Source organism: Cebus imitator, unplaced genomic scaffold (assembly GCF_001604975.1).
Source record: "Cebus imitator isolate Cc_AM_T3 unplaced genomic scaffold, Cebus_imitator-1.0 Scaffold394, whole genome shotgun sequence".
NCBI lineage: Eukaryota > Metazoa > Chordata > Mammalia > Primates > Cebidae > Cebus > Cebus imitator.
The window spans coordinates 1,582,239-1,644,997 of record NW_016107709.1 but is presented as its reverse complement, the minus strand read 5'-3'; the positions used below and the strand labels follow the sequence as shown (position 1 = coordinate 1,644,997).

At 38.1% G+C, this 62,759-nt stretch overlaps 2 protein-coding genes across 3 annotated transcripts; one reads left to right on the top strand and one right to left on the bottom strand.

The window, feature by feature from the left end:
- Nucleotides 1–2,669: 2,669 nt before the first annotated feature.
- UBQLN1 (ubiquilin 1) lies at nt 2,670–48,992 on the bottom strand. Of its 2 annotated transcripts, XM_017508552.2 has the most exons (11): nt 48,534–48,992; nt 28,795–28,946; nt 26,094–26,209; nt 21,775–22,037; nt 20,778–20,936; nt 20,374–20,608; nt 11,798–11,940; nt 8,977–9,060; nt 7,661–7,776; nt 6,509–6,677; nt 2,670–4,654 (listed from the first exon to the last, which is right to left on the bottom strand). In XM_017508552.2, the coding sequence occupies exons 1-11, from the start codon at nt 48,711–48,713 to the stop codon at nt 4,502–4,504; spliced, it is 1,770 nt and encodes a 589-aa protein (XP_017364041.1). In that variant the 5' UTR covers nt 48,714–48,992; the 3' UTR covers nt 2,670–4,501. The 2 variants fall into 2 exon arrangements, with proteins under 2 accessions (XP_017364041.1, XP_017364042.1); XM_017508553.2 differs by lacking the exon at nt 8,977–9,060 and having other exon boundaries at nt 3,003–4,654.
- On the top strand, nt 48,712–52,908 carry LOC108289198. The gene is made up of 4 exons (XM_037731354.1): nt 48,712–48,762; nt 48,841–49,183; nt 50,613–50,639; nt 52,779–52,908. Exons 1-4 carry the CDS (start codon nt 48,712–48,714, stop codon nt 52,868–52,870), a joined length of 513 nt encoding a protein of 170 aa, XP_037587282.1. The 3' UTR covers nt 52,871–52,908.
- The last annotated feature ends 9,851 nt before the right edge of the window (nt 52,909–62,759 follow it).

Genomic DNA, 62,759 nt, shown 5'->3' with positions numbered 1-62,759 from the left:
CAAAGTGCTGGGATTATAGGCGTGAGCCACTGCACCCGGCCAGGACCTCTCTTAGCTCTCACCTTATGACTTATCTATCTGTTCCTTTCCTTTGCAGCTCCTCCACTTGCCCCAACACCTTCACTTAAATGTTCCATATCAAGTAAATTCAACTTAACGTGTCAGCACCAAAATCCTGATACTCTGTTTCTCATGTTCTTTCTACCTTGTTTGCCTTGCTCTAAACTTCACACCTCTAATATATATAGGCTCTACCTTCAAAACATACCTCAAATCCAACTTCTTACTACCTCCAATGCTACCAGCCCAGTCCAAGTCCTTAAGATCTCTCACTAGATTATAACCTCCTAAACGCCTTCCTTCTTTCACCGTGGTTCCTCTAGTGCAGTGGTTCTCACCTAGGAACTTGTTAGAAGTGCAAATTCTTCCCCAACCCCAGAACTATTCCTCAAAGTTGGGATGGCTCATAAAACTTATGTATTACCAAGTCCTCCTTGTCAAACACCTGAACCACGCCACCTCTCTTACTTCCTACCCTGCTTTTCCCCGCTAGTTCATCTTGCCCAAGCCACACTGGATTTCTTGTGTTCTACAAACATACTGAGAAAGAAACAAGTTTTTACCTGAGAAATGCAAACCCCTTTAAATTATCAGGCTCCGAGAGGCATTCCCTTGAGCTAAATAATTACCTCTTGAAGCAACTTACTATGTGGGCTCTGGACTGTCAAGTAGCTATAAAATGTCATACAACAGACACCATAACTCATACCCTATGTTCAACAGTGTACAGCCAATGGCTAATTAATGTTATTTCTGTAACCAACGAGAATACCTGTCAAAACTTTGTATCAGCCCACTCCTTGTTCCCCTTTGCCTTTAAAATCTGCTTATACCAAACAGAGCATTCCCCAAGGCCACTTAAAGTGAGTCCCAGGCAGCTGTTCTCACTTTGGCTCAAGTAAACTGTTTTAAAATTGTATTTTGTGCCTCAGCTTCTTCCCTTTAGGTTGACATTTATTCAGAATACTATTTCAGGGCCTTTTCATTCGTTGTCCTTCCTGGAAAAGTTGTTCGCCCCTCCAGATACACAAGTATCTATTCAAATGTCACTTCCTCAATGAGCTGAGGCTTTCTCTGACTACCTTATATAAAATAAGACCACCACCCTCCTGACCTAGTCTCCTTACTATGCAGAATTTTTCACTAAAGCACTGATTACCTGGCAGGCAATCTGTATGTTTTATTTGCTGTCTGCCTACATTCTACTATGTAAGCCCCATGTGGACAGAATCTTGTTTTATTTGCTGCTACTCTGAGCAATTAGAAAAGAACCTGGCACTCAGTAAATAAATGTTCAATAATTTGACTTTCCAATAGTTGCCTATGGAAAAAGATAAAAGAAACAACTGATGTTACTTAGGTTAACTGCCAAGACAATTTTAAAGCAGAAAAATAAAACAAAAAACAATTGCTACAAGGTGAATGAAAGGCGCAAAATGCAGCAATTGACAGTAAAGGCTAAGGCATGAACAGTTAACAGTTAACCAAACACTGGATCAGCAAAGTTTAGGACGCCTTCAGAACTGAGCCCGGCAAGAATGGCAGACTTTCTATGAGCCAAAGTAGATAAACACCATGTGAAACACCAGAGAAGGGTACATATATTAAGTACAGCTTTTCCCAAAGTGTGTTCATTGCATACAGCATCACCTTAAAGAACAGTCAAGTAAAAGAGATGGTCTAGTGAGACTGGAAAAAGCTGGATAAAACTTTAAATAGACTTCTTTAATGTAAGACTTCCTGTTGACTATAATATGTTTAGTATCAATCTCTTAAGAGAAGTATAATATGCGTATTTCCCTGTATGAATCACATCTTTTTGTTATACATGTGTATGTCATTGCACACACAGCTTAGTTTCACTTTTGTCACCAGCATACTGTTATCCACTGTTATATTTTGTTGTGATATGCCTATTAACATATTAAAAGACTCTTTTCATTATATTTAAACCAACTCTAAAACTCAAGATTCTAAACACACATAGAGACCATGTATCATTTACCTGATTTTTCAATATTTGCTACACTTTGTTTAGGATATCACAAATTTTATAATTGGTAAATAAAATCCCAAAATGATATTTTCACCACTCCATTCTTTAATTTGTACTAAATACTATCATTCAATGAGAACAATTTAAGCCCACAGTATTTTAAACATTCTTTTAGTGCTGATAAGAATTTTAAGTATTTTGAACCCCTTAAGATGTAGATAGTTATCTTTAGACTTAGACCTAAAGATAAATATATTAAAAACAAAAACCATACCACTGCAGCAGCTTAAAGGTAATTTAGAGCTTATCAACCAGTCCAACACACCCTGTAAGCCTCACCACATGTATAATAAAGAAATCATGATGCATAACTCAATGTCAAATAACTAGTCAAGTACCAAGATCAAAAGTAGAGCTCAAGTCACCTACCTTCCCAGTGTGCTCTTTTTATCACACCACAAAAGGCCATGTGTGACATTTAATTGGAAAACTTGAAAAATAAAGAATGTAAAATATGACAAAATCTGGAGTAAATCAACTCCAATAGCCTTTAAAACACATGGTTAGCAAAAGTTAGACATTTTTTTTCTTTCTACAAAAGAGGCAAGACAAATCAAGTGTAAAAGCTAGAGATTTATTGTTATTTTGTGATTAATAAATTGTCAAATTAGTTATGACACTATCCCACACTGAATACCACCATTCACCAGTACAAAAGTTTTAAAATCAGACTGAGGCATAAAGCAGAAAGAGCAAATGCACACAAATACCCTTCTTAACAATCTCCTCTACTCATGCCTCCACCGTAACCTTTGTACATGTTTTCCTCCTGGGGAAAGTGTCAGAACAGTGCATGGACTGATGGGTAACCTGGCCTTTTAACCATTTTTTAATTGCAAGCAACTGACAGAAGTAATGGAATCGACTTGTATTTCCCTTGATTTTATTGGTCTGAATTCATTTTAGGTTACTTTAACATTTTAATTTCCTTTAACTGTACATGAGAGAATATAATCACCTAAGAGAATACTGAATCAGAGCCAGCCAAATGTATTACTGACCCTAAATTATGTTTTAATTGGTCCTAAAGGAATGTACCACCCCAATAATTTGGGAGCTAGAGAACAGAACTTCTTTGGGGAGGGAAGAAAAAGGCTATAAAACAGCCAAATGTACTCAACATCGTTAAAACGGCTCTTTGTTTTTCACCCCTGAATGATACTTCTTTACTACACTATATGCACAGAAATCCTAACAGAATCTTGGTTGCCAGTATTATTTAAGCTGGCCCAATCCAGGATAGATTCCGCTCCCCCCCACCCCATTCCCCTTTCTCTGAGGCTCTGAAAAGCACAATATTTAACTATTTCTTAATAGAACTACCAAAACACTTCAGAAACAATTGGCTCACAACTCATTTTAAATTTGTGTATTGCCTGTGCATGAGAAAACAGATAAACCCAAAAGATAGTTCTATTTTTATATGGTGATTAAAAATAACTGAAACATCAAGACACTTTCAGTGAAAGCAACATTTCAATTACAAATTTTAATGCCTGTTAAACTACCTATGGGAGAAGCTGAAAAGTCCTAGGCAAATTTTGGGGTATACTACAGTGTTCCTTCAGTGTGCACAAAGATTAAGGTAATTTACAGTCAATCTGTGAATGAATGTTGAGACAATGTTACATTATGTTGTCTGTACAATTAAATGTCCTTAAAGAGATAACCAGAATCAACTTTTCTACTATATTTTCAACAAACCTGACTAACCGGCACTTTTGCTGGGAGATGTTTGTCAAAGATGCTGTAAGACTCTATACAATTAGGAAATAACTCAGCTTTAAGAGTATTTTCTTATCTTCACTTTTTTGGTTACAGGTGTTTTGCTCAGATAGCCTATTGCAGTATGTTTCTAGAAATGCAGTCCCAAATGTGCATACTCTATATTGTATACAAATAAAGCAAAATTATCAGTAGTATAAATCTTACAGCATTTTGTTTGCAAAAATGCATGCCAAAGTCACAATAAGCAATATTGTACCACAAATTATAGAGTGCAAATGATTTGCTTCTTTTTAATGCTTTTATTCTACATAAATTACTACCATAGGCTAAGGTTTAAAAAGCAAATAAACTGGACAGATGCAGGACGAAATATGGTCACCCAACTATAAAAGGTGATATTTTTAAAAAATTACAATAAATGCAGAAGTGATGCATGCAGTAGCCTTAAATGAAAAGCACTGATTCCCACTTTTCCAGAAAAGAAAAATACAGAAAAACCCACTCATCTTACTGTACTCCACCTTAAAATGCATCATTTTGGGTTTGTTTATAACAGCACAGAATTCCAAGAGTCAAAATGAAATAAAGCAGGTATTTTAAAGTTTTAAGAGCCGTTATCAAAAATAAATTACATTTTTTCAAGATACAGAAATGCTGCTATGATGGCTGGGAGCCCAGTAACCTTTCAATAGCTGCATTGATATCACCTCCTGTTGCTATTAGAGCTTGCAAGTTTGCTTCACGGTTCAAAAATCCCATTGCACTGAGCTGTTCCAGTTGTTGCTGAAATCTGACTTCTGGATTCTGTAGCTATTAAAGGAAAAAATAATAAGAATCCAACTCTAAAGGAAACCAGTCCATGTCACACCTGACTTTTTAAATTTTTAATTGCCTTTTTAAAATAACATTCGCTGATCTACTGAGCTTTAAAAACACTGCCTGCCTCTTGAAACATATCCAACATATTTAAAAGTCCATTAACACTTTATTTTAAATAGTCTAGTTTATACCCAAATACATGTCAAATAGATCGCAACTCTACATTGGGGAGGAAAAAAGCTTAATAAACATCAACCATTATTTTAGAGTATCACGTACATGCAGAAAAACTTTATACATACAAATAGTTCAGAATTAGATGATTTGTGTAGCTACTGACCAACTGAGTAACTACAGAAGCCAATATCCTCATGCATCAAATTCTAAAGCTTCAATGATTGTTCGAATGAATGTGAGTTTTAACTTCTGCACTGGCCAATTCTTAGAAAAGTGCTTCAGTTTCAGGCCCAAAATTACACTCTTAATTCTGACAATTCAGCAGCATCAAATCTTTTCTTCAGAAATGAAGTTTAAAAAAAAAAAAAACCCACATAAATGACCAATCAGTCCTAGGCCTATTTATTTGGAGGCTTGTAAGTTAACTTCTATAACAATTGATTCTAATAGCCCAAATTCTTTTCTTATTCATGAATATTTACTGAGTACCTACCATGAGCCAGAAACTATGGTTCTGGGTATCAGGAATACAAACATGCATGAGACAGACCCCACCCTGTTTATTATATTAAGGCTTGAAATCAGAAAGCAGGCCGGGCACAGTGGCTCATGCCTGTAATCCCAGCACTTTGGGAGGCCAGGGCAGGTGGTATTGCTTGAGCTCAGGAGTTTGAGACCTACCTAGGCCACATGGCGAAACCCCATCTCTACAAAAAATACAAAAGTGGGAGCCCAGGAGGTGGCGGTTGCAGTGAGCTGTGATTGCATCCAGCCTCAGACTCCGTCAAAAGAGAAAGGGAAAGAAAAAAAAGGAAAAAGGATAGGCAATGAAGGGAAAAGGAAAAGGGAAAAGGGAAGGGGGAAGAGGATGGGAAAAGGGGAAAGGGAAGAGGAAAGGGGAAGGAAAAGAGGAAAGGGGAAGGGGGACAAGGTAAGGGAAAAAGGGAAAAGGGAAAGGGGACAGGGGAAAGGGAAAGGGGAAAGGAAAGAAAAGAAAAAAGAAACCCAGAAAAGAAAACAGAAAGCACCTAACAGACCTTTAAACATTAAGCAATTCAGGGACAACCTAATAAAATAGGTTTGAACTGGCAATCATCTTTATATAATGGCACATTATCAGTAAAGCCAATAAATGTTTATAGATGCAAGCATATTATTAGGGATCCATATTCTTTAGCCATATTTGCGAGATATATACATGCAACACAAACCACCGCAGGAGGTGGTTTGAGGGATGGGGTAAGGTAGTTAGGACTCTTTTCCAGTCAAAAGACTAGAATACAGTTTTCCTGGAGGTACCTGGCATCATCAAGTTTCCATTCCTCCCTCAGAAATTTTTTAAAGCAAAATCTATTTCAAATGATTTTCAAATAGGAACTCCACACACAAAAAAAAGCATTTTTAAAGAAATTACTAAAAATTAAGACTTTAGGTTACAGCCTATCTTTCCTACAACCGTCACAATGTTTCCTTTAGTGTCTCATATAGCACCAAAGCCAACAATTTTTGTAATGCCTGTTTCTTATTCAATATCCTTAAGACTGCATTGTTCATTAATCTAAATACCTAAAAACTACTGCTTTCCTTTTTTCCCTTTTCCTTCTTTTTGGAAATTTCTAAATTTCCAACATTAAGGATTACAAAACTTGAAGGGAAAAGAGCTGATACCTGAGGATTTACTCCAGCAAGAGCCTGTAGCATCTGTTGAATAAACTGCTGATGTCCAGGTTCAGTGGTTCCTGCTGTGGGGCTTGTGTTTTCACTAGGTGCAGCGTTAGAGCCATTGGTTCCTGAAGAGCCTCCAGTGCCTCCTAATGCCCCCAAGCCAGGAGTAAACCTAGAGAAAGAACAAATAGGAAATAACCTAAGGTCTTGCAAAACCAAAGACCAGTCAGTAAATCAGTTACATTTTAATATAATATAAGCTAAGTTATCTTTTTAAAATAAGCCTTTTTGGCCTGCTGCAGTGGCTCATTTTGGGAGACCTACGATCCCAGCAGCCCAGCAATGTGAGATCAGCTTAGGTAACATAGTGAGATCTCATCTCTTCAAAAAATAAAAACCAAATTAGCTGGGTGTGGTGGTGCACACCTGTAGTATCAGTTATTTGGCAGGATGAGGTAAGAAGAGGTAGGCTTGGACCCAGGAGGGGGAGGCTGAAGTAAGCTGAGATTGTGCCACTGCACTCCAGTCTGGGCAACAGAGTAAGACTCTGTCTTATGAATTTAAAATATAATAATTATTTTAAAAATAATCATTTTTAACTTTAAAAACCCTGACTTAAAAACAATCATAGCCAGGCACTGTGTCCCAGCTACTGGGGAGGCTAAGGTGAGAGGATCGCCTGAGCCTAGTTCAAGTTCAGCCAGGGTAAAACAGCAAAAGCCCATCTCTTAAAAAAAAAAAAAAAGCCAGATGCTGTGGCTCATGCCTGTAATCCCACTTTGGGAGGCCGTGGCTCCTGGAGCCCAGGAGTTTGAGACCATCCTGGGCAACATGATAAAACCCTGTCTCTAAAAACAACAACAACTGTGTGTGTGTGTGCGCGCGCGTGTGTGTGTGCATGTGTTAGCTGGGTGTGATGATGTGCACCTGCAGGGAAGCTGGGTGAGAGAATCCCTAGAGCCTGGGAAGTTGAGGCTGCAGTGAGCCACAATTGCACCACCACACTCACAGCCTAGGCGACTGGGCTAGACCCTGTCTCAAAAAACAACAACCACAACAACAAAAACCACAAGGCAGGCAGCATAATACTAAATCTGAAATTCTCAGAGAAAGTAACCATTATGCACTTTCATTATCTTCCCCAAATAAGCTTACCCTGGAATGAGGCCCGGGGCTTCCGTTGCTAACGTCTGTAAACCCTGCTGAATCTGTAACAAGGCCTGCATTGCTCTCGGGTTTGACATTGCTGATAGCGTATCAGGATTCTGCATCTAAGAAAGAAAGAAAACTAGTGGTTACAAAGGAATTAAAATCAGTGAAAGTAAGTTTTAAAATCTTTGTTATGCTTCCGGAGAAAATCTAAAACCTTACTCCTGGACACTGGTATTTCATAATTTCTTTCCCAAAATAAACACAAGTGTCTCCTCTTTGACAGCAAACCTAGTATGTGAATCATTACTTGACCTCCTCCTAAGTCCATCATGAAAGCCATTTTCATAATGGAAGACAATCAGGAGCTACTCTGGAAGCCACAACTATTCCCCTTCTCCAACAGAAAATAAAGTGTTATTTCTAAAAGACAACCTCCAAATGCACAATTCTTACAACATGGTAATATGGTGAAAGCCACATACTCCACCTAACCAAGTGTTACCTGTTGCTGATGTAACAATTTTACCAGTAAGGTACACTCTAAAACAATAGTTCCAAATTTGACATTAATACATGTATCCTGAATTTAGCTTTACTACTTCCAATTATACACCACCTGACTAACCAAAGATAGGCTTACATCATTACAATAGATCAAGGACACCAACTAACCTTGGAAAATAGTTTACAGGCCTGAGAGTCACTGCATAATATATAAAGCCCCAGAACTACCAGTTTCAAAACACCAAGACTGACTTCTCTTTTATCGTTTTAAATAATAAAATACCATGGCCAATCTCAAGTACTTGTTTATAATATAACCTTCCTTATATGACAACACTGACCATTTTAATCTTACTAATCCTGAGTTTAAGGAAATGAGATCTACCCCTGGGGGAAAAAAAAGCATTCTATTAATTTGGAAGAAAACAATCTATAAAATAGAATAGGGTAGCTCTTTCCTGCTACTCAGAATTAGTTAAACCATAAAGCATAACATGACACAAGGAAGCACTTCAAAGTTAGTACAGTGAAAGGAAATGGTTTATGGTATTAACAAAGCATTCAAAATCCTAGGTCCTCAAAAGCAAAAACAAAATGGTTCTTTCCTCAGAATTTATGTTTGAGAAACATAAGCAAAAGGTCAGCAGTGAAATGGGACTCTGTTAAGATCAAGCTGAATTCTCTACGAATTGACAGCATTATCAGTCTCTATTCTATGTTTTGCTATCAGCCAGAGAAGAGCAAGGAAAATGTTCATCATCAAATTTTTTCAAGCAAATCATTACCCAAGATAGCTAACATCTTGTCTTACTCACTTGTTGGAGGAAAGTTGGGAGCTGTTGTCTCATTTGTTCTTGAAGCTGAGGATTTCCAGCAAATAGGGGATTATTCAGCATCATCTATGGGGCAAGTGTTCAAACAATTTTTACTGGAAATATCTGAAACAAGTAATGTACCTTGTTTTATTCTATCTTCCTCCAAGTGCCTAAACTGGCACTTAAAAGGGAGGAAGGTAGAACATAAATAAAAAAGGAAAAGGGAAGATACTGTCCACAAGAGGGATCTCCAGAACAACAAAAACAAAAACGAGGCATCTTCTCTCTCAATGAGAATGGTGGTTATGGTAATGACATGCAATATCCTAAAAAATAAAAGCAATCATTTTCTTAGGCTTTTCCTTGAACAAAGGTGAATACTTGCCATTGAAAGAAAAATGGGAGTAACTGACATTCATGAAGACATATTTTCTACTACACTGACAGAATAAACATAAACATCAATACATGAAACTATATAACATGGCTTGCTTAGAAACCTCGACACGCAAGTGGCAGGCACGAGAAAATCCAGATCTGAAAAGGACCACTACATCTACCTGCCTACTACAAAACAGCTAATATTAGGTCCAAAAAAATAACACCGCAAAACAGCAACCAACTTGCCAGAGAAATGGAGCTGCTAGGTGAAAATCAGCCAGGCCTAGCACCAACAGTCCTCTGGGGAAAGTATTAAAATAATTTAAGACCTAAAAGATGTAAATCCATTTGAGAACACCAAGATTAGCATCTGGATTTCACCTCACTACCGCCAGAGATGAGAAAAGTGGCATCTCCTAACCTTCAAATAAATGTTAAGAATTTAAAAATCAGGATCAGTATTAGTATGATGTCATATACCTGAAAATAAGATTAAAATACACAATCAGCATAACCAGAAACAAACAAATTCTCATAGCTTCAAAAGACACATTTTGTATCATTTTCCCCAGAGTAAAAAATCAACTCGAAAGGATTTACTGATAACCTATTTACCTATCCAAAGTCTGGGGGAGGAAATGATCCTCACCCTCAAGTAGTTAACTGTATTTAAGAGCAGTGTAAATGCTGGTAGAGAAAAATTTGCCCCAATTCTTGCAAAGTGGATCTTTTAGTTAATTTTAATATAATGACCAAAGCAGAAGTCAGACAGCCTTGCAGGAACATACATATTTATTTCAAAATGACCAATAAGTTCACAGTAAGTAATACCTGCTTAAGGTCAACAAACCTGCTTCTTTAGTGGTTCCAGTCAAATACTTCTTTATTACAACATATTAACAAGGTTATCAGACATATCATTTGGGATTTACTTCATTCAATCTTAAAAAATGATGTCATCTTAAATGTATTCATTCGCAGATGATCATCTCATTTCATTAGGATATTTCTTATAACTTACCTGAGTGCTTATACCACAAGTTTACACTCCAGACTCTTTGTAAATATTTAAAAATCAAAATAGAAAAACCACACATTTTAATCTGTTGATAACAAGAACATTGTAATAGTTTCTAAATTATGTGTAATAAGACATGCCAATCTAGTATTAGCAGCATTTTGCTTTAGAGTAAAAAAGAGTATGTGAGTGCTCAAGTCACTTTACTAGTGTAATATTATTAAAAATTGCTAGGCATGTGCTTGTTAAAGTCAAATTTTAAAAGTAAGATGCACATTCAGTATTAGACAAATACACACTTAAAATGGCTATTACAGTAAACTAAGCCATTAACAACTCAGTCTGATAAGTTTCATATGAATAAATCAATTTTCCATAAAATGTACCTCCAATATACAATATCAAAGACGCAAAAATTCTTCTTAAAATGTATTATTTCCAATTCCACAAATTTGGTGAGTGCCTAAGTTATTACTGAGAATTATACATCAAAGATACTTGAATCAATATACTTCTAGAATTTAGAAAATAAAAACCATTCATTTGACTTATAACTTTACAAATTTAAGGAATGGGATTAACTACAAAGTGTTTCAAATTCCTGACACACTACAGAAGCTGTTTCTAATAAACAGCAAATATAAACTACAGATGATCAAGGTTTATTCCATTCTCCGCGGTTTTTTAAGCCCTATGGTATGGGAACCTAGACAGTACCTAGGGAACTTGAGGGGGAAGGGGTTATCAGATGCAATTATATCAAAATCTCTAAGGATGGGAACCAAGCATCAGCACTGTCTGTAAAGCTTTCCAAGTGTTCCTGAATGTTCAGCGAGCTTTGAGATCCCCTAATTTTCTTAGTTGTAGGCTCTTCAGAAACAAATTAGAAAAAGGAATACATTAATAAGGGATAGGTACACTATCTTCAGCAGGGGAATCAATAGTTGAAAGAATGAGAACATTGTTCTGACAAATTCTCATCTTTACTAAATGACTTCATGCTATTTTACAACTGTCATTTTGAGCATGACTATTATAATCTTAGTGATCTACTAAATAAAACTATTTCAAATGTATTAACACTGCTCTTACTTGCTTTCAAGATTAACATTTCATTAAGTAGTGTATCTTCAAAAGAGAGGGCATTACAGAACTTTGTACTTGTCTCCTAACTCAGCATATGTAGAAACAAAGTAAATCTACACTTCTTTCTAGTCAATGAATGGCAGAGATAAAGTTGTTTTAATTACATATGAAGTATGTAATTACTGCAAAGAAACACATGGTCTAAAAAATTGGAGACACAGTCTACTTACTTTTCTAGTACATTAAGATATCATATACAACACAAATGTGCCAAAATCACAATTACTAGATTAGGTTCACATTGCACAGTCCTTTTCGATGCAAATACAAACTCACCTGTGCAGCAAGGTCAGGATTCTGACTTAGTGACTGCATCATGCTTCTCATGTAGGGGGCAGACAACATGTTTTGCATAAGTTGTGGGTTTTCAGTTATTTGTTGCAGCAAGCTCTGCATTCCTGGAGTGTTGAACATACTAGCTGAAAGTTTGTTTTTAAAAAAAAAAAAAAAAAGACATATTAAAGAAAAATACTTAAACAAAAGTTAAAGCTTTAAAATACAATATGCACTGTATTTAATTTTACCAAGTACAAATGATTATATATATTAAGTATCAACTGAACTATGAAAGAACTTTAAAAGACCTCTAAAAGGACATGCCCAACATATACCAGTAAAAGAAGATTTACAAGTTTAAACATTCTGGTTGCATTTACGGTAAAATCTTGTCTCATGAAGGGCTAGCTTCTGAAGTCAACTTTAGGCAAAAATTAGATATGGTCAAAATTACTGCTGAAAAATTCCATAAAGTAAAAAAGACTGAGCCAACTTTTTCTCCAGGACTGCAAAAGATTAATTAGAATCATATTTCACACTCAATATCGCTCAGCCTTATAAAAGAAGGAAGCCTTCACGCCCAAGGGAACAAAATATGTAACGCCTCCACCCATTTTCACTGAGTACGGGCACTCACTAAGTAAAATGGTAGGCACATTTAACATTTGAAACCATAGAGCACAGCGACTCAAAGCAGTATGAGGAGCCTGATTACCTGGGTTCAAATCTAACCTAACCATGTGATCTTGGGCCAGTTATTTAGCATCTTCATATTTCAGGTTCCCCATCTGTAAAATGAAGAAAGCAGTATCTACTTCATAGGGTGACTATAAGAAACTGATGTATAAAGCACTTGTTATGATTATTGTTTTTCCTTTTTATGTCAAGGGCTACAGCTGAATTTATGTGAATTCCATATATGATGACAACTGTATATTTAGGCAAATTTTCTTTAAAACTAAGTTAATTTGCTTGACTTACACCTAGATTTTCAACTGCCAACTAGATACACTCAAACTGAAATATATTCTCAAACTTACTATGCCAAGTCAACTCACTAGGTTTTTCATCTCCCTTCTGCTCTTCCATCCAGTGTAGTTGTATCAGGCTTAAGACATCTGACTCTTGGCCGGGAGCAGTGGCTCACACCTGTAATCCCAGCACATTGGAAGGCCAAGGAGGTGGATCACCTGAGGTCAGGAGTTCAAGACCAGCCTGACCAATATGGCAAAACTTCATCTCTACTAAAACTACAAAAAATTAGCCAAGTGTGGTGGTGGGCACCTATAATCCCAGCTACTTGGGAGGCTGAGGCAGGAAAATCGCTTGAACCCAGGAGGCGGAAGGTTGCAGTGATGCGGAGGTTGCAGTGAGCTGAGATTGCACCTTCGTGCTCCATCCTGGGCAACAAGAGCAAACTCCGTCACACACACACACACACACAAAAAAAAAAAGATTCTTCTCACTTTTCTACTTTAATACTACTATTTTTAATAGTTCTTGTTTTTCCTATTTTCTCATGTTGTAAAAGCTTAATTTAGTGTTTTTCACATCCTAGAGCCCAACCTTGGAGATACCATGGGTTTGGTTCCAGAGCAGTGTGCAAGTCACACACATTTTTTGGTTTCCCAGAGCATACAAAAGTTGTTTACATGATACTATGGTCTATTAAGTATGCCACAGCCTTCCAAAACACTCTGCACATAAACTTAAAAATACTTTATTGCCCAAAGTTGCTAACAGTGAGGCAGCTGGTGGTTGCTAAAGGTTGGAGTGGCTATGGCAATTTCTTAAAATAAGACAACAATGAACTTTGCCACATCAGGAAAACTTTGCTCCACTCAATGCTGTTTGATTGCATTTACCACAGTAGAACTTCCAAAACTGAAGTCAACCCTCTCAAACCCTGCCACTGCTTTATCAACTAAGATTATATAACATTCTAAATTCTTTGCTGTTATTTCAACAATGTTCACAGCATCTTCACTTAGAATAGACTCTATCTCAAGAAACCACTCTTTGCTCATCTACAAGAAGCAACTCCTCATCTATTCAAGTTTTTTCCTGACATTGTAGCAATGCAGTGTTCAGGCTCCACCTCTTTGTTTTTTTTTTTTTTTAATTGAGATGGAGTCTCATTTTTGTCACCCAGGCTGGAGTGAGGACAGTGGCATGAACATAGCTCACTGCTGCCTCCAATTCCTAGGCTCAAGGGATCCTCCTGTCTGTGCCACCCAAAAGTACTGGGATTACAGATATGAGCCAACATGCCTAGCAGGCTCCACTTTACATTCTAGTTCTCTTGCTATTTCCACCACTTCTACAGTTTCTTCCTCCATAGAAGTCTTGAACCACTCAAAGGCATCCATGAGGGATAAAATAAACTTCCAAACTCCTGTTCATGTTGACATTTTCACATCCTCTCCATGAATTAGGAATGTTCTTAATGACATTGAGAATGGTGAATCTTTTCTAGAAGGTTTTCAATATACTTTGCCCAAATCCATTAGAGGACTCACTATCTAAGGCAGCTATAGCCTTATGAAATGTATTTCTTAAAGAACACTTGAAAGTTGAAATTGCTCTTTGATCCATGGGCTGCGTGCGGAATGAATGTTGTGTTAGCAGGCACAAACATTAATCTCCTTGTACATCTCCATCAAAGCTCTTGGGTGACTACATGCACTGTCAATGAGCAGTAGTATTTTGAAAAAAATCTTTTCCTAAGCAGCATGTCTCACCAGTGGACTTAAAACATTCAGTAAAACATGCTGTAAATAGATGTGCTGTCATCCTGGTTTATTTCCCCCCGTATGTTTAGAGCACAGACAGAATAGATCTAGCATAATTTTTAAGGCCCTAGGATTGTTGGAATAATAATGAGGACTGGCTTCAACTTAGTCACCAGATGCATTAGCCCCTAACAGAGTCAGCCTTTCCTTTGAAGCGCTGAAGCTAACAACTAACTTCATTCTAGAAATAAAAATTCTAGGTGATATCTTCCTCCAATAGAAGGCTGTTTTTCACCTACATTAAAAATTGGTTGTTTAGTGTAGCCACCTTCTTCAATGATCTTCCTCGATGATCTAGATAACTTGCTGCCTCACCTTGGACTTTTATGTTATAAAGATAGCTTCCTTCCCTAAACCTAAGCTGGTCAACCTCAGCTAGTTTTCAACTTTACTGCTGCAGATTCCTTACCTCAGAGCATTCATAGCATTAAAGGGAGTTAGGGTACTGCTCTGGATTAGGCTTTGGCTTATGGAAACGGTGCGGCTGGTTTGATCGTCTATCCAGATCACTACAACTTTCCCCGTATCAACAATAAGATTGTTTCACTTTCTCATCATTCATGCCTTCACTGGAGTAGCATTTATAATTTTCTTCAAGAACTTTTCCTTTGCATTCACAAATTGGCTGTTCGGTCCAAGAGGCCTAGCTTTTGGCCTATCATAGTTTCTGATATGCCTCCCTCACTAAACTTAACCATTTCTAGCTTTTGATTTAAAGTGAGAGATTCTTTTACTTGAATACTTAAAGGCCACTGGAGTTACTAACTGACCCAATTTCAATGTTATATCTCAGAGAAGAGGGAGACCCAAGGAATGTAAGAGAGACAAGTGGACTAGCCAGTCAGTTGAACAGTCAGAACACACACATTTAATGATTAAGTTCAACAGGTACAAGGTGGTTCCTATACACAATTACTAAAGTAACAGCAAAGATCACTGATCACAGAATCACCATAACAGAATAATAATGAAAAAGACTGAACTATTGCGAGAATAATCAAAATGTGACAAAGACAGGAAGTGGGCACATGCTATTGGAAAAATGATACCAACAGACTTGCTCAATGCAAGGCCATCACAAACCTTCAAACTGTAAAAATCACACTATCTGTAAAGCGCAACAAAATGAGGTATGTCTGTATTCTAAGACAGGTTGGTAAACTACAGCCTGCAGGACAAATCTGGCCCACAACATGTTTCTGCTCAGCCAATGAGTTAAAAATTGCTTTTAAGTTTCAAGGCCAGGCGTGGTGGTTCAAACCTGTAATCCCAGCACTTTGGGAGGCTGAGGCAGGTAGATCATTTGAGGTCAGGAGTTCAAGACCAGCCTGGCCAACATGGTGAAACCCCACCTCTAATAAAAATACAAACATTAGCTGGGCTTGGTGGTGTACACCTGTAATCCCAGTTACTGGGGAGGCTGAGAAGGGAGAATCATTTGAACCCAGGAGACAGAGGTTACAGTGAGTCAAGATCACACCACTGCACTCCAGCCTGGGCAACAGACTCTGTCTCAAACAAAGCAAAACAATTTTTGGTTGGTGCAGTGCCTCACACCTGCAATCCCAGCACTTTGGGAGGCCGAGGCAGGCAGATCACCCAAGGTTGGGAGTTCAAGACCAGCCTGGACAACAATATGGTGAAATACTGTCTCTACTAAGAAAAAATACAAAACAAATTATCCAGGTGTGGTGGTGGGTGCCTGTAACCCCAGCTACTTGGGAGACTGAGGCACGAAAATTGCTGGAACCTGGGAGGTGGAGGCTGCAGTGAGCCAAGATCACATAACTGCACTCCAGCCTGGGTGACAGATTGAGACTAGGTCTTTTAAAAAAAATGCTCTTATACTTTTATTTTTAAATGGTTAAGGGGAAAAAAATCAAAGATAAATATTTTTTGAACTGTGAAAACTATCTGAAATTCAGATTTCAGTGTCCATTAATACCATTTTATTGGAACAGTCATTCTCACTTATTATCTATGGGTGTTCTGTACTTTTACAAAAGCAGTATTTGCAACAGAGACTATCTATGGTATAGCCACTCCTGCATCCTGTTATTTGTTCTGAGACAGGGTCTCACTCCGTCTCCCAGGCTGGAATGCAGTGGCGCCATCACAGCTCACTGCATCCTCAACCTCCCTAAGCGCAGGTAATCCTCCCATCTCAGCTTCCCAAGTAGCTGTGCTACAGCTGCATACCATGCCTGGCTATTTTTCGTCTTATTTGTAGAGACGAGGTTTTACCATGTTGCTGAGGCTGGTCCCAAACTCCTGGACTCAAGCAATCACCCACCTTAGCCTCCCAAACTGCTGGGATAACAAGTGTGAGCCACCATGCCACACCTGGCCTCCTTCATACTGTTGTTCAGTATACTACTACAAAACACAGTGAATCAGTTATACTCATGCAACACAAAATCACTGCAGCATTAAAAAAAATAACCAGTTAATACCAATCATGCCAAAACAAGCAAAAAGGAAGAAGGGGAGTTACAAATGTCAGGTTTTTAAGCACAGTGGAATATATTTTATTAAATGAGATGGCAAAATTTGTGTTTCCTATGCAATGACACTAAAAGAATACAACATATAAGCACTGCCAGACCAACCACTCATCACAATACTCCTCACAGAAAAACAATGGTCAGAAAAAATACCCAATTTAAAATTAAGTATCTCATCATAGCCACTTTTTCACAAAAAATAAAAATGAAAATAAGACTACAGCCAAAGTTAAGTTTCCAAGTGGCTTGTTAGCCAGAGAAAGCCAAGTACCAGTGGTGACTAATTTAATAGTTAATTATATCTTGACTGCAGTAACCAAATGTGTCCAGAGAAAATAAACTTGCTGAAGTCTACTAAGCTCTCAGGAAGAATCGTTTTCCTCAGAGTAAGGATATCAATATTCAATTTAAAAACAACGCAAATGATTTTGAGTGCTGTTTTATACTTCTTGATAAGCCAAAAGATGTTACTGATACTACTCAGTTGTGTGAGGAGTCAATGCTAAGTCTGAAGTGACTGAAAAATTAGCCTCTATAAATAATAGTCTGAATGGAACAACCAGGGCGAGACTATTTTCAAAGAAGTTGAGAAGTAAGAATCTGGTACAACTTGAAGTAGAATCTGCTAAGATGTGTTACATCTCATGGCAGCAAAAATGTGCAGAATTAAAAGGATTTAGTTGGATACATTTTCAAAGCATATAAAAATGAAAGGTATTTAAAGACTATAGTTATTCACTGTCTTATTCATCAGTAGGTACTCTGGAAAATATTTTTATCTATCATGTTACTGAACCAGGAGTATTAATGAGAAGCATTGTTCACTCCTGTGAACTTAACTATAGTCAACTTCATGAATTTTCATTAACAATAGCTCAATATTCTGACATGTCTAACCACACAGAAGGTTGATGGTGGCTTAGCAGAGGTAGCATTGCATTATTTTATTAGCTCATGCCAAAGAGTTAAATGTTGGTGTGTGATCACCAAATTTTTATGTGTGATCATACTATAATAAAGTCACTTTGACAACTGAAATTATTTGACTCACAAGCAATGTCAAGCTGCTTTACATACTTCCTGTACTGTCAAAAAAAAGAATCATAAGAAACAAGACCTCCATTCCCACAAATTTGCAGGTTTACTTTTGAGCTCATACTACTAGCAACATGTTTTCAGACCTCAATGCAAGTGCAAAGGCAATTCATATTTCAAAACTGACTTAACTGTGCAACTGAGGAGCTACTAAACCTCCACTCTGATTAATCTGAATGTAACGGCATGCTAAAAACTCTATAAATGCCTTCCAAACTGATGAAAATGTTATTAAAATAAAATCAAATGCTTTTGGAATGAGTACGAATTTTGAATAAAGTCAGTCAAGTCTCATTACCTACCCGTATTAACAGATGAACTTTGCAATTTTTGTAAACAGAACACTGAACCCCAATTAAGCAAAATGTTATCCCCCCTCACCAAAGTCACATTCCTCTTATCAGTAGATATGAGGAAAATACTGTATTACCAAATTTTTTATTTTGTCAATTTAAAAATGTGTGAAAATTTGTCTTTTGATGTAATTTTCTCCATTTTGCCTCTTGGCCAGCAACGTCTAAAGTATTATCTGACCCTTCACATAAAAAATCTGTCAATTCCTGCTCTAACACTTCATTACATTCTAGAGTAAGTGCTTACAGGACCAAAGAAGAGTCAAGAATTTCATCTTTACATATATATGTGTGCATATATGTATCAAATGTCACAGCTGAGTAAGAATCAATACTGTACAAATACGCTGGCAATATGATAGGCCAGCAGAGTAAGTTCATGCTTGCTATTTCTTGTTTCCCCTTGATGGAAATATTAACATGAAATGTTACAGTATCAAACCATTAAATTAAACATCTGAGTAAAAGGTTGCAAAACTGATTTTTGGTTTTTTAGACATAAGTTATTACTGTAGGCAACCATGGTAAGGGGAAAGAAAACAATAGCTTAACTAGTTAAGAAATATGATTAAATCTTTGCCTGCTCTATATCCTCTAAAGTAAGAACGATGCAACCCTCTCAAAAGATTGTTAGTAAGTATCAAGGATTAAGTAGAATACAGAATATTTTTATTGATTTAAAAATGGTATTCCTTCAGTTTTTACAAAACCTATATTATATGCATAAACCACAAAATATCCATTGTATTCTAAAAAGAATATGTAACTGTGATCATTAATTACTCTTCTCATTCTGATTCTTCTTTCAGCACTGAATTTTTAAAAATTCTTCATCCAGCATCTCATCTTTCCACTTCCTCTGCCAAAGTACAGGAATCTTTTAAAACATATCCAGTCTATCTCATCTTAGGGAAGTAAGTGCTCCCACGCCTCCATTTCCTCCTACTTATATGCCAAGTATTAGGACTAAAACTGTCACTGTGGCTAATGATCTTGGACTTAATTCACAAAACACTGACGTGTGGTATCTGAATAGCTGAAAGGAAGACATCTATTTACTGAGTCCAATCTACAGAAGAGTGGACAAAAGTAAATTTCTAACCTGTTCACACATGAGAATCTGCTTTACACAAACACAGAGCTTAACCCCACTATGAAAGATTCGGCTCCACAAAGTCTGAGGGAAAGATCTGGGACTTGATTTTTAATATACCTGGCAGGTGCTCTGATGCAGCCAGTTTAGCCTTGACCTCAAGACTGGTGTTTGACAATCTACTGATCTAAAATAAAAAACCAGGCTAAAGCCAGCAAACATGTATTCTGAAAACAACTTCACGGGTAACTAGGTGTTCTCCTTACATTTAAAGCTTCCTTTAAAAACCAAAATGTGACCAGGTGTAGTGGCTCACGCCTGTAATCCCAACAGTTTCGGAGGCTGAGGCAGGTGGATCACCTGAGGTCAAGAGTTCAAGACCAGCCTGACCAACAAGGATAAACCCCATCTCTACTTAAAATACAAAATTAGCCAGGCACGGTGGCACATGCCTGTAATCCCAGCTACTTGGAAGGCTGAGGCAGGAGAATTGCGTGAACCTGGGAGGTGGAGGTTGCAGTAAGCCCAGATTATGCCACTGCACTCCAGCCTGGGCAACAAGAGCAGAATTCTGTCTCAAAACAACAACAACAAAATGCAACGTGAAAAGACAGTATAAAAGGTACTCACCATACTCACCATACATACACAAAAAAGCACAAAGAAAAGAGTATAATCAATGTTTTAATTATGTAAGTGAGGACAACAAAGAAAAAAGTCTGAGTTGTTATAAGCATACCTCCTACTCCAGGTACCAAATTTGGCACAGTAGTACTCTGCCCGGCAGTGCCACTGGCAGCACTACCAGTAGTGCCACCCACAGTGCTGACGGTGCCACTGGAAGCTGATGAACTCTGGGAAGTCTGTGGAGCCCATGGATTGGGTAGTGGATCTCTGTTTTCTGTACGGGAAGGTTGACTACCTTCACCTGAAGATGTATTGCTCACCAAGGAAGCAAATGGATTACCACCAAACTATAATAGAAGACACAGAAATCACAAAGAATGAGCTTTTAAGTCATATATGAAACTTTTTAAAAACTGAAAACCACATTCCTCATATAAAAGCTACCCTGAATCACACATATATTTGTGTTAAAATAGAAGCTACTCCTCGGCCTGAACCTTAGAGCCAGTGGATCACCTGCTCTTGTGCAGCACTCAGCATTGGTTCCTGAATATCTGTGTACATGCGCCTTAAAGCATTATATCCCCCTGGAATACTTTCTAGGTTGCTCAAGGCTCGGTCCTGGTTTCTCATCATTTCCTGCATCATTGCTGGATTCCTGGCAAGTTCCAACGTCTAAGAAAAAGATTTCCAAAAAAAAGAAAAAAAAAGCATTGAAATACACATGAATTACTTTTAACTATTAACTGCCATTAAACAAAGTTTATGGGAGGCCACTGCTTTGGGCCAGCCTCCTGCACTATGCCCCAGCAGACCAGACCAAACTAAAATGGAGCCATGTGTGCTAAGTGACATTTAATCAAAGTGAACTAGAAAATGGGCCAGTTTCCCCTCCAAAATCATACTAAGCTGCAGTCAACATAAGTCACCATAATAAGAAAGTTCCCTCCATTTTAACCCTATTAGGAAAGTAACTGTGAAATGACCAATCAGCTTTTTGTTCCAGTTTTTGCTTTCTTCAGCCATTTTCTGCCTATAAAGCCAACCTCTTCTGCTCAGCTAATGGAAACACTCTATTTTATAAAATGAGGGATTGTCTGATTCTAGAATCACAAAAACCAATTAAAGCTTTAAAGCTGTTGTAATTTTGTATTAAATACCTAAGTCAGGAGATTATTTTAAATAATTCCTGGTATATTTCACCTCAAAAAAGCAACTTAGCATTCAAATAACATAAGAAAGCACTTTGTTATGTGTGAATTTCCCATCTCCAGCATTGGACTTTTTGATTCTTAAGCCTTCAAAATAAACTATTTACAATGAACTTTCAAATGCAACAGAAAATTCAGAGTTCAAAATAGCCAAATTAGTGCTCTGTTGAGTTTTCCTATGCAAAGATCAGTATTTCTCTCTTTAGCTTAACCGTACATATAGGACAAACTTTTCCCATAGAAAATTAAATAACAAATATATAATTTTTTAGCTAAACAAACTGAAAGAACTTTCCACATACTTGTCTCATTATATCTGGATTATTCAGCATATGACTAATTTCTGGATTTCTCTGTATCAACTGCTGCATTTGTGGATTGGCCATAATTAATTGTCTCATCAGGTCTGGATTTGAGAGCATGCTCTGAACAAAGGGATTTTCCATGATCTGGACCATCATTTCAGGGTTAGACAAAAGTTGTCGCTGCATCTGGCTCTGTAGTTCAGAGAAGTTGGTAGTATTCAAACCCAAGCTACTCAGACCTGCAAGTCCTCCAAGGCCACCTAAGAGGATAAAGGGCAAAACCATACAAATCAAAGTCAGAAAATGTATCATTAACATGAACATGCTAAAATATGAAGTTGCAAAAAAGTATTAGTTGACTCAATAGTCTATTACAAGAAATCATTTAAAAACAAATAGAATATTATTTAATTCCTATAACTGAAATTGGCCAAAAATTTACACTTTGGTTATTAATTTTAATAAAATTGACAAAATTTATTTTCATGCATATAGTATAATATATATTTGGTCTTTCTCCTTGATTACTCAGTTACTAAAAGCTTTGGAATTTTCTGAGTGACAAGAGTATCTTTTATTACTCATTACAAGCCCTTTTTGACCATTATGCTAATAAAGTGACTTTGGCCCCTGGATAGCCTCAGAAATGGCTGGTCACCAGAAAGACAAAATGATTAAAGGGCTGAAACTTTCAGCCCCACCTGCCAAGAAAGTAGGGGGAGGGAGCAAGAGGCAGAGCTCTATGCAAACTCTTGAACAGTAAGATTAAGAAAATTCAGAATGAAAAGCACAGCTAAATGTTAGGAGGGTTGTGCCCTGAAGGGAACTGGAACCTTTAAGCCCAACTTCCATCCCCCACATTAATAATTCTCTTCCAAGCATTTGTCTGTTTCTGAGTTGTAGCCTTTATAATAAACAGGTAAACACGTGTTCTTGAGTTCTAGGTGCCATTCTAGCAAATTACTGTATCTGAGGAGGGAGTCATGGAAACCCCCAATTTAGAGCTGGTCAGTCAGAAGTACAGGTGGCCTAGAACTTGTGACTAGTATCTGAAGTAGGGGCAGTCTTGCAGGATTGAGTCTGCTAACTTATGAGACTGGATACTAACAATAGGTAGGTAGTATCAGAAATGAAACTGAATATTGGACATGGAGCTGGTACTGGACAGTTGGCTGGTGTCAGGGAAAACAATCCAGAATATGCCAGTTAAAGGAAGAATAATAAATACACACACCAGACTATACTTCTAATAATCTCTCCACAAAAGTAGTTTAAGTTTTATTAACAGGAAGTTGAATTCACCTACAAACTCTGAGTACAAGAGGGCTGATACTGCCAGCCAAGGAGAGAGAAAGCTAGGGAATACCTGGAAATAGATTTCTCTTTGGAAGAATTAAATCAAGGAGAAACCTAATGGAGCAACAGAGTGCTTAAGTGCTTATCACAAAGTGTTTACTTTGCAAAATTACATAACCAACCAAATGCATTTATTCCTCACTTACTGAGTACTTTTTATATGTGCCAGAGACTGTGCTACATACATATAGAGAATAAGGCAACAAGAAAGACACCCTCAGAACTCAATCTAGTGGAAAAGACAGACAAGAAAATAAACGCCTACTCAGATGTTAAGTACTTCAGTAAAGAATATTCACAGGATACTATGGTAATATAACCTAATTGGAATGTCTTTCAGAAAAAGGGATGACAATGAGTTTGGAGCACGAATACGTTGGCAAAGAAAAGTGGAGAAGGTTAGGAGGGGTAGTAAATACTAGGCACAATGAACACCATATACAAAAAGCACAAGATAAATGTATTAATGCATCCTTGAAACCACAAAAACTTCAGTATGACTAACTAGAATGGCAGATAGCAGTGCTCACCAAACATTTCATTTTGCAGCCTTTTATTTCTTTTGAGCTTGGACAGGCCTATGTGAAATGCTAAAGGACTACGAGAAATTATATGTGCCACTCTGGCCAAAGTATAGCAGGTCAACTTAAGACCCTTTAGCTGTCTCTTCTGCCGTGTTCCAAGTGGTAGAGCTATAAGATAGCAGAATGAAAAATGACTTTCATTAGCTTGAGTCTCTGAGGGACTATATGGATGGGCACCTCACGGAACAGTGAAAAGTACGTAGCATGCAGAAAAACAGCAAGAAATGAAGCTTTGTTGTAGTAAGCCACTGAGTTTGGCTATTATCAAAGGATAGCCTATCATTACTAATATAACTGTTGACTGAGATGGGTAAAAAATGACAAGGGAGAGGTAGCTAAGGGCTAAATCTTGAAAATCTTTCAAGAGATTTAAGAGGATTTTAAGCAAAACAGTCACATAAGCTGTTATTCGAGCAGCTCTATGGAAATAATCAGAGGAAACGTTAGAGATGAAAAAAACTGAAGGCCTGCATCAAGGCAGTGGCTATGAGAACTAATTACGTAGGGTGGGATAGAGAAGAAGTCATAGATAAAGAGACTCAGTGGAGGAAAAGCAGCAGTTTTAAGAGCAGATAATACCGTTTTGCATGTGTTTTCTTGTTTTTCTGTTTCCAGAGGAGATACAGGCTGAATTACTTAGAGGACATTAGGTAACATCGAAGAGAGTTGAATACAAGGAATGGAGTCCAGGAGTGGTGTGCACTGAGGTACAGATTTGCGAGTCATCAGGATATAGTAATAGGGTAATGTCACTCAGAAAGAACAGAAGAAAAGAAAGTCAAGGCAGAACTCTGGTGAATAATATCAACATAAGAAAGGGAAAAAAGGAATCTATAAATGAGACAGAAGAAAATTCATCAGAAATGTAATCACAAAAAAAAAAAAAAAAACAGTATCATAGGAGTTAAAGGAAGAAATTTTCAAGCATATTTGTAAACATTCAGACTGATTTAAAATCTAGTGTCCACTAAATTTCGCAAGCTAAAAGGTCAATGGCAACCTTATCTAGGAATTTTTACTGAAGTGGCAGATGCAAAAAACAGAATTCAGTGAACTTACTGAAAGGAAAATATAGACAGAAAACAGATAGCTGAGAAGCAAGCAAAAAAAGGTAGTACTTGGAATCTGTGCCTTTTACAATGGGACAGACTTTAACAAGGCCAGCCAGCAGAAAAAAGCTGAAAATATAGGATAAAGGGATTAATTGATGAAGAAAGCTGCAGTGATAGAAGGAGGGGTGGGAATGAGACTAGAAATGAAGGGATTTGGGGGTTGTGTAACCTCCGACAAAATAACTAAAATCCTCTAAGATTTCAACAATATGTTTCATAGGTCTGAACACTAAGTTATTTCATCCTAATTTCTCTAGATTGTTCATGTAAATAATTTTGACAACTAAAACACACCACCTGCCTCAACCAAAAGATTTAACATAAATTCTTTTTAGAAAACAAGAGCAGGAAACATTTAAACTAAAACTAAAAAACAGTGAATGTGAGCCTAAGTCAAGCTATGCCATGCCTTAAATGTCTCTAACATATATTTGGCATAGCACAACTGAATTAATCTTATGGGAGGGATAAAAGGTATGATCCTTGATATGTAAAAACTGTGCACATAAAATACTCCATTTCAAGGTGCTATACTAGTCATACAAGAATCAAAAGAGGCACTGAGTACTTATCTATCTAGTTCAACTTCTGTTAAGCTTCAGAATATTTTTATTCTCAAAAAAAATTTCCATAGAACGTCAATATATAAATCTAATATAGGCCAGGCACAGTGGCTCACATCTGTAATCCCAGCATTCAGGGACACCAAGAGCCAGGAGTTTGAGGTTGCAGTGAGTTATGATGACACCACTGTACTTCAGCCTCAGTGTCTAAGCAAGATCCTGCAACTCTTAAAAAAAAAAAAAATTAATATAAGAAAAGCAAAAACAGTTTTAAGCTGGGCCGGCTTACCAAACCCCAGCCCTTCCATGTGTTCAGGACAGTTACAAAATAACTAATACAGTCTGATCCCTTCCTTTTACAAATGAGAAAATTATTATTCAAGGGTGCTGGATTATGATTAATAATTAGCTAATCTTACTCATACTAAATTATGTGGTAGTCAGATCAGGTATACAAACTCTATATCTCTTTCATCATTAAAAAGAAAGGTGCCAATTATTGACCACTTATTAAATGTAAGAACATCCATATCCCAAACTACTTCCTTAATAGCTACAATTATAGGACTGTATAAGTTATTTTTTTTTTAAATTTTGTTGTTAAAGTGACATGTTTTATTTTTTCATTTTATCTGAAACTATCCAGGAAGGCAAAGAAATATGTTTTGCCATCCCTTATTGGAATGACTGAAGACACTTACCTAAAGCAAAAGGGTTGCTAGTAGCAGAACCAGATGTGGAGTTACTGTTAGGAGCTGATGATGTAGTAACATTGCTTCCAGTGGTATTTGTTTGCTGAGCTGAATGAACCTGAGGCCTAGGGAAAATAATTAATTACAGAGTAAGCAGTAGAACTGATTATTTTTAAAAGAACCACTGAAATTCTGACATCTAGAAATAAAAAGTAAACCCTCAGACCAACTCAAATTATCATTTAGTAAAAAGCCTGAGAAAACTAAGCGTTAGGGAAAAAAATGCAAAATAAAATACAATAAAATCCTACAAAATACAAAATGTGCTGCAACTGCCCCTCCTCTTTGAGTGTAACATACATAAATTTTTCATTAGTTTCAAATCATGTTGCTTATATAAGAGAGGGAGACCTTGTAAGAGGAAAGTCAATGACCAGCTATACCCACAAAGCTTGACTATGTAAAAAAACTTTTTTATCTTGGCTGGCATAATGGTTCATGCCTGTAATCTGAGCACTTTGGGAGGCCAAGGCAGGTGGATCACCTGAGGTCAGGAGTTCCAGAGCAGCCTGGTCAACACGGTGAAACACCATCTCTACAAAAAATACAAAAAATAGCCCAGTACAGTGGCGCATACCTGTAGTCTCAGCTACTTGGGAGGCTGAGACAGGAGATTTGCTTGAACTGAGAGGCAAGGTTACAGTGAGCCAAGATTATGCCACTGCAGTCCAGCCTGGGCAACAGAGCAAATCTCTGTCTCACAGGGGGGAAAAAAAGCTTTTTAATCTATCCCCTTCTAGTTCTTAAGGGTTATGGGCCAGTTTTACACAGACCCTTGAAATTCTTGAAAACAATACAAAGCAAGAGACTTTACCAAAAGAAGGCCAACAAATCGATATGAATAATAATTATTACTTTTGTTTGTTTGTTTTAAAAGACAGAGTCTTGCTGTCGCCCAAACTGGAAGTGCAGTGGTGTGATCTTGGCTCACTGTAACTAACCTCTGCCTCTGGGTTCAAGCGATTCTCCTGCCTCAGCATCCCAAGTAGGTGGGACTACAGGCATGTGCCACTGCACTGGGCTATGTTTTGTATTTTTAGTAGAGATGGTGTTTCACCATGTTGACCAGGCTGCTCTGGAACTCCTGACCTCAGGTGATCCGCCAGCCTTGGCCTCCCAAAGTGCTCAGATTACAGGCATGAGCCACCGCACCTGGCCTGATTATTACTTAATATTATCTCTAAAAGGAAACTTTTCCTGGCAAAGTGCCTCACACCTGTAATCCCAGCACTTTGGGAGGCCAAGGCGGACGGATCACCTGAGGTCAGAAGTTCGTGACCAGCCTGGCCAACATAGTGAAACCCCATATCTAATGAAAATACAGAATTAGGCTGGGTGTGGTAATGCATGCCTGTAACCAGCTACTCAGGAGGCTGAGGCAGGAGAATCGCTTTAACCCAGAAGCAGAGGTTGCAGTGAGCTGAGATCGCACCACTGCACTCCAGTCTGGGAAACAAGAACAAAATTCCATCTCAAAAAAAAAAAAATAGGAAATAAAAAACTCTTCCATATGAGACCAGGTAAAAGTTTTGAACCTCACTCATTGTTTCCTTCCCTGAATTTAGCTAAGGCATACGTTTTCCATTTTAACATCTCTGAAATCAGGATGTGTCTTATAATTGCTGACAGCCAGGCATCAACTATATGCCTGCACACAGTCTACATGACTTCAAATGAATGCCTGGGTACACTGTTGTATCATACATGATAGGCTTAATTACCACATTAAGTGTCTTCAGAAACATTACACCATTAATTGGCACTGAGAGAAGTTGTCAAGTATTCAGAATAGCACAGAAAGAGAAGAACTATTTTCAATCAGTAAAGCAAGTATTTGTTCTTGGTGAAAACCAGCATAAAAACTTACAAAATGAGTGTTAATGGCTTGGAACAAAATCCTGGAGAAAATACTGGAGAGCTCTTTTAAGAAATGCTACACCACCAGCACTCTTGATAGAACGGAGTTTGATACCGTATGAAAAAATATGGACACCGACAACTAAGTCTTTGTACGTTATGCAAGAGTGCTATATAAAATTCAATACCCATGTCAGTCCTAAAGGAGCTCACTCAGTAAGTATAAAATAAACATTTTAAGTGACAAGAAAACATCATCAGTTAGCAGCATTCTTTCTTAGTGATATACAAAGGTATTTCTTTAAAATTGATGATGCCAGCTGGACACTGTGGCATGCACCTACAGTCCTAGGCTGACATGGGAGCATCACTTGAGCCAAGCCTGGGCAACATGGCATGACTCTGTCTCTTTAAAAAAAAAAAAAAAAATCCTTACACTTAATGAAATATGATTATCAATTTGTGGTTTGCTAAGGAGATAAGTCACTCATGATCTCTGTCTAAAAATTTCCTTAAATCTAAAAGAAAAGCTAAAAACTTGCTGTTCTAATGCAAATAATTTACATATAATAACTAAATACCAATGAACCTTGTAAAATATTAAATGGTTATCTGACAATTATGTAAACATTAACATCCAATCACTTTTTAAAAAAAAAATTATTGACAGCAAAGAATGAATTTTAACTATTCAAATATTAATGACAAGGAAGGTCCTTTACAGCCAACACTAGTTATTTTAAGTATGAACATTTATCCACACTTTAAAGCTATACATCTTCCAAAACCATACCTGTTTTGTGTTTTGATGACAAGGTGAACAGTAAGTCCATCATGAATCCCATGCTGACTCAAGGTATCTTGATCTTTTAAAATTTTTCCAGCAAATATCAACACAAGTTGGTCAGTATGCGATTTAAAACGTTTAGAGATTTCTTCCTTAAACTAAATAAAAATAAAATGACTATGTATTACAGTTGTTTGCACAGCCCCCTACAGTCTAGTTTCTAGAAGTACCTTATAGACACCCCTACGACAGACAATACAATTCAAACACTGTAATCACAGTGTTCCAGAAGGCTGAGGCAGGAGGACTGCCTGAGCCCAGGAGCTCAAGGCTGCAGTAAGCTATGATCACACCACTGCACTCCAGCCTGGGTGACAGAGCAAGATCCTATCCCTAAAAGCAAAACAAAACAAAAAATCCCCAATTCAAACAATATGGAGATGCATCCTTTTTGTGTCAGTATCTTGCTCTTAGTAAGAAATGAGTATCACTTCATCTACAACACAAAGGTCTTATTATAGGTGCACATATCCTATATTTGATCCTCTGCTAAGGCCAAACAATATCCTTACTCTTTTTATGTCAATGAGACCAAGCCACAATTAGCTCTTACCGCGTCCAAAATAATTTATTCCTCAGACTTCTATCTTCAGTCCTGTTCCTTTCTTTCTAGTTGCCAACCTCATACTCTTGGCCTAAGGCGGTGGGGCGGGGGGCAGGGGGGAGTATCTCTAATGTAAATACCCAAAATCTGAACTGCACTAAAATCCAAAACTTTTTGAGTATCCAGGACACTCTAAGGAAATGCTCATTGGAGCATTTCAAACTTCGGATTTTCAAATTAGGAATGCTGAACCAGTAAGCATATAATGCAAATATTCCAAAATTAAAAAAAAAAAAAAAATCTGAAATGTGAGACACTTCTGGTCCCAAGTGTTTTGGATAAGGTATATTTAACCGGTATTATACTAACCATCCTTCCCACTTATTTTATTCAATATTTATTAACAAGCAGTACTATGGAAAATCAAAGATAAAAGATACAACTCTTTCCCTGAAGGTGAACAGTCCCATGAGAGTCAAGTAAAACCATGAAGTCCAAAGGAAGTATAGAGGGCAGTTAGAGAAGGCTTTCCATAAGTGAAGACTAAAGAAAGACTATAAAGTAGCCGATAAAACCTGAAGAAAGGCTTTCCAGGGACCAGACATACAAAACCAGACGAGAAAAGAGCATCATGCTATAAAGAAAAATTTACTTATACTATTTCTCAGATCTTTACCAAAATCACCAGTATGCTTACGCTTTACCAGACTCCAAACAGGAAAACTTCAGAGTGGGCCCAAGAATCTACATTAAAAGACTGGCTCAGGCAATCAGTCCAAATTTATAAAAGAATCACAGGCAATCAGTCCAAATTTATAAAAGAATCACATCTTCAAACCACTCTTCCCTACTGCCCCACAGCAATCGGTCTCAATAGATGAAGGCACTGCTGCCAAGAAGGTGTTTTGGAAATATATAGGGGCATTGTTCTAGTTGTCACAATAAATGGAAAGACATTAAATGATAGAATGTCTGAGATTTAAAAAATCTCGTGGGGACAAGGAAGGGAAGGCATATATAAAAAATGTGATAAGCTATATATCATTGTTGAAAATCCGAGATAGGTGCATGAAAGTTCATAACACTCTACATTTGTGTATGAATAAAATTTTCCATAATCAAGTTACAACAGCCAATGTAAACAAATGATTTTTTAAAAATCTATTTTACCTTTGTCAACTCCCATACACATTGCTAACATTCTGAAAAGCGCGCACACACACACACACACACACACAAAATAAAAGTAACACAAAATTGTACTTCAGTAAATATTTTGAAACTTTCCACCTGCATTTTCTTTCCACTATTTGAAATCACATGATATATAATCCTTTTATCTAAGGCAAGCAATTTCCAAGTAACTAAGAGAAAATCCTTGTAGAACACCATTTGCATGATATTCTGTATCTAGAAACAGGTCAAATTTAACTATTCTCCCATCACTAGACATCTCATTTTTCCCTTTGGTAGCTATCCAAAATAATAATATTATGAATGGCAGAACAATGGAATGTAAGGCTTAAATGTATATGAATGCAAACATCAGGTACATAGGCAGTAGTCAATAAATGGTAGCTAAAGTACTCAACAATTTTGTGAGGAAGACAGTTTTTAATCCTCTCTCAAATGCAGAAAAAGAGGTTACAGATGTCTCCCTTCCCCCAAGTGACACAGCTAATAAACTAGTAGTTAGGATTCAAACCTAAATTTGACTTCAAAGACAAACCTTCAAAAAAAAAAAATACAGACTAACTGTATTTTTCATATGTAAAATGAGAGGGTTAATCTAGATTTGTGTTCCTTAACCTTAAACTCAGAAATCCTTTCCAAAATCTTTGATATCCCTTATTATTCTGAAATAAATGACTTAATTATTGAACTTACAATTATGTAGCATTTTATCGTATTTTAGGATTTGAAGGTTAAGATGCTAAAGACATACATCTATTCTTACATCTTTTCAAATAGCCACAAAAACAACAGGATCTTTTAAGCTTTATGGAGACAGAACTCATACCACATAATTCACTCATTTAAAGTATAAAATTCAATGGTTTCTGCAGTATTCACAGATATGTGTTACAGTCAATTTCAGAACATTTTCATTAAAACCTGTACCCTTAGCTATTACCTACCTGTGCCTCATCACTTCCAACAATAAGAAATCAGTAATTTATACTTTGTCTCCACACTAATATTTCATATAAACGCAATATTATAGCATATAGTCTTTGTGACTAGCTTCTTATACTTGGCATGTTTTCAAGATTCATCCATGTCACAGCATGTATCACTGCCTCATCCCTTTCTATGCCCGAATAGTATTCCATTGTATGAATATACAACCTATTTTGTTTATCCACTCATCTGGTGATGGGCATTTGGGTTGTTTCTACCTTTGGGCTATGATAAACAATGTAATACATTTATCACAGAGAAACTCACAGACTAAATGGGCAAAAATGAATTAGTAAAAACAGAAAAGATATTAACAACATATGACCTGAGCATACACAGACCACCAAACCCAACAACTAGAGAATAAGCATTCTTTTTAAGTGCCTTTACTAAATTAGACTATGTTATGCTGGGCCATAAAGAAAGTCAACATATTTCAAAAAATTTAAATCTTACCAAGTTGTACTCTGTGACCACATGCAACTAAACTACCAAAAAGACAATGAGAAATCAAGTGTTGTTCAATTGGAAAAGATTACCTAAGTGGGACACAAAAAGACCTAACCATTTTTTTTTAAAGGGGCACCATATACTGAACTATCATTAGCAGAATAAAAAGAATATGTGCAACGCAACCAACACAGCTCAAACCCAGATTTCATAAATATCTACAAACCACCAAGAAACACAACCCAACTGAAAAATGGCCAAGAAATTTAAACAGGAATTTCACAAAAATGAAATTGCTTCCACTTAAATGGCAAACAACACAGGAAAAAGTGCTCATCTTCACTAATAATCAGGTAATTTTAAATTAAAACCAGTGATAAATGTACTGAATGGTTCAATTTAAGACTGTTAAGAGTGTTGCAGAGGATGCAGAGCAACTGGAAATCACATACGCTGTGGGTACAAGTATAAATAAATCAGTACATTTTGGAAAAATATTTTGCAACAGAAGCCAAACATGTACTTACCCTATGACCCAACAATTCCACTATTTAACAGATTACATGACAAATTACATGTCCACAACAAATACATCAAAAAACACATTCAAGAACATTCAAACCAGTATTACTTGTATTAACCAAAAACTGAAAACTCAAATGTCCCTCAACTATAGAATGAACTGTAGTATATTCATTTAATAGATTACACCCAATGACAGCAAATGAACTACTGCCACATATCATCAAGGATACCTCAACACAGAGCAAAAAAGCCAATCACAATGAAGATAAATTGTATGATTGCATTTTTACGAAGTTTTGTGTTTTTTTTAAGAAGTTTTGTGTTGGGGACAAAATCCATGGTGTCCAAAGTGAGATCAGTGGTAAAGGGAAGTTTGCAAGTGACTTTTTGGGAGTTGGTATCATGTTCTACTTTCTTGGCCTTTAGACTAAAACATGGACCTGTACATTTAAGATATATGTATTCTTCTATGCTGTACTTTAATAAAAATAGTTTTAAAAGTTGACTGTGAACTTTTAAGCTGCAGCAGGGGCTGGGCGTGGTGGTTCATGCCTGTAATTTCAGCACTTTGGGAGGCCAACATGGGAGGACTGCTTGAGCCCAGGAGTTGGAGGCTGCAGTGAGCTATGATGGTGCCACTGTACTCCAGCCTGGGCAACAGAACCAGACTGTGTCTGAAAAAAAAAGAACAGAAACAGCAGCAAGTCGAAACACAGGTAGCCAGCTCTCCTATTTCAATTTCAAATGATTGCCTTTCCCAAAGCTAAAGAATGCCTCACTGGGGCTGGGAGCAGTGGCTCACGTCTGTAATCCCAGCACTTTGGGAAGCCAAGGCAGGCGATCACCTGAAGTTAGGAATTCAAGACCAGCCTGGCCAGTGAAACCCCGTCTCTACTAAAAATACAAAAATTAGCCAGGCAACATGGTACACGCCCCTGTAATCCCAGCTACTCAGGAGACTGAAGTACAAGAATCGCTTGAACCTGAGAGGCAGAGGTTGCAATGAGCCAAAATCGTGCCACTGCAGTCCAGCCTGGGGGACAAAGCAGGACTCCCATCTCAAAATAAAAATAAATATATGCCTCATCTTGGGCAGGTCAACTGAAAGGAAATGGCATGAAGAGAACTCAGTTTTAGGTAGCAGACCAGACTGGATGTAAGACATGAAAATGACAACCCAAGGACAAAAGATGCTCATCCATTAACATCATATGTGGCACAGACAGTTAAAATCTGATATCCAAAACAGCTGTAATCTCAAAAACTAATGGAACAGCACTGAGTATAGCTCAGTTGAACCTCTGGTAATATTTAAAGACAGAAGTCCTCCTAACCATGAGTTGTCAGTAACAGTACTTGGAGGATAATCAGGGCTTTCTGGACAGACTAAGAGCTTCTCTACAGTGTCCCAGATGCAGAAGAGTAGGACACTTACAGTATGCCTTCAAAAATTACTTCTATCATTTTATTATACAGCTATGTTGTACCTGGCACCACAAACATATTTTCACATTCACTCTTTACAACCAAACCTCAAGAAACCAAACCAAAGTCCTGGCAGACATGTGAGAAATCACATTCACTCACAAAATTACAGTGCTGTTGACAATTAATGTCACAGATACTGGGATCCTCCAATTCTCATGAGACTCTTGGTTCTGGAGGGGGATCTTAGGCTTAAAGTACGAATTTATGGGACTTCATGCTCAAAGTTGGAAAACATGTTAAAAATGGTGATAGCATACAGTATAGTTCTAGGGAACTACAGAGAACTGCATAATGTGACTACCATTTGTAATTCAGTTCTTATAAAAATAAATTTCAAATTACAAACAACCAATGTCACCTAATTTAGATATCAGAAGACTACTGTTATATTGATTTGTTCCGAGTAAAAATTATACGAAACTTGGAACAAGCAAGCAAAAACCAAGAGATAAACAATTTTAAGTTCAGCTGCTGTCTGCCATTCCATTTGAAACAAAAGTAGATGAATCTTAAGTTTAATTGTACCATGCCAGATATAGTAGGTACACCTTTCCAAATAAACTATATTTTAGAAAATTAAATCAAGTTAAATAATGTCATGTTTTTATCTAAATGGAATTTGTCCTACAGCTAAAAATTCTGTACATACTTCAAATATCTTTAAACTTCTACTCTACTCCCTGAAAAACAGTTTTCAGTTTACACTGCCTTCAAAATTTCTAGAAATTTTATCTCTAACATGTGAACTTAACTTCCATGTCTTTTAATCTATTTACAACAGCAAAAATCAGAAGCTAAATAGTACAGACATAGAAAAACTTAATTAGCAATCTTAGAAAATCTCAAAGCTGTTTAAACAGAGGTAGCTCACTGATACTTTTCCTCTGCAGAAAAACAAAATTTATTACGATTATATAAAGTATTTTCAGCCAGGCATGGTGGCTCATGCCTGTAATCCCAGCACTTTGGGAGGCCAAGACAGGCAGATCACCTGAGGTCGAAAGTTTGAGACCAGCCTGACCAACATGGAGAAACCCGTCTCTACTAAAAATACAAAATTAGCTGGGCATGGTGGCGAATGCCTGTAATCCCAGCTACTCGGCAGGCTGAGGCAGGAGAATCGCTTGAACCCAGGAGGCCGAGGTTGTGGTGAACCGAGATCTCGCCACTGCACTCCAGCCTGGGCGACAAGAGCGAAACTCTGTGTAAAAATAATAATAATTAACAAATATTTTCATCTAGGAAATAGCCAGAACCATAAAAGAATTTTTGTGATTTCCATTAAAAAGATTACATAGATTAACTTATTTTTGTCCTTAAGCCTGTGTGGTCACTACTAACTCAAAATATAAGATACATGATAGAATGAGCCTCAAAGTATCCATATTTCCTACAAATGTACATCCAACTCTGGTCTTGCACCGATAATCTACAATAACTACAGGCCAGAGAGTAGAAAGCTGAGAATTACTAAACTCTTTCTCAACAACCATTAAGAATCAAAATTCTAATGAACTTTGAGTAAGCAGTTTAATGATTTCAAAATGAACACAGCATGAACAAAAACAACTTTCAGTAACCCCTCATTTTTTCAACATCATCCAAAAGCCAGGTATTACACATGAGTAAGATTCTCCAGCTAACTGAAGGTCATCGTCAGGCTCTCAAGGTATTCTGCATCTGCTTTTTTTTTTTTAACCAGACTGTCAGTTCTTATATTGAAAGCATACCTTCTTTCTCCCTGAAATTTTCTATTTCTAATCTGAGGAGAAAGCAGCAAATAATTTAGAAAACCATATCAAATAGAATGGGCAAAGAATGTGAAATGCTGTCCTGAAATGAAAATGTGTAAGATTTAGTGTACCAACTTTTATGGTAGCAATCTCAGCTGTTCAGGGCTGACTTTGCTTAGTCCCTGTTCTCAATTGTTTTGGGGAAGAAAATGAGACACACACATGGAGGGAAGAGAGGAAAATCAAGGTTAGGAAAGAATATTTTTGAAACATGTAGGGCTGAATTCAAATCTTGGTTTTACTGCATACTAGTTGTGTGACCTGGAGGATGTTACCTCTCTCTAAGTCTTGGTTTCTTCATCAGGAACAGATACTCTGCAAGGCTGATGAGAGAATTAAGAGATCTATGGAAATTGCCTGGACACAATTCACTCACTAAGACATTCCAATATTGCTAATCTAATTATGCAAGGATAAGCTCTAAACTGTAAACACTTTTAAAATGGAGTTAATCTGACTTTAAAAAGCAACATTGACACCCTTTATAAACATTTTAAAATCCAAACTTGCTTTTAAACAACTCTTTTCTATCTCACCCTATTAAACATCCTGGGGAGTGGGAATTAACATATCCAAAAGTAAAATTTATTTCAGCTCTGAAGATAAAACATACACAATTTCATTTACAGCAGAATCACATATTAACAGCATTTAGCAAGAATTCTCTAAATAGTTGTCTGAATTCTGTATTCAAATCTTCGCTATTTCAGTATTTTAAAGCAGAGATCTTTCAAGAGTCTATTTTTGAATTATCTCCTTACTCAATATTGCTAATATCATTTGAAAAAGTGTCCATAAATCATCCATATACATAGTTCTGTCAGTTATCACTCTCCAAGAGTCTGATATTTAGCCTTAAAGTTAGTAGCCTTATTTAAAACACTGCATAACCCTTATACAAGGATGCAAAGTCTGACAAACAGCTACACTGAATATGTAACATATATGAGGGGCACTGCAGCCACAAATGCTACAGTGTATTGTTTATAAAATTTATTTTTTAGATTCTCTCTGATCTAAATCTGACCAAGAATAACAAACTAAATGTTTTACCATTCACATGCTATTGCCTAACCTTAAAACTCAATTCACTGGTGAACAAAAGGCTGTGGGGAAAGAAATCAATATAAGTAAATCATATAAACTCTGAGTCAGGTACTTTATATATATGTCGTCACAAAATCTTCCAAACAATCTACTGAAGCAGGCATTACATGAAATGTTAAAAATGTAGCCAGTGAGGCTGAGATGATTAAAACTTCTTACCCAAAATCAGATTTCTCCAATTCCAAGGTTCATGCTTTCCTTTCTCAAAATATTAATAAGCAAAGCAAAACAATAAAACATAAAAATAAATACTGGCCTAATGAAATAGTTCTCCATGGAAAGACTACCAAGGTAATACAAGTAGAAAGAGTAAGAAAGAAAACTGTGGGTGGTTGACCCCAATTGCTTAATAAAAGTCAAAACTTATATATGAATATGTAAACACCTTTCTGGACAGAATCGCCAAAACGAAAAAAGTTAACTTTACCTTTTATTCCAAATGAGTACCCTCACCACACACACTTTTTTTTTTTTTTTTGGAGACGAAGTCTCACTCTGTCACCCACGCCAGAGTGCAGTGGTGCAATTTCGGTTCACTGCAACCTCTGCCTCCCAGGTTCAAGTGATTCTCCTGCCTCGGCCTCCTGAGTAGCTGGGATTATAGGTGCATACCACCATGGCCAGCTAATTTTTGTAATTATTTTATTTATTATTTTTTTACTAGAGGAGGAGTTTTATGTTGGCCAGGACAGTCTCGATCTCTTGACCTCATGATCCACCTGCCAACATGACTTTATATGTACATCATTTATGAAGTACAGTATGATGTTCTGATATGTAAACAATGTGGAGTGATTAAATCAAACTAATACATCTATCACCTTTCTTTTTTGTAGTAGCAGCTACTGGTATAGGAAAGTAACTGAAATACCATTAGACATTTACGTTGCCTAAGAATAAATACATTTTTTCAAGTAAATCACACTGTTAAAATATTACTAAAACAAGCCTGTCTGGGCAACATTGCGAAATCTTGTCTCTACAAAAACAAACAAAACAAAAAAAAGTACCAAAAAAAAAAATGGCTGGGCATGGTGGTGCACACATGCAGCCCAGCTACTCCAGAAGCTGAGGTGGGAGGATCACTTGAGCCCAGGAGGTCAAGGTCACAGTGAGCTGTGATTGCACTACTACACTTCAGGTTGGGTGATAGAGCAAGACTCTATCTCAAAAAGGAAAAAAAATCCCAGCTAGGTACAAAATACTGCAAATAAATATTTAAAACACTACTTGGTAATTCAATAAATACTTGTACTACTCAGTATGTGCTCAGACCACAATGCTAGGCAACATGGGATTAGAAGGTAAGCAAAACAGTCCCTACCCCTGAAGTTCTTACAGTATTGGGGCGGGGAGGTACGCATGATGAGATGAAGGAGACAATCCATATAATTGCAAAATGGTATCAGAGATTATATCAATGATCTGATATAGACTGGTAAGTCCAATCACACCCTCTGATGAACTAACATTTAAATAAACTTTTAAAAAAGATAGAGTCTCGCTATGTTGCCTAGGCTGGCATCGATCTCCTGGGCTCAAGTAATTCTCCCACCTCAGCCTCTCAAGTAGCTGGGACTAGAGGTTTGCACCACCACACCTAACTCTTAAATCAATTACTGAAGACTGAAAAGCCAGTCAAAGAAAAGTCAAGGCAGTTTGGGGCAGTGGCTAGGTGAGGCTTCCCAAGTTTGTCACTGGGTTTGAATCTAGAATCTATTACTTAATATGTGTATGAATTTGATCACATTATTAATCTGAGTCTCAGTATCTTCATTTATGTATTTTATTTTATTTTTTTTGAGACAGAGTTTCCCTCTGTTGCCCAGGCTGGAGTGTAGTGTCAACATCTTGGTTCGCTGCAATTTCCGCCTCACAGATTCCAGCGTTCCTCCCACCTCAGCTTCCTGAGTAGCTGGGACTATAGGCGTACACCACCACGTCCAGCTATTTTTTGTATTTTTAGTAGAGACAAGGTTTCACTATTTTGGCCAGGCTGGTCTTCAACTCCTGACCTCATGTGACCACCAGCCTTGGCCTCCCAAAGTGTTAGGATTAGCGGCATGAGTCACCATGCCTAGCCAGGGTCTTCATTTTTTTAAAAAAGGATAATAATAATGCTTTCAGCATGAAGTTGTGTGACATTTTAAAAAAATATAATGCATCATGCCTGCAATAAATATCAGCCATTATGTCACTGTCATTAGCCGCATTTGCAAAGGCCCAGAAAGGGGGAGAAAGAGCCAGTGATATTTTAGGGTAGGAGAAGAGACAATACAAACTAGCTGAAATTCAATGAAAAAAGGAGAAGAGGTAGGGGAGAGCACATCCTGAAAGCTGTATTAACTGTGCTAATTCAGTAGTCACTAGCTACATATGGCTAGTAACCACTTGAAATGTGGCTACTTCAAACTGAAAGATATGCTCTAAGTGTAAAATACACAATATATTTCAAAGAGTTAGTATTTTAAAATGCAAAATATTTTAGTCTTTTATATAAATTACACCTTAAAATATTTTAGATATACTGTGTTAAATAAAGCATATTAAAATTACAATAGCCAAAAGGTAGAAGCAACCCAACTGACCATGAACATATGAATGGATTAAAAAAATGTGATATATGCATATAATTGAATATTATTCAGTCTTACAAAGTAAATTCTGGCTGGGTGCAGTGGCTCACACCTGCATAATCCTAGCACTTTGAGAAGCCAAGGCGGGCAGACTGCTTGAGCTCAGGAGTTTTGAGACCAAGATGGGCAACATGGCTAAACCCTGACTCTAAAAAACACAAAAGTAGCCAGGCACGGTGACACGAGTTTGTAGTCCCAGCTACTTGGGGGGCTAAAGCAGGAGAATTGCTTACACCCAGGAGGTGGAGGCTGTAGTGAGCCATGATTGTGCCACTGCACTCCAGCCTGGGTTACAAAGTGAGAATTTGTCTCCAAAAAAAAAAAAAAAGTAAATTCTGACACATGCTACAACATAAATGAACCTTGTGGACATCAATTACACTAAGGGAAATAAATCAATCACAAAAGGCCAAACACTGTCTTACTCCACTGATATGAAATTCCTAGAGTAGTCAGTCAAATTCAGAGACAGAAAGTGTAGAATGGTGGTTGCTAGAGGCAGGGAAATGCGGAAATAGGGAGTTATTGTTTAAATGGTACAGGGTTTCAGTTTTGCAAGATGATGAGTTCTGGAAAGCGATGGTGGTAACAGTTGCACAACAATGTGAATGTATTTAATGTCATGGAACTGAACACTTAAAAATGGTTAACATGATAAATTTTGTTATGTGTGAATAACCACTATCAAAAAATTAACTTCAGTCCTTCCTTTTTATTAAACTGTCCAATAAGAAAATTACATATGTGGCTCATACTGCTTTTTGTTTTTTTTGAAAGACCAAGTCTCACTTTGTGCCCATGGCTAGAGTACAGTGGTGCAATCATAGCTCACTGCAACCTCAAAACTCCTGAGCTCAACCTTGCTGGACTAGCTGGGACTACAGGTGTGTACCACCACACCTGGCTAAATTTTTATTTTTTTGTAGGCAGGGTTTCTGTGTTTCCCAGGCTGGTCTTGAACTCCAGGGGGTGGAGGCTGCAGTGAGCTATGATCGCTGAGCCATGATGCTCAAGCAATTCTACCACCTTGGCCCCCCCAAAGTGTTGGGATTACAAGCGTGAACCACTAAGCCCGGCTCACACTATATAAAAAATAAGTCACGGTAAAAATTTCCAATGAGAACGGTTTTGATGAACCAGATCTAATAACAGGAAGCCCTAACACTAGGGTAAGCAAACTTTCTGTTACGGGCTGGACAGTAAATATTTTTGGCTCTACCAGCCACATGGTCTGTTCTGAAAGGAGCTTTAGATAATACATAAGCAAATGGGCACAGTGGATTTGGAATACCACAGTTTGCTGACCCCTGCCCTAAGGCACCCATTATAAACAATGACTCTTAAATTTTCATAAATTTTGTGGGCCAGTTTAATAACAGTATCTTGAAATCTGCCACAGTGAGAATATTTACATCATGGAAATCCAGCAAACACTACAAATCAGTGTTTTTCCTGAACAACTGGTTAGTAAACCAGCACTTACCAGCAAACCACTCACTAAGTAACGAATTAACTACACATCTAAAATTGTATTTATTATGAACCACCTTTGAGAGAAATGGGTAGCTATTCAAATCACTTTCTGTGCTCTGTGGTTCAGATGACAGTCTCCAGCTAAGAAAGGTGGTTCTACAAGGATAATGTTCCAGGGAGAGAAACAAGAGTGAACATCATGAAGTAGTCAAGAGTTGCACTTCGGAGTGGTGACCTAGGAAGAACAGCTTAAGAGGAAGCTTCCACAAGAGGGCTGGAAGCTATGAGATTATGTATATACTACACTTAGTAAAGGTTCAACAATTAGTAGTTGTTATTGAATATATTATTGTACGTAATGGACTAGATTCATCTGCAGACAATTTATTATCCCCTAGGCTCTGGTAATACAATGGTGAACAATCACAGCCCCTCTCTAAAGAGAATGAATCACATAAATACACAATTTTAAGTTGTGATGAATTCTTACTAAAAACAGGCTGCTGTGAGAAATGCAACAGGGGATCCCAATCTAATTTGGACAATCAGAAGCAGATGTTACCTGGAGAAACTGACCTTTGCATTGAGATTTAAAGATGGAAGAGAAATGGGCAAAGAGTGTTCTTGCATTCTAGGTAGCAAGAATAAATTGTATAAAATTCCTGAGGCAGGAAAAAAATGATGTATTAACAGGTCAAGTGAGCCAAGCAAGCAAAGAAAGCAGGCATCCAGAGAATGGTGAGGGCAGAGAACAGTATTACACAGAGCCTCACTAACCCACCATATATTCTGAGACCAATAGGGAGCCATTAGCTTTACAGATGGCATGCTCTGACTAACATTTTTCAGAGATCACTTTTGGAATGGCTGGTGGGAGAGTTATAGAAAAGTTAGGTGACCGACCAGTAGGCTACTGCAGTTTCTAGGCAAGAGGTAATGGCAACTTAGCGGAGCTACTACCCAATATTTTAAGTACACACTTAATCTATTAAATACGCCACCACAGAAATTTTTGCTCTCAGGACACCATTTTACAACTTCTGAACTCCAAAGAGTTTTTTTTATTTAGGTTACAGCTGTTAATATTTATAATATTACAAATTAAAATGAAATAATCCTTAAAAATAAATTCATTTAAAAATAATACATTACATGTTAATATAACACCCTTATGAAAAATAAATTTTCTCAGTGATAAGACTGGCATTATTTTACATTTTTAGAAATCACTTTAGTCTCATAATAGAAGACAGCTTTTCATACCTGTTGTAATATCCTACATCTTAAAACCTCTAGCCAAGTACACTGCTCATTTTTGAGAAAACTGGACTGAAAAATAAAAATAACATCTCAGAATTGCTATGAAAATAGTTTCATCTCTTGGTCCCCTTAACAGGGTATTGGGGAACCCTCCCCAAACCACACTGAGCTCTACTGCTCAAATAATAAAAAGTAAATCTGTCTAGCTGGTTTTCCAGTTTTTCCCAGAATGCCCCCAGCAAAAATAATAATGAAAAAGCAAAGTAATCACAGTAAGATACCATTTCACAGTCAGTAGGATGGCTATAATCACAAAGACATTAATAAGTATTACTGAAATGTGGTAATTGGAATCCTCATCATTGCTAGTGGGAATGTAAAATGGTACAGACACCTTGGAAAATAATTTGAGAGCTCCTCATAAAGTTCAACATAGAGCTTTGACCCAGCAATTTCCACTCTAGATCTACACCCAGGAAAATGAAAACATATGGCCCCACAAAAACTTACACACCAGTGTTCAGAGGCATTAGTCATAATAGCTAGAAAGTAGAAATCACCCAATGTCTACCACGTGACAGAGAAATAAAATGTGGTATATACCCACACAATGGAATGTTATTCGGTAATAAAAAGGAACTACCAGTACATGCTTCAACAGGAATGAACCTTGAAAACATTATGCTAAATGAAAGCCAATCACAAAAGACCACATGATTCTACTTACAACAAAAGTCCAGAATAAGCAAATCTATAGACAAAAAAATACATCAGTAGTTGCCTAAGCCTGGGGGACACAGGGAGAAATGAAGGGTAACTGCTAAAAGGATACAGAGTTTCTTTTGAGGGTGATAAGTATGTTCTAAAATTGACTGCACGGCCCTGTGAATGTATTACATCAATTACAGACTTTAAAACGGTGAATTGTTTGATACGCAAATTATACTTCAATTATGTAACAGAAACTGAAGGAGAAACAAAAATAAGAAACAACAGGACAATATGAAAAAGAATACTGATAGAGCTAAATAATCTCTGTTAATCAGAATCATTAAATAATGAGTTTTTCACATGTCCAGTATTAGAATAAAGCAAATTAGAAAACAATGATCTCACAGACTTTTTTTTCCTCAGATATCTTACTACACTGATTCAATCCAACCTTCTGGATAAGACGTTGTCCAGTAGAAATATAATATATATGAGCCATAAGTAATTTTAAACTTTTAAGCAGCCATACTGAAAAAAAAGTTTTTAATAAAAGGTCAAATTAATTTTGATATTTTACTTAACTCAAAACTATTAAGATATTTAAGCTATTTTGTTCATACCAAAATTTCAAACGCTGGTGTAAATTTTACACTTAACAACACATCTCAATTCAGTTTAAGCACTTAATAACCACATGTAGGTGATGGTATCAAAGTGGACAGTATAGTTCTGGAACTACACTATACAGTATAATGTTAAATGATGTGTGTGATGGTAACCCTAAGGCAATTTCCCATATCAAAGAAAGGCTCAATTTGACTCAACACATTTAAATTATGTCTAAGTACATTAATATTTTTCCAAACTGACAAAAGGCACTTCCTAAAACCAGAGTATATATTGCCTGAACATTTCAAGTAAATGTATTCTGAAATGTCTACAAATAACCTAGCAGTCTATGAAATCTGAAAATAAGCTAATTAGAAGTTATACAGAAACTTCCCTCCATTCTCTGTGCTAATGTCTCACATATATAACTCTCCATTTTTCTAGACATTATGTTGCTCATGGATGCTTGGAAATCTTCAAAGCTCTTTTCAATAGCTGATGATAAATAAATAACAAAAAACCAATCTCACACGCAGGGACTTTGTGTCATTACACATTTACCTTTTTTTATCTATTTACTTAGATACAGGTTGAGCATCCCCAATCCAAAACTATGAAATCTGAAATGCTCCAAAATCTGGATTTATTAACACCATGACACCACATGTGGAAAATCACACATGACATCTTTGCTTTCTGATTCAATGTATACAGTTTGTTTCACTCATAAAAATTATTTAAAATACTGTATAAAATTATCTTCAGGCTCTGTGCATAAAATGTACATGAAATAAAACTGAATTTCATGTTTACATTTAGGTGCCATCCCCAAGACATCTATTACGTATATGCAAATATTCCAAAATCAAAAAAGAAAGAAAGAAAGAAAATCAAAAATCCCAAACACTTCTGGTCCCAAGTATTTCCTATAACGGATACTCAACCTGTATCACGAAAATCCCTATTAATGAAAGCACCTTTGAATATACATGGTACCGTTTATATTCTAACTATCTGTTAGTAAAAATTTATGTTACTCAATTGATTCTGAGTGCTCCATGAATAATAAATTTCACTCTAAACTGAAAAGAGTTTAAGCTTTATTAATAACCTTGAACAAGTAACATTATTAAATACCAAATGTATATGGCACGAAAACATTAAGGCAATCTTTTTCTGCTTTTTGGTAGTAATGACCGGAAACCAATGGAAAAACAGGATGAATTACCACCTTACAACCTATTTTACAATTTATCCAAGAAGTTTAACACAATTTCATCTAATCAATTATTACAGCATGTTCCTATAAATACCATTTTAGTATAATGTGTTAAGGAATCTACATTATATGGAAATACTGAAAAAAAAAAATTTAACTTATAGAAAATGTAATTTGCCTGATACAGAGCATAAGCCTTCAATAGTATCCTCTGGAGGTCTTCTGCTTACCCTCTGACCCTCCAAAATTAGGTGCAAATTTTCAAAACTAATATTTCCCAATTTGTAACTGGACATTTTCAGTGGAATCTTAATGTCATTAAGTATTTTTTAATGACAAATTTTCATTTGTAGCAAATAGTTTCAATCTATCAAACCCTTTACAATTTTAAAGTATAAAATGGCTTATCTTTTTTTGTGCTTCAAGTAGATTTTACAAATAGGCCATTTGAAAACTGCTTTTATTCTTCCACATTTTCCTGTATCTGTTTCCCTTGCATATACAAGCTCAACTTGCCTTCAGGTTCTTTGGTGTGGTGGTAAGCATCAATTTTCATCACATTTTCTGCTTCAACATAAAACAAAGATCAAGAATTCAAAAATTAACTGCCAAGAGAAAAGTTTACTTCAGAAAGACTTTAATTTCATCTATTAACAATTCACTTTAGGCTGGGTGCAGTGGTTCACGCCTGTAATCCCAGTACTTTGGAAGGCCAAGGCGGGCAAATCATGAAGTCAGGAGTTCAGACCAGCCTGGCTAAGAGTCTCTACTAAAAATACAAAAATTAGCCAGGTATGGTGGCACACGCCTGTAGTCCCAGCTACTCAGGAGGCTGAGGCAGGAGAATCACTTGAACCCATGAGACGGAGGTTGCAGTGAGCCAAGATCATGACATTGCACTCCAGCCTAGGTGACAGAATAAGACTCCGTCTCAAAAAAAAAAAAAAAATTGCTTTGGTTACAGCAAAGTAAAATAAAAGCATTCACAGAATTTATAATTTTAATTTTACCATCACAAAATGCAAAACAAAATCCTCAAAGCTATAACATTATATATCTACTGAAAAGAATTTTTCTATTTATAAAATATTGACTATTTCTAATCTTTTGCAGTAAAATGCTGAAAGCAGCCAGGATGATAGAGGCATGAATTAGGAACCCAAGCGCTTTAAAACTTAATATGGCTACACACCCACTAAAATGGCTAAAATTAAAGAGACTGACAATATCAAAATGCTGGCAGGGATGCGGAGCAACAGGAACTCCCATATATCTTCATTGATGGGATAGTAAAATGATACAAGCATTTTTTAGTATATGTGCAGCTGAAGCCGGCTCTACAGAAGCTTTTTTTTTTTTTTTTTTTTTTTGAGATGGAGTTTCACTGTTGCTCACCCTGGGCCCGATCTCGGCTCACTGCAATCTCCACCTCCCAGGTTCAAGCGATGATTCTCCTGCTTCAGCCTCCAGAGTAGCTGGGATTACAGGCATCCATCACCACGACCAGCTAATTTTTGTATTTTTAGTAGAGACAGAATTTCACCATGTCAGCCAAGGCTAGTCTCAAACTCCTGACCACAGGCAATCCACCCACCTCAGCCTCCCAAAGTGCTGGGATACAGGCATGAGCCACCGTGCCAGGCTCACAAACATTTTTAAAAACATAGTTTCTCAGAAAATTAAAACATACAATTGCCCTATGACCTACTCAAACCAAATCTAAGTATACAGCCATGAAAGATAAAAGAGTAAGTCCACAAAAAACTTGTATAAGACTGTTCGTAGTAACTAACTGGAAACACCCCAGGTGACCCTCAACAGTGAATAGGTTAATTATGGTATATACATACAGTGGAAAACTACATAGCAATAAAAAGGAACTACTGATATACGCAACAAACACGAAACTCAAACATATTATACTGAGTGGGGAAAAAAAAAAAAAAACTCCTTACCCAGAAAAATACGCACAGTACTATAGACTCTACAGGATCCCACACGTTAAGTTCTAAAACAGGCAACTCCCTAATTTACAGCACAAAAAAAAAAAAAAAAAAAAAAAAAAAAAAAAAAAAAAAAAAAAAAAAAAAAAAAAAAAAAAAAAAAAAAAAAAAAAAAAAACGCGACGTGGTTGATGGAAGGTAAAGTGACTAAAATGACCCGGAAAAGGCAAGAAAAAACTTTCTAATCAATTACAATGTTCTATATCTTGATGGGGCTTGGGCTACACAGGTGTAAGCATTTGTGAAAACTCATGGAATTACAACCATATGCATTTCATTGCATATCAAAATTAGGTCAAAAACGTAAAAAATTAAGTTGAATATGGGCAAATAAGTTCACATCGCTGAAGTGACATATACTGGTGTCATCTACTGATACATGCAACTTACTCTGAATTGCTCCCCCAAAATAAAATGGATTTATAACCAATTATAATACAGTAAAATGCTAATTGTAGATGACGGCCATATGTGTGTCCACTGCCCAATTCTTTCAACTTTTCTGTATGTCTGAAAATTAAAAAAAATGGTAAGGAAAAATTTCACAAGCATTGGGAGAAAAAAAAAAAAAAAAAAAAAGGTGATAATTCAGTTGGTGGTAAAAGTTTCTGTTATTTGATGTTACACAGCTCACTGCCTCACAAAACACACTACCTTCGGAATTCGCTAAACCAATACCCCAATCACTTACTGTCCTTGGGGAAACTTATAGGTACATTTCAGGAACTGTTATTTCCTATAACAAACTGTTCACATTGCTTGAGATATTCAGCGATTAAGTCAACAATTATAGAAAATACGACATATTCAACAGCACACTAAAATTATTTGTTAAATTCCACCAAGGTTCTTAATTAACAGCAAGATTTGTATTCCTGAACAAAGTTTAAGTAACATTCTCCAATTAACTTCAATTTTGTTTTATTTGGTTGCAACGCCAATATCAACATTGCTCTAGCCCCTCTAAAATCAAACAAAACCCGGACGACAGACATACTAAAAGGGAAAGAGCAAGTCATCAATGAATGAAAGTCATTCACATTTCTCCTTAAGCCTAGTACTATTATTATTACTTAACACGGAGCTAAAAACGGTTTCTACGTCATGATTTTTTTTAAAAAAGGTTGCAAGGTGGGAAAGATTTCAGGAGTTAAAATGCAGAACTAAATGTACACGTGCACCTCACCCCAAAACCTCCCTTAACAAACAGGTAGGTAAAACAATGAGGATCCCATCCACCCTCTTTTTTAATAATTCATTAAACAAAATCGCAGCTTGAGCTAAAGCGAACCCTCGTCCCCGCCCAGCCTCCACCCCGCCCGGAGCCAGGCGGTGAGTCCCTTTCCTTTGTGAACAGTTGGAGGAGAGGCGACTGAGGGCGGGGAGCTGGGGGAGAAGGCTGAGGGTCGACGGATGCTAGAGAAGGAAGGCTCCGAGAAAAGCAGCGTCGGCCCGTCCCACAAACAGGCCGCGCCGCCACGCCACAAACCACTGCGGTGTCCCAAGGCGCAAACCCACGAACTTGGGGTGTGATCTAATTTGGGACGACGCCCGGGAGAATGGCCGAGGGCACCTCGGAGGTCGACCCCTCTCCCATGCCCTTCCAAAAGGTCTCCAGGGGGGGGGGGGGGGGGGCGGAGGTCCTGCAGCCACCCCCAATCCGGGCCGAGCCCCAGACGGCCTTACCTGCTGGACGGAGCTATTCTCGGGCACAGCAAATTCCTCCTTCTCCTTCGGAGTCTTCACGGTGACTTTCATAATTTTGGGCTCCGCAGAGGCAGCGGCCGCTGAGACGCCGGCACCTTCGGCTCCGGCGGCGCTATCCTGGGAGCCCGGAGGGCCGCCGCTTTCACCACTCTCAGCCATGGCGGCGGCGGCGGCGGCGGCGGTGACTCAGGCGAGCAGGAGGGAGCGGGTGAGTGAGGAGGAGCCGGCAGACTCAAGAGCCGGCAGGCCTGGGCAGCGAAGAATGGAGAACACGCCGCCTCAGTAGCAACAGGCGCAGGGCGACCCTAACGGGTGTGGGGCCTCGGAGCTCAGTGCAGGCTCCGGCGCAGGCCCGGGTCAGGCGCTGGGCAGCCGCGGTGTGTTCAGGCGTCGCTCGCTCACATCCACATCCGCAGCAGCCACCGCTTCCTCCTCCCTGCCCCTTCCCCCACGTCCCTCCACCGGCGCCGCGCGGAGCACGCCGGGTAACGCGCCTGGCGGCGTCGCCGAGTCATCCCCGTCTGGCGCCGCTTTGAGCTCAGCCTACGTGCCTTTTCCTTTCCCGCTCCATTGCCCAAAGTGTAGGCGAAGCCAGCGTGAAGGACTGAAACCAAAATGGGGCGGGGTAGGTCAGTTCATTTTTTTTTTCACTCTCTTCACCAAAAACTGAATCACAGTTTGTAGTTAAGCACTGTAACGGCGCGCCGAGATGACGTCACGGTTAGCGAAATTACTAGAAAGGGACCACTGGGCTCTGCGGCCGCTGATGCGCTTGCGCGCTCGCAGTCTAGGTAGTCTTCCCACCTTACCTCATGCGCTGCTGGCCCGTGCTCATCCTTCCGCGCTTTCACGGTCGCCTTGGCCTGCCTTGCCTTTCTGCGTTCCCAGCTGGGAGGAGGGTCTGGTGATAAAATAGCGGCGAGGTATTTTGTTATTTTAATACATTTAGCGTTTGATATTTGGAGGGCTCGTATTGCCCAATGCGGGGGAGTTGGGGTAAGTTAATGGCGGAAAGGCCCTCAGCACAACTAACCGAAAATGGAGTAAACGGCCGTGACTGCCCTGCGCAATCCCGCGGAGTCATTGCTTCATGGCCAGAGCTTATTTACTGCCCTCAGGTCAGCCTGGTTTGGTCAGACGATCGATCAGGCGACCTGTATTGACAGTGGCCTGCTGCTATCATGACAGCGGCGGCCTCTGCTGCTGTGATGACAGCTGTGCGCGAGCGCCCCCAGATTCTCTGTGAACTCGATTTCCTACAGTGTGTGGGGCCGAACAGGGTGTCCGAGGAGTGTCCACCCAACTGGGACAATTAAATATAGCTAAGGTGTTCACTTTATATTCTGTCAGATTAAGTTACTGCTCTATTTCAGGCTTTAAATGGCATTAAGGATAGTTCTAAAATTATTTTCAGTGTAATACAGATAGAACTAAGAAATAAATTATATCTGAGAATCCTAATTTGAAATGACGTCATTTGCTTTTAAAGATGACTTGCAAGGAATGTGCAAACCAGCACATTAACTATATTAATCAGTGTTGCACAATTTAAATCCTGACAGCCCACTGTGACCCAAATCCGCAAAGATGCATTCTGCATTTCTGCTCCTAAGCCGTCCAACCGTGTTCTGAGAATAAATACTGTTACATAAACACGACTTTTTAGCAGAGCTCTATGGAATCTGGATCTAAGAGAATTCTGAGGATATCAATTTCAATATAGAATCATTTGATATCACCTAAATTTCTGGCAGCGCGGCTCAAAAACAAGGCCTTCTGCTGAATGAAGGATGACTACTTGGTTATGTCTAGGTGTGAGGTAGTCACTGCTTCTCAAGGTAGAAAGTGTCACAACTGGACAAGCAAGCATTTGGAATTTCTTCCGTACGTCTAAATAAAATTTTTCTTCAACTTCATTAGCTCCCCCATTACTTGTTATCCCCTGTCATGCTGTGTCTTACCTGCACACTTTGCCTAGGCTGCCTTCCTGTACCTAGAATGACTTTCCTCTTGCCTTCACCTGTCTAACTTCTACTTATCCTATATCACATTCCCCAGGAAGACTTCACTCCCTACCATTTAGAGGTACGTTTTTCTCTTGATTATCCGGTAAATACCCTGTATGTGTGTGTGTGTCTCTCCCTGCATTTATGGACTTTGCAATTACCTGTGTCTACATTATTGTCTAAAAACTTTTGATGTGTGTGACACCATAAGGTAATAAGATTTATCTGTAAGAAGATACTGTATATTTATTGATTGCTATGGCACTTCTTAAGATATAATCCTGACCTGTAAGAGACATTGGAGGTGAGGGGACTATGGTCTAAATCAGAGATTAGCAAACTGTCTGGAAGGACTGCATTGTAAATATTAGGTTGGTGCAAAAAAAAAAAAAAAATGGCAAAAACCCCAATTATTTATGTAGCAATCTAAAAGTTTAGGCTTTGTGGTCCACAGGATCTCAGTCTAAAATATTCTGTTCTGCCCTTATATCACAGAGGAACTGTAGACAATACATACATGAATAATCGTAGCTGTGTTTACTGAAAACCCCTACTTGCAGAACAAACACAGACATAGAATCTGATTTGGCCCACAGAAGAGAGTTTACCAACCCCAAGTCTAGATGTTTATTTGTGGCATTTTCTTCCGAGTGGTTTTTGTTTGTTAAGCGGTCTGTCTGGAGAAAATTTTAAGAGCATATTTTATCACAATTAATGTCCCAATACTGTATAATACAGCATTGAATTGAACGTGCAAGAATAATAAGACTCAGTTTCTGCCGTCAAAAACTTAGAGTGATAGTTGGATGGTGGGGGTGAGGGATGGGAGGGAGATTGGCAGTGATGTGCTGGTAAATGACTAATAACCAATCCTTCTGAAAATATATTTGCCACTTTCCTTGATGCAAATGCTTACCAACTTGAGATCATCTGCCTCACAAAACACCTGAAATTTTACCAGTAAGCCCTCACAAGCCAGTATGAGCCAGCTCCAACTGAAGAAGTTTTATTTTGAGAAAATATGTTATTCAGAATTCAAGTATATTGATAGGTTATTCACATGATAGAATAATTCTTTTTTGATAAAATGATTCAGTCAATCAATAAGAATTCATTGAGTATCCTCTGACAAACTTTAATCCTCTAGTCCTGTCCAGGAACATACCTTTAATACAAGGTAGTACATGTGTCATGTAAGTGATATAAATAACATGCTTTATCTTGTCACTACCTTACACAAAAATCTATCTTCAGTTTCCCACTGCCTAGAAAATAGAGCCAAAGCTTCTTAACTAGGTCTTCCACAGCTAACTCCTGGTGTTCACTCCTGTTGCTCTCAATATATACACTCCAGTCCAGTCAGATACCTTTATTACTGGAAGCACTTGTACATTATACAAGTCCTTTGTACACTGTACATATGTAATATGTACATTGTACATATATTACCCTCTCTGGAAGCACTTGTACATTATACTTTTCTTACTTCTGAACATTCCTTCAAGTCACTACACCTACCTTCTAGTACCCATTATTGTCACCTGCTCTCTAAAACTGTCCTTGAATACCCAAGCTACAGAATCATTTCATTTGTCTGACCTTCCGTCATAATTACCTGCACAATTCACTTGACCATTCATCACTTGTAGCACAGCTTCTATTATCTTAAACCGTTTCTCCTGCTACCAGTCTACTTTACACCCTCATTAGTTCTGGCTTATATTACAGCAGTAACCTCCTACTGATTCCTTTGCCTTAATCTAAAGTCTCCATCCTGAACTCTTGTTTTCTAGTAATGCCATATGTTATCCTAGAACAAAGCTTTGATCGTGACATCTGCTTGGAAATTTCTAGTCACTCTCACCAAAGTGTTAGGAGTAATGTCTAAGCTTTGTGGCATAGTGTCCAGGGGCTTCTGTGACCCAAAGACCTCGTTCTTCACTCATATTGTATTCTCTACCAGACTGGTCAACTAAGCTCTCCAAGCATGTCTCTCACTTTCCAGCTTCAACTGCAAGTAGAAATTCTTCCCCCTTATTTTGACCCCATCGTTTTACCTATCCTGCAAGACTCAAATGTGACATTACCTAATAACCCTTTTTGGATCTGAAATAGTCTTTAAATCCCATCTATTCCCATATAGCTTTATTACCTTTTTGATGTCAGTTACTACATTCTGCCTTGTATCATACTTCTGTGCTTATCTCCTTTATTAAAGGCCTTGAAAACATGGATCAAGTCTTAATCATCGTTTATACCAGAGGTCCGCCGCACCTGGGCCATGGACCAGTACCAGTCTGTGCCTGTTAGAAACTGGGCTACACAGCAGGAAGTGAGTGACAGGCGAGCAAGCATTACTGCCTGAGTTTTAACTTCTGTCACATCAGCAGCAGCATTAGATTCTTACAGGAGGCTGATCCCTATTATGAACTATGCATGTAAGGGATCTAGGTTGCATGCTCCTTAGGAGAATCTAATGCCTAATGATCTGAGAAAGAAGAGTTTCATCCCAAAACCATCTCCCCTTGACCTCCAGTCCATGGAAAAATTGACTTCCACAAAACCAGTCCCTGGTGCCAAAAAGGTTGGGGAACTGCTGGTCAATGTAAAAGTAATTGTGGTTTTTGCATTGTTGGAATTTGTCATTTGTTATTGAAATGCATTCTTAAACAAATGTGGTTATGTTATACATCATTTTAATGTGCATTTCTTTATTTTTTTGCTAATGACTTACTGCTATTTATATTATTTTAGACTGTGGAAATGATGTTAGACATAAAACAAATTCAAGCAATTTTCTTATTCGAGTTCAAAATGGGTTGTGAAGCAGCAGAGACAACTCACAACATCAACAGCGTATTTGGCCCAGGAACTGCTAATGAGAATGTACAGTGCAGTGGTGGTTCAAGAAGTTTCGCAAAGGAGAGGAGAGCCTTGAAGATGTGGAGCATAGTGGCTGGCCATTGGAAGTTGACAACAACCAATTAGGAGCAATCATCAAAGCCAGTCCTCTTACAACTACACGAGAAGTTGCCAAAGAACTCAACGTTGACCATTCTGCAGTCGTTTGGCATTTGAAGCAAATTGGAAAGGTGAAAAAGCTTGATAAGTGGGTGTCTCATGAACTAAGTGAAGATTTTAAAAATCAGCGTTTTGAAATGTCATTTTCTCTTAATCTACGCAACAACAGTGAACCGTTTCTCGATCAGATTGTGACGTGCCACAAAAAGTGGATTTTATACGATAACCAGTGACGACCAGCTCAGTGGTTGGACCAGGATGCTCCAAAGCACTTCCCAAAGCCGAACTTGCACCAGAAAAAGGTCATGGTCACTGTTTGGTGGTCTGCTGCAGGTCTGATTGACTACAACTTTCTGAATCCTGGGGAAACCTTTAATCTGAGAAGTATGCTCAGCAATTCGATGAGATGTACCAAAAACTGCAATGCTTGCAGCCAGCATTCGTCAACAGAAAGGGCCCAGTTCTTCTCTATGACAGTGCCCAACTGCATGTTGCACAGCCAGTGCTTCAAAAGTTGAACGAATTGGGCTACAAAGTTTTGCCTCATCCTCCATATTCACCTGACCTCTCACCAACTGACTACCACTTCTTCAAGCATCTCGACAACTTTTTGGAGGGAAAATGCTTCCATAGCCAGCAGCATGCAGAATATGCCTTCCAAGAGTTTGTCGAATTCCAAAGCATGGATTTTTATGCTACAGGAGTAAACAAACATTTCTTGTTGGCAAAAATGTGTTGATTGTAATGGTTCTTATTTTGATTAATAAGATGTGTTTGAGCCTAGTTATAATGATTTAAAATTTACAGTCTAAAATCACAATTACTTTTGCTCCAAGCTAATACCACACAGTGCCCAGTGCAATTTCTTGGCATGAAACCATTTATTGTTGAGCTGAATTGTTGAACTGTCATGTTTTCCACCAGAGAGGAAACTCCTTTAGAGCAATAGATCATATTTTACACTCCTTTGTCTCCCAAAGTTTATAGTATAGTGACATAGATGGATGATTGATTAATTCAAAGAATGATAGATGTATACATACATGCTTTAGAACTTACTTGCTTTACAATAGAAGTTCAGAGAAAGGAAACATTATTCATTCATTCACTGCCTGGGACAGGGGAAGGTGGAAAACTAAGAGGTTTTCCTTAAGGAATGGATATGATTTTTAAGTGTGTTGAGAGGGACAGTGTCTTGAAAAAGAGTTCATAATGGGAAATAGAAACTCTCCTAGAATACCAGTCTCAAAGTGGGTCCATAGTCTAGGAACAATTGGAACACTTCATAAATATCTCTAGGGCTACTTCAAAATCAAAGGGAATAAACTTCCAATTGTTTCCGAGCATGAGGGCTGGAGAAGAGGTGGTGGTAAAAAGGGGTGTTTATTAATTTGCCAACTAAAACTAGACACTGGGTAGGAGGTGCAAATATTAGATTGCTGCAAAAGTAATTGCGGTTTTTGCTATATTTTAATGACAAAACTGCAGTTTCTTTTGCACCAAACTAATATATAGCCACTACAAACTTTGGATAAAAGTTCCTATGTAGGATCCCACATTTTTCTTGGTGCTGTGCCAAGCACTGGCTAACACAGAAGCAAAGAGGGGGCTGCAGCAACACAAGGTAAGTAGACATACCAGCCTCTGAAGAACACAGCTAGGGCTCTTCGTTTTTTCACTTTTTATTTTGAAGTAATTATAGGAAGTTGCAAAAAGAACAGAGTCCTGTGTACCCTTGCATCTCCCAGTGGTGGCATTTGATATTGTTGCATAATATCAAAATTAGGAAATTGACTTGTTAACTAGACTACAGGTCTTATTTGATTTTTGTCATATTTTAACCTGCATTCGTTTGCGCATTTGTGTGTATGCATGTAACTATGCAGTATGCCATGCATAAATGTATGTAATCATCACTGCAGTCAAGATTCAGAATTATTCTATCACCAGTCTATTTTTAATCCTTCCTATATTACAGGGCTTTTTGACCTTGATACTATTGACATTTGGGGTCAGATCATTTTATGTTGGGGGGGGCTTTTCTGTGCATTGTAGGATGTTTAGCAGAATCCCTACTCACTAGATGTCAGTAGCAGTCCCACCCTATCCCTGTCATGATAATCAAAAATGTCTTTAGACTGTGCCAGATGTCCCATGGGAGGCAAAATTGCCCCTGGTTGAGAACCACTGCTGTAGAGAGAGCTGGTGGAATCATCCCTACCATCTGCATCTTTCCTCTTATTTCCCCTGTTACAAAGTGAAGTAGCAAATGTTATCAAGTATCAAAGAATGATATTTCACTACAAAGTCTTTTTAATTCTGAGTCTATCGGAATACTCAAACTTCAGTGTGAATTTTTATCAGTAGATGGTGAGTATTCCCAGGATTCCATTATAAATTTAATCTCAGTTACTGCATTTCACCTGCTCATCTCTTATCAAGAGTCTGGAATTTACTCAGGTCTTCTGAAAATATTTGAAGACTATTCTTTTTTGACCTCTCTTACAAACAGGTTACTGCTGATAACCTAAGACAGACACAGTCCCTAAAGCAAGCAGAAGTGGTAAGACTGGTTCTCCTGGAAACATGAATAGAAGGATATATATTTTGATAAGTAGACTCAGCCTTGGTCTTTTTTTGTGTAAAACTCTAAGCTTAGTGATTTCAGTGGACAAATTTTTTCAAAACATATTTGGAATGTGTTTCTTGAGTTAGGAGGTTAGCTTATGTGAAGAGTATGCCATCATGTATAAACTAAGTAAATGAGCCATGAGGAAATTATAGGTGCTTACTGAGGACAGAAAAGAAGGTTAGAAATTTTAAACGTCTGTAGTATGATGCCAATCATTGAAGAATTCCCCAGAGTGCTTCTGGGGGGAAAAAATACTTCTGGAAGCTGAGGGGTGTTTTAAAAAGAAAGTATTGTCTTCCCATCACTCACTGCATTTGAATAATTCTTAGCCTTTGTTCCCATTTGAGAATAGTCAATGAGTTTAAAGGTCAAGGCAGAACCTGTAGCTTATCTGAGTTGTTCTATAATCTGTCAAAGAATTGTGAAGGATCTGCGTCTCTACTTATAAGCTATCTATTTCATGAATACTAGCAGAAAACACAAGATTCCTACATGAGAAACAAAGGTGTTTGTTACAGCAATATCAGTGGCCAGCGTGTCAGCATTTTCTGGCATTATTACCCAAGCCCTAATTTCCACAGGGCAATACAAAGAGAGCTAGATGACACCTGTACATACAGTGGTTTGCATTATAGGAGAGGAAATCCAAACATGGGAAACACAAATCTTTTATAATGGGCAGTAAGCATGACTTCCCTTTGCTCTGTAAGAAGATACTTTATCTTCTAAGACTAGTCACTATAGAAATATCCTTGAAAAAATAGTCCAGGCTGGGTTTGGTGACTCATGCCTGTAATCCCAGCACTTTGGGCGGCTGAAGCGGGCAGATTGCTTGAGCTCAGGAGATCGAGACCAGTCTGGGTAATGTGGCGAAATTCCATCTCTACAAAAAATGCTAAAGCCAGGTGTGGTGGTGCAGACCTGTTGTCCCAGCTACTCAGGAGGCTGATATGGGAGAAGTGCTTGCACGCAGGAGATTGAGGCTGTAGTGAGCTGAGATTGTGCCACTGCACTCCAGCTTGGGTCATAGAGCAAGACTATCTCAAAAAAAAAAAAAAAAAAAATGACAATTGTCCAGAAGAAAGACAATGTATTAGTTTGCTATTGCTTCTGGAACAAGTTACCTTGAACTTAGTGGCTTAAAATGACACAGATTTATTAACATCTAGTTCTGGAGGTCAGGAGTCCAAAATTGATCTGAAAAGGCTAAAATCAAAGTCTGTGTTCCTTCTAGAAGTTGCAAGGGAGAATCAATTGCCTTTTCAGTTTCTAGAGGCTGCCCACATTTTTTGGCTTGTGGCCACATCACGCTAACCTCTACTTCATTGTCATATCTCCTCTGACTCTCTGCCTCCCTCTTTCCTTCATAAGGATTTTGTGATGATGTGGGGCCCACTCAAGTAATCCAGGATTCTCTCTTCATCTTAATATTCTTAATTACATCCTGCAGAGTCACTTTTGCATGTAAGGTAACATATTTTCTTTTTTTATTATTTTTTTATATTTATTTTTTTTTATGGTTAATGTGTGCATTACTGGGAACTATTCTTTAGAATATTAAGAGGTCTTTTTTTTTTTTTTTTTGAAAGAAAGAGAAAGAGAAAGAGAGAGAGAGAACAAAAGTCTTGCTCTATTGCCCAGCCTGGAATGCAATCTAAAAATAGATATTAAAAACCTCTTTTATGCCGATAATTGTGCTTAACAGCGGAGACAGGAAGAAATAAGGGAAGAAGATAAACAGCCAACCAATATTTCATTTAAGTCTGTGAAATGCTATGCAAATGCTGAAGAGTGATTTACTTCCAATTTATGTGGTCACTTTCAAAATAGGTGTAATATGATACTGAGAAAAATGTATGTTCTGTGGACCTGGGGTGAATAATTCTATAAATATTCACTGAGTTTACTTGTTCCAGGTCTGAATTCAAATCATAGATGTCCCTGTTAATTTTCTATCTCGTTCATCCATCGAATATCAACAATGTGGTGTCAAAGTCTCCTGCTATTATTGTGCGGCAGTCCAAGTCTCTTTATAAGTCATTAAGAACTTGTCTTATGTATCTAGGTGTTCCTATATTGGGTGCATATATATTTATGATCATTGACTCCTGTTGTTGCATTGATCCGTTTACCATTATGTAATGTCCTTCATTGTTTCTTTTAGTCTTTGTTACTATTAAAGTCTATTTTGTCAGAGACGAAAGTTATAACTCCTGGGGTTTTTTTGTTTGTTTTTTTTTTGTTTTGTTTGTTTGTTTGTTTTGCTCTCCATTTGATTGGTAAGCTTTCCACCAAGCCTTTGTTTTGAGTCTTTGTGTGTCCTTGCTTAGGAGATGGATCTGGATCAGCGAACCGATGGGTTTTGACTTTGTATTCAGTTTGCCTGTCTGTGTCTTTGATTGGGGCATTTAATCCATTTAAATTTAGGATTAATATTGATATTTGTGAGTTTAATATTGTCGTTTAATGCTAGCTGGCTATTTTGCCCATTAGTTTATATAGATTCTTCATTATGGAGATACTCTTTACCTTTTGGTAAGTTTTTGGGATGACTGATACTGGTTGTTCCTTTCTGTGTATAGTGCTTCTTTCAGAAGCTCTTGTAAAGCAGGCCTGGTGGTGATGAAATCTCTGAGTGCTTGCTTGTTCGTGAAAAAATTTATTTTTCCTTCATTAATGAAGCTTAATTTGGCTGGATATGAGATTCTGGGTTGAAAATTCTTTTCTTTGAGGATATTGAATATTAACCCCCACTCTCTTCTAGTTTGTAGGGTTTCAGCTGAGAGGTCTGCTGTGAGTCTGATAGGTTTCCCTTTATGGGTAACCTTTCTCTCTAGCTGCCCTTCGAATTTTCGCCTTTATTTCAACCCTGGTGAATCTAATGATTATGTGTCTTGGGGTTGCTCTACTAGAGGAGTGTCTTTGTGGTGGTCTCTGTATTACCTGAAGTTGAGTATTTTTTCTGCCTTATTAGATTAGGAAAGTTTTCCTGAATAATATCCTGAAGAATATTTTCCAGCTTGGATTCATTCTCTTCATGACATTCAGGTACACCTATCGAACGTAATTAGGTCTTTTCACATAGTCCCATATTTCTTGGAGACTTTGCTCATTCCTTTTTACTCTTTCTTCTCTAATCTTGTCTTCTCGTTTCATTTCATTAAGTTGGTCTTCGACCTCTGATATCCTTTCTTCTGTTTGATCAATTTGAGTGTTAAAACCTGTGCATACTTCGCAGAGTTCTCGTATTGTATGCTTCAGTTCCATTAATTCACTTATATTCCTCTCTAGATTGTCTATTCTCATTAGGATTTGGTCAAACCTTTTTTCAAGGTTCTTAGTTACTTTACATTGGGCTAGAACATGTTCTTTTAACTCACAGAAGTTTCTTATTACCCACCTTCTGAAGCCTAAATCTGTTAATGGAATGCACTCGTTCTCCATCAGGCCTTGTTCTCTTAACTGTGATCCCCTGTAGAAGGAGAGGCATTCTGATTTTGGGTATTCTCAGCCTTTTTACGCTGGTTTCTTCCCATCATTGTAAATTTATCCACCTGTCATCTTCGTAATTACCGACTTTCAAATTAGGTCTTAGTGGACGTCCAACTTGTTGATTCCCAGTGCCGGAATCTGAGCAACCCACTGCAAGTCCAAAACAGCGGCATTAATATTCGTGGTGCTTTTCTGCCTGGGAATCTCCGGTCTGGCTTCCTTCTTGAGTCCCTCTTTCAATCAGCTGAATAGGCGACTCTGCCTTCCTGGAGCTCCAAACGTCAACCAAAAGGGGACCCAGTCCTGTTTACTCTGCACCAGGAACTGGCACGCTGGCCACAAGAGTCGCGCTGGCGACCCATGGGGTTCCTCCGCTGGGAATCTCCTGGTCCGTGAGCAACAAAAATTCGTCTGAAAGTGTGGCGTCCTCTCGTTCTCTGCGCTTTCACTGGGAGCTACAATCCTGAGCTGCTAGTAATCAGCCATCTTGGATCTCTCTCATAAGGTAACATATTTTCAAAGGTTTTTTCTTTTTTTCTTTTTTTTTTTTTTTTTTAAGAGATAGAGCCTCAGTTACCCAGGCTAGAGTGCAATGGCACAATCACAGCTCACTGCAGCCTCAACCTCCCAAGCTCAAGTGTTCCTCCCACCTCATCCTCCCCGGTAGCTAGGATCACAGTATATACCACCATGCCTAGCTAATTTTTTTCTTTTCTTTTTTTTTAGAGATGGGTTCTCTCTCTGTTTCCCAGGATGATCTCAAAATCCTGGGCTCAAGTGACCCTCCCACCTCAGCCTCCTAAAGTGCTGGAATAATAGGCCTGTGTCACTGTGCCCAGTCTCAAAGTTTCTGCAGATTAAAATGTGGACATCTTTGGGCAGCCATTGTTCTATCCACTATAGGCAGGCAGTGCCTCTATTCATAAGATGTGCAGAATCAGGAAAGACCTATAAAGAATTGTCATTCAACAATATCCACCCCTTGTTTCTGTACTTTCTTGACTTCTGGCAAACTTTCCCATGAGTATGCCACACTGTTAGTCCAATGAATCTGCACCAGGGGCTGGGACCAAATTTGTTTCATACAGCATTAATACGGCTATTGTCAATGAGACTCCTGGTAGCAAGATAAGGCCAACCTACAATATTAATAACCATGCTTTCCAGTGTTCCAGGCCCAGTTAGCCAAACAAATCTCATAAAGCATTAGGGTCTACTTTGGCTGCCTCTGTGGCGTTGTTTATGTATTGATTTTTTCCACTTGGCCCAAGGAATAAATCCAAGTACAGCAAGATGTATTAGCATTTGCACATATTTTGTCATGGCCTGCAAGGAGGAAATCTAGGACAATTATATCAATCAACAACCCTAAACAGTAAAATCAGGTGGATTCGAATCCCTTCCAGAGCCAATATGATGCCACTGATCATTTCAGCTAAAGTTAGGAAAAATTTTTTTCCACTCTTTTAATTGGCTGGCTCACATTGTAGGAATAATTGGCACAGGTGCATACACACAGCAAGTCAGTTATCCCTCTGAGAAAATCCTCTGAGTAATCTAAAGTAGCCTCATTTGGATAGTTCTCCAGTTATCTTAGGACAATGTGACTACTGATGGTGTTTCCTTAAACACTTGAAGCTTTCTTATGACCACCCCTATGGTGTAACTCACTGTAAGGTGTTTTGGGGTTTGGTTTTGTTTTAAGTTGAAGTCTTACTCTGTCACTGAGGCTGGAGTGCAGCGGTGCAATCTTAGCTCACTGCAACCTCCACCTCTCAGGTTCAAGCAATTTTCCTGTCTCAGCCTTCTGAGTAACTGGTACTAAAGGCACATTCCACCATGCACAGCAAATTTTTATATTTTTAGTAGAGATGGGGTTTCACCATGTTGGCCAGGCTAGTCTCAAACTACTGACCTCGAGTGATCTGCCTGCTTCAGTCTCCCAAAGTGCTGAGATTACAGGTATGCGGCTGTCCCCAGAAAAAGATCATTTCTGCTTGGCCACTTCCTAGTAATGACCAGGACAAAGGGGATGGGGTTGGGTGGGGCGTGCGTTGCTTATAAATCTGCCTAGAAAACTCAGAATTCCACCCTCGGAATTCCTGGGCATGACGCTTCTCCCTTTCCCTTAATGGCAGTCACAGGCTGGCCTGGTTGGTACACCCTCTGTGTGGCAGTCCAGCCAAAAGGGGGCCTAAGGGATTTAATTCTGGTTCAGCTACTTAGCTGTTCTTTAGCAAGATCCCAGATCAAAAGGATAATGACCATGTGGTTGGGAACATTGCTCCCTAGGTCCCCCTATAGTGGCCCATGTGAACCAAAACTGGGGACACATTTTAGAAAAATGTCCTTTTGTTGTTACACCTTACCTTTCTGGCTACAAGGTCTGGGTGTGAGAAGGAAATGATTGGGAAAAAAGGCGAAGCTATAGCTATTAGAAGTGGACTGAGACACTAATTTTTTTTTTTTGAGACAGTGTTTTGCTCCATCATCCAGACTGGAGTGCAGTGGTGCAATCTTAGCTCACTGCAAGCTCTACCTCCCAGGTTCAAGAGATTCTCCTGCCTCAGCCTCCTGAGTAGCTGGGATTACAGGCATGCACCACCATGCCCAGCTAGTGTGTGTGTGTGTGTGTGTGTGTGTGTGTGTGTGTGTTCTTAATAGAGATGGAGGTTCATCATTTTAGTCAGGCTGGTTGGTCTCAAACTCCTGAACTCAAATGATCCGCCTGCCTTGGCCTCCCAAAGTGCTGGGATTACAGGCGTGAGCCACTGCACCTGGTGTGGTAGTGGAGGAGGTAGATTAAACAACCCCAGCACTAGGAGAAGGAACATCTTAGAGCTTGGGAGGCACAGGAAAGGTAGAAACATTAGTATCTTCTATCTTTCAGAGCCATCACTGGATCTTTACTCATGAAGGAAAATACACTGGTGAGGCTCTCCTGAACTAGCAAACACTTCTAATATAACTGACTACTGGGTCTAACACATCCTGCCAGACAGCTCTGACTGCAATTGATGGCCATACTCCTTCACCTTAATAAGAAACCTACTG

Coding starts and splice junctions, on each gene's coding strand:
- LOC108289198 (XM_037731354.1), top strand. CDS start 48,712: ATGGCGGCGGCGGCGGCGGCGGCGGTGACTCAGGCGAGCAGGAGGGAG. Junction 49,184..50,612: donor ACCAAAATGGGGCGGGGTAG/GTCAGTTCATTT, acceptor CACATTCCCCAG/GAAGACTTCACTCCCTACCA. Junction 50,640..52,778: donor TCACTCCCTACCATTTAGAG/GTACGTTTTTCT, acceptor CCTTTATTAAAG/GCCTTGAAAACATGGATCAA.
- UBQLN1 (XM_017508552.2), bottom strand. CDS start 48,713: ATGGCTGAGAGTGGTGAAAGCGGCGGCCCTCCGGGCTCCCAGGATAGC. Junction 28,947..48,533: donor AGAATAGCTCCGTCCAGCAG/GTAAGGCCGTCT, acceptor ATTTTTATTTAG/TTTAAGGAAGAAATCTCTAA. Junction 11,941..20,373: donor TTTGGTACCTGGAGTAGGAG/GTATGCTTATAA, acceptor ACAAACTTTCAG/CTAGTATGTTCAACACTCCA.